The 60,948-nt window shown below is 41.3% G+C and overlaps 2 protein-coding genes and 1 long non-coding RNA gene across 6 annotated transcripts; all 3 read left to right on the top strand.

The window, feature by feature from the left end:
- Positions 1-12,799: 12,799 nt before the first annotated feature.
- Positions 12,800-15,350, top strand: LOC143413736 (uncharacterized). Its single transcript, XR_013094352.1, has 4 exons — positions 12,800-12,946; positions 13,825-13,973; positions 14,675-14,832; positions 14,910-15,350. It is a non-coding gene; the product is annotated as an uncharacterized LOC143413736 (long non-coding RNA).
- Positions 15,351-15,982: 632 nt separating this feature from the next.
- Positions 15,983-42,711, top strand: LOC101474970 (uncharacterized). Of its 3 annotated transcripts, none has more exons than XM_076877122.1 (4): positions 15,983-16,122; positions 37,192-37,407; positions 38,873-39,103; positions 40,644-42,711. In XM_076877122.1, the coding sequence occupies exons 2-4, from the start codon at positions 37,287-37,289 to the stop codon at positions 41,483-41,485; spliced, it is 1,194 nt and encodes a 397-aa protein (XP_076733237.1). In that variant the 5' UTR covers positions 15,983-16,122; positions 37,192-37,286; the 3' UTR covers positions 41,486-42,711. The 3 variants fall into 3 exon arrangements, with proteins under 3 accessions (XP_076733237.1, XP_076733238.1, XP_076733236.1); XM_076877121.1 differs by lacking the exon at positions 15,983-16,122 and adding an exon at positions 18,544-18,738; XM_076877123.1 differs by lacking the exons at positions 37,192-37,407; positions 38,873-39,103; positions 40,644-42,711 and adding an exon at positions 16,958-18,140.
- Positions 42,712-46,173: 3,462 nt separating this feature from the next.
- Positions 46,174-60,573, top strand: LOC101481655 (uncharacterized). Of its 2 annotated transcripts, XM_076877103.1 has the most exons (6): positions 46,176-46,431; positions 47,972-48,181; positions 48,638-48,865; positions 54,874-55,320; positions 57,975-60,210; positions 60,294-60,573. In XM_076877103.1, exons 1-5 carry the CDS (start codon positions 46,269-46,271, stop codon positions 57,998-58,000), a joined length of 1,074 nt encoding a protein of 357 aa, XP_076733218.1. In that variant the 5' UTR covers positions 46,176-46,268; the 3' UTR covers positions 58,001-60,210; positions 60,294-60,573. The 2 variants fall into 2 exon arrangements, with proteins under 2 accessions (XP_014264115.3, XP_076733218.1); XM_014408629.4 differs by lacking the exons at positions 57,975-60,210; positions 60,294-60,573 and having other exon boundaries at positions 46,174-46,431; positions 54,874-57,145.
- Positions 60,574-60,948: the final 375 nt, after the last annotated feature.

Below are 60,948 nucleotides of genomic sequence, written 5' to 3' on the forward strand. Positions count from 1 at the left end.
CAGTCTCATGGCAAAGCCTGTGGGTGTGATAGGAATGATGTGGAATCTGGTAATTAAAGGAAGGGGAAGGGGAATTTACAGGGAATGACACTGTTAAGCAATTGATCCATTTACTCGAATTGTTTGTGACCCATATATTTATGTCAGTATCTATGTTTATATCGTACTTTTATGTGAACACCTGTTGATACCCAGCTGCTGTTTTGAGCTTTAAAAATTTGGATCTAAAAAAAAAAAAAAAGTAACTTTGACAGTGCTGTTTTCCATTTTGACAGGTTTGTGACATGTGTGGTGGAAACTAGACAAAGATGCATCTGGTAATTATTTTTATCTATATGAGTCATTTGGAAGGTCCAAGCTGTCCAAAGTTGTAGAATAGCCATCCATCTTCATCCGCTTTATTCGAGGCCGGGTCGCGGGGGCAGCAGCCTAAGCAAAGAGGCCCAGACCTCCCTCTCCCCAGCCACCTCCTCCAGCTTATCCGGGGGAATACCAAGGCGTTCCCAGGCCAGCCGAGAGATATAATCTCTCCAGCGTGTCCTGGGTCTGCCCCGGGGCCTCCTCCCGGTGGGACATGCCTGGAACACCTCGCCCAGGAGGCGCCCAGGGGGCATCCTTGCCAGATGCCCGAACCACCTCAGCTGGCTCCTTTCGATGTGGAGCAGCAGCTGCTCTACTCTGAGCCCCTCCCGTATGGCCGAACTTCTCACCCTATCTCTAAGGGAGAGGCCAGCCACCCTTCGGAGGAAGCTCATTTCTGCCGCTTGTATCCGCGATCTTGTTCTTTCGGTCACTAGCCACAGCTCGTGGCCATAGGTGAGGGTAGGGACGTAGATCGACCGGTAAATTGAGAGCTTCGCTTTTACACTCAGCTCCCTCTTCACCACGACGGACCGGTGCAGCGTCCGCATTACTGCAGCTGCAGCCCCAATCCGTCTGTCGATCTCCGGCTCCCTTCTCCCATCACTCGCGAACAAGACCCCGAGATACTTGAACTCCTCCACTTGGGGCAGGAACTCATCCCCGACCCGGAGTGGGCACTCCACCCTTTTCCGGCTGAGAACCATGGCCTCAGATTTGGAGGTGCTGATCCTCATTCCCGCTGCTTCACACTCTGCTGCGAACCGTTCCAGTGCGAGCTGGAGGCCCTCACCCGATGAAGCCAACAGAACCACATCATCTGCAAAAATCAGAGATGAGATTCTGAGGCCACCAAAGCGAAAGCCCTCCGCCACTTGGCTGCGCCTAGAAATCCTGTCCATAAAAGTTATGAACAGAACCGGAGACAAAGGGCAACCCTGGCGGAGCCCATCACCCACCGGGAACGAGTCCGACTTATTGCCGGCAATGCAAACCAAGCTCTTGCAACGGTTGTATAGGGATCGAATGGCCCGTAGCAATGGGCCAGACACCCCATACTCCCGCAACACCTCCCACAGGACACCCCGAGGGACACGGTCGAATGCCTTCTCCAAGTCCACAAAACACATGTAGACTGGTTGGGCAAACTCCCATGCACCCTCAAGTATCCTCGAGAGGATAGAGAGCTGGTCCAGTGTTCCGCGACCAGGACGAAAACCGCATTGTTCCTCCTGTATCCGAGGATAGCCTAATTACGAAAACTTGTACCTTACATTTGGTAGTGCAAATTGTTTTAAAGGAATAAAAATCTGAAGTAGTATTAATTGCTTCTCACTGTAAAGCTGACATAACAGCCATTATTCCTGACCCTATGAACTCACCTCAGTCAAGACCTGTCAAAATAAACTATAAAGATAATGGCTGAAGAGGTCATTAGAAGAAATCCCAGAAAGTTATGCAAGACAAGTGTTGATTATCATAGAGGAAGCAAAGTTTTTAAGAAAAATTTGATTTGGACATAATTAAGGAAATAAATCTTTGAAAAATTATATAATAAAGGAGGAGGAGCTGGTGATTCTTCAGAAGTGCCCCGGGAGTCTTCGTCTTTATTTATCTTTGTTGGCTTTTGGCCTGCATATGTTCAATATAACTGTCGGCAACAAACCTTACTCATCTACTGAATATTTTGTGTTTGGGTTTAAATTGTGTTCCAAAAGCCTGAATCAACATCTTTCCGCCCTAATGAAATTCTGCACAGCCTTTAAAGTTTGCGACCCCACAATCCTGCTGCTCTTTGAAAAACGAAGAGTACTTTCAAACGAGCTGTTGTGTGATCTGCCTTTTGGTGAAGCAACTGGCCAGAAAGATTCAACACATTCAAGGGGCTTAATCATACTGACTCCCTTGATTCTCGTCCTCACTTTCCAGGTCCTCCACTGCTTAGTCACCTGTAACCGCTCAGTTATCCACAGTGTCCAGCAGCTGTCTGCAGCTGCAACTGTTGAGCCAATATTCTGTGACACAGTTTCTTCAGCACCAGAGCCCTTCTACAGGGAGTTGATTCGCTGCGGGGGATTCCTGAAGTAATGCTTGTTGATTTTCAGCTGCTCACCACAGTCATTGCCCAATAAGACAGAAAAATTATCCTATCTTGTAGGGCAACTGAGGTGAAGGGGATATTAGCATAGGCCGAAGCGTATTTTTCTTTTCACCCACCGGCCTATTTTTTTTTTTTTTTTTTTTTTTTTTTGTGAACTGAAAAAGGCTTTTGCTCAGCCCGTGTCTGAGGGAAGTTCTGCCCTTGCAGAAGTGTGCTTGCCTGAACACCAGCGTGCCTCTAGCCACCCTCCACAGATCATGGTCCCACATCACTGTAGATTTTGTCATGGGTTACCCACCTCAGGAAAAGCAGTCAGATTTTCAAAATCTGTACATTTCGTTGCTTTGGAAAAATTGTCTGTACTGTCACTGAAACAGCTGACTTCATCCATCATGTTTTTATGCTCCATGGAGTTCCACATAAAATAGTCTCCGACCACAGACCACAATTCCCTTCTGTTAAGGTTCAAAATATTGGGGATGGACACCAGAGGAAAAAACCCACAATAACAACACTGGTCCGGTCGGGTTGAGTCAAACGATGATTTAATGATCACACACGTGGGAGATGGACACTGTATGCAGACAGTCTCAGATCTCATCTCAAAAAACACATCACCATAGTTTTATGAAATCAGGGTATTAGAACGCCCCTTCATGCGTAGTGACAGGTGCAATACAATCAATGTTGACAATTTTATTTAACACAAAGAATAACATTGTCTCCTTCCCGAGGGCAGACGCTGACTGCCCCCGTCTCCTGGAACCGTCTGTACCCTGCTAAGACACAACATGGCAGCTACAAGGACTCTTTCATTTACTCAGACCATCAGTGTGTATTGCTCTAAATCAAGTATATAATATTAAATGAATATTGCTGGATCAGCTACTTCTACTTAAAACATATTAAAACATGACTAAGCACAAAATCACCAAGAATAACATCTTATAAGTGCTGTGTAAGCGCGTGCGGCCTTCCAAGTTCAACGCCTTTGCCCTCCATAGATCAGCCAGACTCGCGCTGGCTGTAGCTTTTAACCTTTAATTAACTTGAGCACAACTCTAGAATAAGCGACAAACTGCAATGTGTATGGAATGATCATGGTTACATCTGCAATGGAAAAGCATGTTATTATTCTGGTACCTGCAAGGAAAAAGATCAAACTGAAATTATAGCCATCACTGTAAATGCAAAAGATAATGTAAGGTCAAAAACTTCAATTTATGTTTAATGCAAAGCTGGTTATATACTTCTAATGAACTAATAATGCCATATTAAAATAATGAATGAAAATGAGAAAAACATCCCCTCCTTATTTTACACTTCCCAGACCTGTAAGGCCTTCAAGGTTCTTTATCCTTCAAGGTTCTTTATCTGTGTGTGTGTGTGTGTATATATATATATATATATATATATATATATATACACACTGTGTGTGTGTGTGTGTATATATATATACACACACACACACACACAGATAAAGAACCTTGAAGGCCTTACAGGTCTGGGAAGTGTAAAATAAGGAGGGGATGTTTTTCTCATTTTCATTCATTATTTTAATATGGCATTATTAGTTCATTAGAAGTATATAACCAGCTTTGCATTAAACATAAATTGAAGTTTTTGACCTTACATTATCTTTTGCATTTACAGTGATGGCTATAATTTCAGTTTGATCTTTTTCCTTGCAGGTACCAGAATAATAACATGCCCTAGACCAACGGTCAAACCAATAGGTTAAATCAAGAGCTTGAGACCATTCTCTGAAGTCCATGGTTTCATAGTCCTTAAAAGTCCACAATCAAGTCAGGTCACTTTCAGCTGCAGATGATTCTGTTTGCACTACGTGACAAAGGAATGAACCACAGCCTGGTACTCCTCACTCTCACTGACGCATCCAACCACCGAGGAGTCATCAGAAAGTCACAATCACAGTGCTCGCCGGCTGGCTCAGATAGGCATAGACACGACTGAGCATGTAGATGATTGCAAGGCGAAATTAACACACATGACAGATGGAATGACGCACAAAGGGTAACCTGTAAACAAGAAGAGGAGACAAAACACAAACTGAGTAAGAGAGACACGAAGAGAGACAAAGCCATCACTGAGACACATAAAGGATGAGGGAGACTTAAACACAGGGGATATGACAGACTCAAACACTGAAGACACGACACTATAATCACCATAGTGGGGAAGGCACAGACATGGAAGGAACCTAAACAGATAAGAACTAAGTAAGAAAACCTGGGGAACATAATACAAAAAGGCATAAAACTTAAAATGCTGGATCAAAAGACTCAGAACCAGGACAGAACCATATATAATGCAAATGCTCTTTCAAACATATAAAACACATTGTACTCCTTTTTAGAAGGAATATCAGAATTTTTCTAAAGACTTGAACCATTATTATTTTATATTTTAACATGGATTTCAGTGCTTTATTATATCAGCACATTTTTAACCTGGTTACAAAGAATTATTATTAAATCGATTAAAGAAAATCAGGAAAATGTAAACTAACAAACAAAACAAAAAACATTTATTGAATAAATCAATAGGCTAACACATAATAAATCCTGTTTATTTACAAATAACCTATATTCATATGTATCATGTTGATAACAACAATGTTTATATTTATAAATTTAAAAAAGTCACATTTATTAATCATGTAAATAAAACGCATTTATCATAAACATCCACATGATATCCGAAAGAAATTATCCAGTTCAAATGACGTTCACATTTTGAACATCGACGTCCAGGTTGGGTCATGGTTGGACGTTAAAATTGTGGACCAAGTTCAAATGTCTACAGATGTCCAGAGAATTGGTCATGGACCGACAGACCCAATATAAACATGATCTGCACATCTATCTGACGTCCAATATTTAGTAGAGAGAGTCTGACTGTCATGATCTGGATGTCTGAGCTTCCGTGGTATCCGGCCATGGGCAGGGCCTACAGCCTCCCTCACCTGGAGCTGATTGAGTCAATTAGGCTGGAGATTTAAGCTCCTTCCTTACGCCGTTTCCTCGCTAGTTCACCAACAACCCTATGTTGGTAACCAGGCCTCACGCGGCATACCAGTAATTTTCAAGTACTTTACTTACCTTGTGTTCTAGTTGCTCCTGGTTATTCCACAGTGCTGAACAACTCATCCTGGAAATGTGGTTCACCTGCCTGCTTTTTGGAATTATGTCCTTGCCTCACCTGCCTGCCCTCAAACTACCATGAAACCTTTAACACTGAGGACAGCCGATACACACCACTAATCCCACCTGGACCACAACACCTCTCCTTCAACGCTTCATCTCCCACCTGCACAGTAAGACAAAGAAATTCATAGCCTCCACTCTCTCCAGAACTCCTCACTGGCTACCATTTTAACACTGCTCTCCTCTCTTCCAGCGGGTACCTAATCACCAGTCCAGCTCCCGTTGCTTTCTTGGACCCGTCACTCTGCTTTTACTCCTCTCTCCGAGCCAAGACCTCACGCCCTGTTTATCAAGCCTTTAGTCGAGTGCCATTGTAAACATTATCCTTGTGCTGGTTAATAGAACACTGTTGAAACATTTCCTCAGCCTCCGCTTTGGTTCTGCACGTGGGTTCAGTTTTGGTACTTGGCCTCCGGCCGTTTTGTGACACTGACAGGGAGGTGGAGAGAGGGAGCAATCGCATACAAGAATATCAGCAGAGCAGGGAATCGACATGGATATGGACTAAGGCTATGTGCACCCTGCAGGCAAAAGCGCATCAAATCTGACTTTTTGACCCTATGCTCCCCATATCCCATCATGGTATGACAGTTTGAACAGCATAAATTAGATATTTTCAAATCCGACCTGGGTCACTTTCATATGTGGTACTGAATCCGATACATATCTGATGTTTTAGAAAGCGACTGCTGTTTGAATGGTCATGTCACATTAAATCCGTCTTTTACGTCACTGACACAAGACAGAAGCCAGTTATCAGTGCTGAAGACGACAAACCAACCCCACCACTCCTGGTTCCGACTATTTTTGGTGTCTTGATGTAAAAAGAACTATTTCTGAAAAACACAATCGGAATTGTCTGTACAAAAAAAAATACATGTGTTCATGAGGTAGCCTTAATTAAAGCCAGTTGTTTATCTGAAGTTCACAGTTTGAAGGTGTTTAAAGCAGCAAACAGTTGCAATCACTTTTCGCTGACTTGCACACTGCTAGAAGTCCTGTTGTTGTTTTTGTTGTTTTTTTTTTTTTTTTACATTTTCTTTACATTGGCTTGACATATTTGGGAAGTGCTTTGTATACAGAAAAGGAATATTTTCGGGAATGACAATGTTAAGCAGTTACTCATATTGTTTGTGACCCACATACTTAGGTTGTTTATTCTCTATGTTTATATCATAACTTGTACTGCTTTTATGTGGGCAGCTGTTGATACCCAGCTGTTGTTTTGAGATATAATAATTTGGACTAATGTGTAACTTTAACAGTGTTCCATTTTGAATGGTTTGTGATATGTTGGTTGGTAGAAACTGAAACTGGATTTGAAGATGCACTTGGTAATTATTTTATATATATGTGAGTCACTTTGATGGTCCAAACTGTCCAAAGTTGCTCTGAGGTCTTGCCTCCATGCACTTATGCAATTAATCGCTAGACGGGTGTATTTATAAATAATATTATATTAGGGAAATTTTCCCAGACATATTTTTGACCTGGGGGTAGAATTGATTGTGAAATGGAAAAGGAAAAATGCTTATGAACTTGCAAATTAAAAACATGATGCATTTAAGGTAACCCTTTTCCATTTTTATTTAAAAAGAGAATTTGTTCTAGTGTCGATGGCCGAACCTGTTCCTTTTCGTGGAGATAATTTCTCCTGCCTTAAGGAAAATCCCTTCACATGGCACAGAGGAGGCTGGAGTGCAGAGAAACTGATAGAGATGCAGTTATACAGTCTACCTGGGTCCCACAAACTATCAGCTAAAGAGAATAAACAAATTAAATTGCTGCACATTTGGCAGACTAACATTTTCAGAGTAATTAAACAATAAAATATATAATTTTACAACATTACATGTAAAGAGTCAAGTGGAAGTTTTTCTAAAGTTATTTAATGATATTTATATTATGGAAGCAGATTTTTGACATTTTACCTTTTCCTCATTTTCAGATAAAATAAACACGCACAAAACAAAAGCAAACGGCCAGAACACAAAGCTGGAAAACCCACCCGATTTACAAAAATCAACTCAAAATTCTCCCACACAACAGAACCTCCGCTATTCCTCGCTGGCTCCAAATCTCTCAGTGGAATGATCAGTGGTTCGCTGTCACCATCAAAACACTCCACAAATTCCGCGAATGATTCGCTTCCTTATAAACCATTGAATCAGATACCGAAGCAGTTAGGCTCTAAATGAAGCTTCGGACGTCACCGATCACGTGACTCTGGCCAAACGAATCAAGCTTCGACACAGTGCTTCTGAAGCAGTGTGTTGATTTTTTTTGACACACGCACCGGAGCTTCAGCTTCAAGCGGGCCATCACTAGTCTCCACCAGTTCTCAGCTACCTTCTGGTTGTCACCAGGTCATGTAAAAGTTCTGTTCTATGTTATGATTGAAATTGACTTGACTCTCTTCTCCCTCCAAGTGGTCACGCCACGAGCCCATGTCACTTACCACAATACCTTAGAGTTACCTACCTCTTCCATTGGCTGCTGATCTCACTCTCTGGAATACTGTCCTGTCTGGCATCACGCTCCTCTGGATTTCCACCATCTCATCTGCTTCTTCTCCTGCCCACCAGTTTCTAATACTCCTGGAAAACAGATTAGAAGTTGTTTTCTCCTGGTCACTCACTCCGATTTTCCCTCCGATCATTAACTTTTCTCTCCTCTGTTGCAGTGCCTTTTACCCTGATATCCATTATCACTCACACGGCAGAACCAGAGCTCCTAGACTGATACCACGTAGCCATAATTGTAAATACACAACAAAGTAGTGAAAAGCAATTCTTGCCTCTGCAATGTGTCTTGCATTTGGATCCACGCTCTCTTTCTCATAGGCCACTTGGCCCTAACACTTGAGCTGTCTCATATTGCTAGGCAGCGCTGGGTTGTCTTCTTTGAATGTTGCAGGGATATTAGTAGCCATTGTAATCTCTCTCTCACTCTTCTGGTTCAAATCCTTGGGTTTTCCCCTTTTCTATTTCTTTTATCTGGATGTTAAATTTAATTAACTTACAATTTGTTTATGCATTTCCTTTTAGGTTGTTCTCATTTTAGTGTTAGTTTTTTTGTTTTTATTAGTATTATCAATTGTCTACTTTTTTGAAAATCGTGAATATTAGTTTATTCTTTATCATTGCTCTGATCTTTATTTTAATCAATTGATCCCTTTTTTATTTCTTAATTGTTTATAAATGTATAATTTTTATTTTTATTTTTATTTATTACTTCTAATATAAATTCCATCTGTTCCGACCAGGGCTGTGGGGTGACCTGCAGTATCAGCCTCCTTCCACCAGATAGAGGCAGATACAATAGCACTTTAGCTCAGTCCTACCACTAGTTGACACTAATTCACTCACATGTTTTCGTAAGTGAATTCAGTAATTCACCTAGCAGCGGCCCCTGTCCGTGAGATCTTAAACACTCACCTCTGGCAGAGCTTCGACAGCATTCAGAGGGAAACTGAGTTTGAATGGACCATCTTCAGGACCTTTATTGCTGAGGCTGCTGCACTGAGCTGTGGACCGTGTCATGGTGGTAAACCCCGAACCAGCTGGTGGACATCAGGCTGAGGAATGATTATGAGATTATGTCATGCTGTCATAAATAGGGATAGGTATCGAAAACCGGTTCTTGTTGAGAACCGATTCCCACTGTTTCAATTCCTTGGCATTGGTTGCCATTTTTGCAAACGATTCCCTTATCGATTCCAGTCGCCCCGAATGACGTCACCACATTGCGGAGCGTCATTTACCTGGCAGGAAACACGGTGCCTAAGCTCAAACGCTCAAAAGTTTGATTATAGTTTACAAGAACGGATGACAACAGGGCAACTTGCAATACTTGCAAAGTAGATACTTCATTTAAGGGAGGAAACACTACGAATATGCAAAAGCATTTGCTCACAAAACACACGATGACCTTAAATGAATGTCGTGTTTTTAATTCCGCTCCGGATTCGTGAATCTCAACCCAGCAGCAGCCGTAACATTTGTACGTCCTCCCGTTAATGCGGCAGGTAAATAATCAACTAACAGTGCATATTATGTTACCGCGATCTGCCTTATTACAAAACCATTACTGTGCATTTAGGTGACCATGATGAGAGAGACAGACAGAGTCTGGCTCAGACGCTGGCAGTTCTCACTGCAGTCTACTGGTAGCGTCTCCTTTCAGGCCAGGATAGACGAATGTCACAGAGCAGAGACTAAGTTTGTGGTAAAAGGCTTGCACCCATTTGCCACAGCAGATTCCCCCGATTTTCGGTAAGTGAATGTGTTTAATTGTAGGCAGGGACATTACTGGATATTCTTGTGTAATTGCTACAGAATAATTGATGCTATACTTTGTTATTGCTACAGAAGAATATTTATTTTATTATTTTACATTTACAATTTTTTTTCCTGGGGACCCTGTGACACCCCATTGAAGAGCCGTAGGCTGGATCTCTTAAGATCTCACTGTTGGGTTTGTAAGGCCATGTTACTCCTAAATTTCTATCTTGTTCAAAGAGAAGATATAAAACAAAGTTCTAAGCTAATCGACCTTAGTGTTCTCCTTTTTTAAAAAGAATCGATAAAGAATTGAATCGTTAAACAGAATCGAAAATGGAATCGGAATCGTGAAAATCTTATCAATACCCATCCCTAGTCATAAAATAGATGTTATCTGATATACTGAGACATTTGGAGTGGGTGTAGTAGACACTTAAACAAACTTCTCGTAATTTCCGTCCCAACTACAGCTGGACTGCATGCCATCGGGCATACCGGGCATTTGCTTGGTGTGAGCCAATGGTGATTTTTTGTTTTCATGGGCTGATATTTTGGAGTTTTGTTTGTTTTTTTTAAAATAAATAACCGGTATAAACAATTAAAGGTGGTGGACTGGGCAAAGGGTCATGATCGACTCTGGGCTGGACCAATTACAGCCGAGGAGCTCCTCCTTGCTTGGGCAAAGGCCCTGAAAGCAATGTTATCACAGACAAACAGAAGAAAATTGTATTGAAGGGAAACGGAACAAGATTTTTCCCGTACTTCAGCTGAAAAAAGACACAAAGCTGGAGTTATTCTGTCTTTACCATGCGCAGCTGCCTCTTCTTCTCTTTTCTCCCCCCTCCTGTTGCTACTTCAATCCTGAAAATGGTCAATGATCAGCTGATCGGCTTTTCTGTCGCAAGTCCCATCTCTCTTGTTTGTTTATCGTCCACTTTGCGCCAGAAAGAGGAAACCAGCGGATAAACAGCAGCACGTTTAAGCTTGATAAGCTGTTGTTAGAATGTGTTTAATAGTGATGGTGAGATGAAGCCTCGTGATGAACTGAAGCTTTCCATCCAACTGGTCGACTCATGGTTCGAAGCATTGTGATGATTCATTTGCTCTACTGCGCCATCAAGTGGACGATTCAAGTGAAACAGGCTCTGTGATTATAATGATGTGACGTTATAAGAATCAGCGCAAAAAGGGCATAAACACAAAGCCCGCCGACGGATCAGAATCAGCGAGCTGTCGGCTTTCGGCCCTGACCGTGTCCGTGCCGTCGGGTGAGAAAGGCCACATCTCACTGATTCTGATGTGTCGGCGGGTCCGTGCTTTGTGTTTACGTCTTTGTGCATAATAGCCTACATGCATCTGCTGTCATTTACTGTTTTAGCTGTTTGGTGGTTGTTGGAATTTAGTGAGGTTTAACCTGAGATTCTGGCATTTGGGGCAAAATAAATTTATATTAAAAATCGATTCAGGATTTTAATGAATCAATATCACGTTATCCAAGCTAGAATCGATTTTAATCGATAATCAAAACCCGCCCCTAGTAACTGTGTAATCATGCTTATGTACATCTGGATAATGACACAAACTGTGTGGCGCTTCACTTTTTAATAAATTTAAAGACATAAGTCAGGCTATAGGATCTGTAGTGTTGTTTATTTATATTATGGTACTTATCAGTTGTGATATTTATTACTGTGTGCATAATTTATTAGAAGAGAAAAAAAATCTCTTCCTTGCTGGTTCCATCGAAGAAAAAATGCTCAAGTAACTATGTAGCACGTACGTAATCCAATTCCACAACACAGTGTGATGAGGGAATCAGCTGTGTTTTGCTGCCCATTTTATTTTGAATCTGGCGCGAACCGGCGAGCCAATTCCTGAATCAGTCACGTGGTACTGACTGCCCACGAGGCCTCGAACGTAATCAAAGCAAGCCTCTGTACGCGCTTCACAAAAACTCCCCCGAGATTACTCGACGCACGCTTCGAAGCTTCGACACACAGGACACATCACTAGTGTTTAATATTACTTTCTAGTGTCAGCAGATGTTTGCTGGAGCCATGGTCGATATCCTTTTGCTGCAGCACTCAGAAAAATTATGGTTCTTAAATGGTTCTTCAGATGTCTTCATGGTTCTTTAAAGACCCATCATACGTCAAAGAACCTTTTTATTTTGTAGATGGTTCTTCAGCTATTACAAATGGTTCTTTAAAGAACAAAAGGTTCTTCATCCTTAGCAATCTAAGTTTGATGGTGTAAATGGCATAAATATTTATTCACTATAATGAGGCTGTTAATTATACTGTGTGTTTTCTTTGTGTGCATGTGTGTGCGAAGGGGGAGGGCGGGATACCTGGCAATTACCCTTTAAGAGAAGATGGTAGGAAACTGAATATTCAAATAAAAGTTAGAAATATTTGCAAACAGTAGACACAATACACACATTCAAATACTGTACTTTAGTTTTAAATTTTAATAAAGCATTACTATTTTCTACTCCAAGGCATTACTTTTGAGATTATTATATATTTTTGAAAATATAGCATAATGATAATACTAGTTATTGTAAACTTTACAAACCACCTAGCAAGTATGTAAAGTCAAATTATAAAATACAAGTAAATAACAACTGCAGAACAGAATGTCAGTGTAATGAACACACACTTCGTTTTGACAAAGCGCACTGCTTAGGTAAATGATCTGAGTAGTTGTTCATCACTGAGCAATTTGTTGATATGTGTTTCGAGCCAAATAAATGACAGGGAGAGAGAGAGTGACGTCAGAACACGTCATACTATAACCTCCCGGGAGCGGACGGAGGGGTCAGTCGTTGGGATGCGCATGCGCAGACAGAGTGTGCGAGCGGCGGGCCTTGACCTTTCGGGAAAAAAAACTCACGGACGGTGACAGCGAGGCGGATAACAGTCTTCAGTACCTGCTGGACTTTGAAGCTGTGGATTCTGGGACTGTTAGAAAAGGTAAAACATTTTCATTAAAACCTTATTACTGTTTTGTTTTTGTTACTCGTCATTGTAGCTTGCTGTTAATGTGCTAACAGTAGCGATTAGCTAGATACGTTAGCCGTTGACGTCAAACCACTGTTATAATTAAGTGAAGCTGCTCCCAGCTAATTTGAACCTTTGGCTTCTAAAATATGTGGTTCAATTGCGTGCTGCGTACATAACCTAATGTCAGCTAGACCGAAATTAAAATGTAATATATTGTTAAAGTCACTAAAATGGCGCCTGAAGCCTGTTGTGGCGTGAGCTCTGTGTCTGCTCTAGAAACTCTGAAATTCTGTAGATCTGAGCCATACATTAAATACTCACATGAACCTGTACTTTGAATTCTGTATGAGCTGTATAAAATGCAGCTATGCATAAGTGTTTTGAATGAATAATTAGATTAGATAACTCTTTATTGTCTAATCGAATTATATAGAAATGAATAGAAATGTGACATGAGAAGGTGTGTCTTTGACTGTTCCTGCATAACTTAGTTTCGGACTAGTTGACAAGTTATGCTCCGGTCATTTGATGTTTCCAAGGTAGATGTTCTTTTGTAATATAGTTAATTTTTTTGTATATTTCATTTATCCACCATCATACATACAAGCTAAGAAGAGGTCGTTATACTAACAAGAGGTATCAACGCTGGGCCAAAGTTCAGCACATGGTTAAAGTTTGTAATCCAGCCAGGGTGTAAATATCACTCAGCAGCCAGAGCTGAAGCAGGTAGCATCAACACATAAATCTACTCTACCCGGCTTAAATCACAAGAGCACCTCTGACCAAAAAGCTGTAGATTTTTCTTGTTTGCACAAATTAATCCAGATTCACATTAATTGTGTTCACAGCTCCAACAAAATGAGGAAGAGGAGGGGGAGAAACACAATTAGGTTGAATTACAATTGGATGGAAGGCGAGGACAAGGAGAAGGAAGCTTAGGATGAGGAGGAAGAAAAGCAGCAGGAGCATCTTTAGGGATCCCTATGATGTCATTGAGGTTTGTTTCATTAATATGGTCCTCTCACAAAGAAAGATGACTTGTTTTAGTTCACCTACTTCCTGTATTAAATAGTGATGTGCAAAATGTTGTGAAAAACCACAGAGCAGGTACGTATAGTGCATCTGCAGGTAAATGAACATCAAATCTCTAAGACAGACTGAAATCTGTATATTTATCACCCTTATGATAAAACCCATGTCAGCCATTGGTTTATGGACTTTGTATTTTGAAGCCTCAACATTTGCTTTATTGCTGTTGCTATGTTGGGACCATATTAGGATGAGGGATCAGAATCTGGAGTCATGCACACTATTGTTTCATTTAGTGTGTATCCATAAGATTCGTACAGCAGATCCAAGTTGTGCCTTGAAAACAGGAAAGTCGTCTGCATAGAGGAGAACTGTAATAGCAGGCTTGTACAAAGTGAGGCTTTGTGCACTCGTTTTATTTCTGTCACCCTGTTTTGATGCAGATTTCACTTGAAATCAGGCAAGAACTGGACTTATTTTTTATAATGTGTTCTTGTGAATTGATTGTGTATCGAATATGTTTGATTTGACTTTCTGCAAGACAACAGTCGTCCACTGGCCAAAAAAGTTTTCCAAATACCTCCACGTGATCTAGCCTGGATTTAGAAAAGAATAGCAAAAAAAATCTGCACCTCCTGCTTCAGATGCAATTTGTGTTTCTGTGTTCAGAGGCAGCGGTGAGACCTCGGATCATCCAGCTGGAGAGCCTGACCAGGAGGAGTCGAACATTAACTCAGCTCTTCCAGGGCACCCTGCAGACTCGGCTGTTGGCATCGGCGAGGGATGACGTGAACGCCAAACTGGAGTCCATCACAGGTCAACTGCAGGTATGCGAGTCAGACCTTCTGAGGAGGGTTTCACTTTTCTCTCTTCTTTATAATTGACTCTTTTCTCTCTCTTTCAGCTCCTTGTCTCAGAGTGGGAGGGATTTGAAGCACAAAGGGAGGAACTTGTCGTTTGGTTGGCTTATATGGATGTCCGCCTGAGTGAGGTTGACCAGCTGACAGGAAACACCAGTGCAAAAACTGAAACAACTGCAGGTGTGGGCTTGTTTTGATATGACATATATTTGATATGAAACATACGTCAGAGACATTATCCTAAACTGGACTAACAAAGGACCATGAGTACAACATGAAACGTACATTACATGGTGTAATGCTAAAGTTCATTGATCATTTTAATCATAAACTTGTTGAAATATTTTTACTGAACATGCAAACATCTGCTGATGAAAATGTGTTGATTTATTGGTCTGTTATGAAGCTGTTGCTATTTCTAATGTGTTTTATCACTTTCTGATGTTTTATTAATTAAACAATACATGTATTATTTGTTGTGTTATCTGTAGCTATAGTATTTATATTTATTTATAGTATAGCAAATATATTTAATTATTACTGTTTAAAACACTAATATGTGACATGTATTAGTAGTGATGTTGTGCTGGGGGTTAAAATGCCTTTTTGTCTTTTGGTATACTACAAAATGACAATAAACCATTAATATATGTCTATGCTGTGCTCGTATTTATTTTACCCTACTCAAATTCAATTTATGATGCATTTTATTTTGAAAGATTTAAAATGGTTTTTTAAAGAACCATTTGAAGGACCTTTTTAAAAATGGTTCTTTGAAAAACCATTAAAGGTGCCCCAAAGAACCATTTCTTGATGGTTCTTTGGGGCACCTTTAATGGTTCTTCAATGAACCACTGAAAGAAATGGTTCTTCAAAGAACCGTTGTTTGAAAGGTTCTTTGTGGCACCAAAAAAGGTTCTTCTATGGCATCAGTCTAAAGAACCACTTTTGGTTCCAGTTGGCACCTTTATTTTTCTGAGTGAGACTCTACACTCTGCCTATGGTCAATAAAATTGAAATGGTTACAGATTGTGCTTCTTTTCTTGGTGTCAGTCATTTTCATTACTATACTTTTCTAATGTGATGATGTTGTTGTCCCTTGCTCTCTTTCTCTCCCTCTCCCCCCTGCTCTGTTCCTGTGCTACTGCGAGTGTACCGCTCCTCCCCCCTGCTCCGCAAACATAAGGCAGTGTTTGCGTTCCTTCCCCCTCAACTCAGTGCAAACACAAGGCTCACATGCAGCGTGAAGCAAGAAAGGTGAGAGAGAGAGGGTGAGAGAAAGGGGAAAAAAAAGAAACAAGACTCCCAATCAAGGGCGTAGATTTGGTTTTGGCATTGGTGGGGATGGATGATTCAACCACCAAACCCTGCCCTGTTTCTTTTTTTTCCTTTTTGTCTTTGCTTCTTGATAAAAAAAAAAAAAAGAAAGAAAGAGAGAAATATACTTGCCTACATATGCTATTCTACATGCTTTTAAACCATTTAAAATTACAATTCATAGTTTTATATGTGAATTGTATAATGTTAATTACTATTAAACAAATGTATTTTAGACTTTAGGTTAGCTCAGCCATATTCCATATAAATCGGGTATCATACAAAAGAAAAAAAAGCTTCAAATACAGTCATGACAATAAAAGAATATGACTTTAAGGACTTAACAACATTACTTCAGTTATATTACACCAACATCTCTTATATACATTAGCACTAAGGGAACACTGAATGACCTGGTGGGTTTTGTCCATAAAACTACTCATCTAAGATTACCACAAAGTAAAAGATCTCAGAAAAATTATGCAACATTTAAGCACAAAAATTACTAATGAGGCACTCATATGGATATTGGTGGGGACATGTCCCTTGTGTCCATGCGAAATCTACGCCCTTGCTCCCGATTGTTCTAGGAATCCATCCTACCCGTTGTTTTTGCCCATGCGCACAACACGAAATTAAGTGGCGAACCCTCCTACCTTTGTGAATATTAGCTAGAAAAATACTCTGATGGGTAAAATTAAGTGCCAAACCATGCTACCTTTGTGAATGTGACCTACAAACATACTTTGACCCACATCCACCCATCCACATTAAGGGGACGGCTGTGGAGCGTGTGAGCAGCTTCAAGTTCCTGGGAGTCCACATCTCCGAGGATCTCACCTGGACGACCAACTGCTCCAAGCTGGTCAAGAAGGCTCACCAGCGCCTCTTCTTCTTGAGGACTCTGAGGAAGAACCACCTGTCCTCAGACATCCTGGTGAACTTCTATCGCTGCACCATCGAGAGCATCCTGACCAACTGTATAACAGTCTGGTACGGGAACTGCTCTGCCTCGGACCGGAAGGCGTTGCAGAGGGTCGTGAAAACTGCCCAGCGCATCGCCGGAGCACCACTTCCTGCCATAAAAGACATCTACAGGACGCGGTGTCTGAAAAGGGCTGGGAAAATCATCAAAGACCCCAGTCACCCATCACATGGACTCTTCACCCTCCTGCCCTCTGGGAGGCGCTACAGGAGCCTCCGGACTAAGACCACCAGGTACCGGAACAGCTTCTTCCCCACAGCTGTCAGACTCCTGAACTCTGCCTCCTGACATCTGACCCACGTTAAACTCATGGACTGAACATACACACACCCACAATGGACAACTGTACCCTCAAACACATAATAATAACATGGACTGAACCACCACTCACAACCACTAGCACTTTATATAGCCTCTGTAGAAACTACAAAAAAGAAAGATGGAAAATATAATAAAAAAAACAAGAAGATGCTGTATGAATTTATATGAAAAGTGATGCTTCAGTGAATAGAGGGACGATGCTATTACTATGAAATGACAGCTGTGTGCCAAGTTGGATTCTGCTAGCCTTGACATTTTCCACATTTACAGTTAAAATGCAAACACCCTCACTTATCTTAACTGCACTACTGTATAGCTCTGTGTAAATAATCATTCTGTACATTCAATAATCTTTAATCCTACAACTGTTTACAACTTGCATAGTTCCCATTTCTGTATAGCTGTATATCTCAGATTCTGTAAAGTTATTTATTTCATATTCTGTATAGTTTTTCATATTTATATCCTGTTCATAGCCTGTACATAGCTTGTACTCACTACAGCCTGTACATACTTATAGTTATAGAATATTTACAACATACTTCATACCGTGTACATTATAACATATCATAATAGACCCATTTCTGTAATATACTCACATATCTATATTATTGCTAATATATATTGTAATATATCTATATCACTAAAGCACTTCTGGATGAATGCAAACTGCATTTCGTTGCCCTGTACCTGTGCATGTGCAATGACAATAAAGTTGAATTCTATTCTATTCTATTCTTTAATGTGTAAAATGAAGTGGCAAACCGTCCTGGCTTTACAAATATGAGCTACAAGCATACTGTCATACCTACTTGAATTTGTGGTGGAATTACTCTGACAGCAGAAATGTGTATAAACTACTTAAGGTAATTTATTTATTTATTTATTTATTTATTTATTTATTTATTTATTTATTTATTTATTTATTTATTTTTAATTTTTTGAGCGTCGTTCCAGACCATACTCCATACCAGTTGGTGGCGGTAATGCACCTTTCAATTGTTTGCCAACTGCCAATACAACTGTAAGAAAGAAAGAAAGAAAGAAGTTTCAAGACTTTAGTTGGATGGTATCGGTTGTTGTAGCAATGTCTACAGTTCAGCATCTGAGAGAGGTTATCCAGGAGAGATTAACTACTGCTGCAGAAGAAATCTTCTCAGAGTTTGCAAAAACGATCGTCCGGTATGAGGAAGAGATCAGTCAGCTAAGACTGCTGAATATCAGACCCGGGATAAAGTCACACAATACAGGTATGTAAACTTGTTGCGGTTGCGGGATCATTGTGTGATTCACGTGGGCATCAGCACCAACTTAGCGACTTTGTCGCTATATTTGGCGAGTTTTCAGACCCCTTTAGCTAGTGATGGGCAGATGAAGCTTCATGAAGCACTGAAGCTTTTCATCCAATTGATTCACCCCAGCGCTAAGCTTCTTGAAACTTCATTTGCTCTGGTAGGACATATACTGAATGTAAAAATATGAGTTGGAATGAATTTGAAGAGTGTGGCCTTAAATGTCAACAACAAAAGGAGTGTGTAAAACATGTATATTGTAGTGATGCAGTATGAAGGAAACGGCTTCCAGGGTCTAATCCGTGGATCGGCTTCCTCCGAGGCGTGGGCGTCTATCAGCAGAGATTGTACCTTCACCTATCAGCAGAGATTGTCCCTTAATCTGTAACACAGTCAAATATATTCTCAAGTAACATTCAAGCATGCCATTCAGCGTGTTAGTACGAGCTCGGGAGCAGCTTGGGAGAACAAGAAAACAGAGACTGCTTCAGATTGTCTTCCCAAATCGACTCAACTTTATTCACAAGTACAACAGTTTATATAGAGGGTAAAATTCATGAGACAGCAGATTATCAGTTTAAACCAGTACAGACCAAGATAAGGCAGCGTCTTCCTGCCCTTGGGTGAAGAAGCATCCTTTGTGTAGTTTATCAGTTCAGCTACAATTGTGATTATCTCAGCGACATATTTTCAAGGCACAAAACAAAGAGTTCTTTCATTAGTGAAATCTGAAACAAACCATCTGGCCTTCAACAGGCGTCTCCTACAGAGGCGGAGCCAGACATTTGAAACACCCGGGGCTTAGCCCTAAAGGGTAGTATGCATGTGTTTTTGTTTTGGGGGGGGTTAGAAATGACTGAAAGATTAATAGGCTCTGTTTTGAGTTTTGTTCAAAAAAGAATGACTTCATATAGGGAAAAATATATATCACACATGCAGGACACCTTAAACTAGTTTTTTAATTAAGCAGCGAGGCAGAACAAAGTCGGGGCTGTATCAAGACACAGGGACTAAACCCCAATTCAACCAGACCCAGAACTGGTCCGGAATTAAAACAGGACTACAACAGTTCAAACTCATCACTACTTAGGATTTAAGCAAGACAGAACCAGAATCAGAACTAGATGATAGCACTAAAAATCATCATAGACCTGCACTACACTTATTTTTTTAATTCTACCAAAGTACAATATTTAGATTGAGAAAAGTTTATATAATTATTTAGCCTTGTTGTGCAAACAAGCCTAATAAATGTTCAAGCTTAATAAATGTAGAATTTGAAAAATAGCAAACCTAAAAAGAAACACTAGGTACGAGATACATGAGGACCTATGATACGGTGATACTTTTGGTAAACAACCATTTGACTAACACATGTGTGTCTCACCTGCTCTTGTTCCATCTCTGTTCTGTCCTCATTCTCCATCTCCCTCTCTGTTCCTCTCTCTCCCTCTTTGTGCTGACAATCATCAAATATACAGTTGAAACCAGATATTTATGTACTCTTCAGATCAAAACACAAACACTTTTTTAATTGTAACATCAAATCAGACTAAATGTTTATTTTTTTAGATTGATAAATATAAAAAACATATTTGTTAACTTTAAGAGTAAAGAGAGAAACTGTCTGTATTTCTTAATTTTAAATGGCACCAAATTGTATTCAAACTGAGCCACACTTATGGAGCTCCACAGTTCTGTTCCTGGTGTTTTGGTTGACATCTCTTGATGTTCCCATGTCACAGAAACAGGCTCTGTGTTTTGCCTTGTATGCATCCACAGCTGTGCCACCAATTTACTCACATGGACTCTACTAACCTATCAGAAGCTTCTTCAGCTCAGAATGGAATCGTCTGCAGTTTTCTTATTAATTAACAATAAACTTAGTGTACATGTACTCCTAAATTTGATGAAAGTGATAAAAAAATAGACAGCTCTGTCTCTCTTTATTCTGACATTTAACTAATTCAAAAGATATTTCAATATTTTTCTAAAACAAAAGTTTACTCTAAATTGATGTTGTACAGTAAAAATGTTTTCTCCCTAAAGTGTATGTAAATATCTGGTTACAAATGTGAATATCCTGCTGTGTACTCAAATCCCTCTTGTTTTGCATAGAAATATACTGAACAACATACGAAGCATAATATATAAAATAACATTTACCTGAGTTTTTTCTTTGAAAGAAGCCTCTAATGTCCATTCTTATATTTCAGTACATAACTGAAACCGATTTAGTCGGGGAGGGTAAGAACTGAAAATATGAAATAAACACACGTAAGCTAAGACTCTCTAAAAAAAATAGCATTTGTTCGGCTTTTCATTTCGCCATTTGTTGATTCACTTGAAGAGCAAGTAACGTAATATGGGTCAAGTGATCAGTTTGATATCAATCTTTCGTGATGCACCGTCATATTTACATTATTTGTACGGTACGAATGATTTGCTTTGGTACCTGCTCAAACTTAAGCTCTCCTTAGTATGGCTGGCTCAGTTTCTCCAACAGCGCACACAGGTAGCAGCTGCCCCGCCCCCTCGCTCAGTCGCTTAGTGCCTGAGCTCGGATCATACCAATATCAGGGGGGATTTCACGCACAGTCGTAAATTCCCACAGTGTGCACTATGTGCTTCGAATATTGTGTGTACTTTTTGTTTTATACAGTTGTCAGCCAGGCATCTAACTATGAAAAAATTACACTCCAAAATACCCCGGACTTCTGACAAAACAACCCAGGCTTAAGCCCAGTAAGCCACCCCCACGCTCCGCCCCTGGTCTCCTAAAAGATTAAGAAACTAATGTAGCTGAGGGAGTGATCTCTGTGGTATTTCAACCTTGTACCAGCCTGTGATTCTCACACATCAATTCTTGGGTCAAAGAGAAAAATAACTAAAACAAAGGGGCCTTAGTGAATGACAGAGTTTTCCTGCATAATGTCACTATATACCTAACAGTTCCACTCTTTTATTATTTTTTAAAATAATAACTCAAATAGAAAGGAAAAATCACAAATGTAATAACATAATATAAAAAGCAAATCATAAAATGTAATAGTTCACAACCTAATGTTCAATATACACATCAGGAACATCATTGGTAACATCTGGCACATCCTCAGGATCAATTTGTGCTAATTGCAAATACATTGAAGTAGCTGTACTAGTAGCTATATGGGTTATCATTGAGCGTACACAGGGTATCACACAACAGGCAATAATCATCAAAAACAAAATAATACATGCTACAACTGTTAGAAAGGCTACAATTAGTTCGTTCCATTTTCCAAACGTGTCCTGCATCCACTTGTCTAGCCACTGACCGTGACCTGTATTGGCTCTTAGTTCTATCTGCAATGCTTCAAGTTTATTCATAGCTTGTGTGAATGAACCGTCAGGGGCGGTATTTTTGGGAATGAAAGTACAGCATACATCTTCAAACATAGCACAAACACCTCCTTTCTCAGCTAACAGCATATCTAAGGCCATTCTATTTTGCATGGTCATTAAGGAGGTAGCAGACATCTGTTCTCCTAGGGCTTTAAGGGCCGTATTGGTCAGATTGGTATGTCTTTGCTGATGGTAATAAACATAATTGATCCAGGCTACATTTTTGTTTACCTGTATCCACGGTAGTATTGAGGCAAACCCTGCTGATATTTCTCCTTGTGCCTTTAATTCATTTGGTATCCCGCGTGGAACTCTTATAGCATCTATGTAAACGTTATGTGATTAAGCGGAGCGTTTCGTACGTCTGCTGGATACAGGCAGATCCGAGGTTTGTTGTATCAGTAGTTCTTGAGCTAAAGTTACTAGACCACAGGTACCGGTCCAATTAACAGGTAGAGCTAATCTAAGAGTATTATTGCACATCCAATAAGCATGTGGGATTGGTCTGGTCAGGCGCGAAGCTGTAAAGCCTTTTAATATGCCTCCCCAGTACGAGTCGTTTAGTGTGTTGGGCGAATGCAGGATTGTTGAGTTATCTGAATGCGTACTTATATATGCATATATATAAAAAGACATATGTCTATATTGTGTCCTGTCAACACTCGCTGCTAGCCATGTTTCGTTACAGCGTGCTCCTGGAGAGTCAGAAAAGAACGTATAGTTTTGTGTGTCATAATTTATGTTTTCAAGTTTTGGTCGGTGTATGCATGTCCTCAAGATATTTGGGTGATGGCGCACCTGTGTTGGGGGCGAAAGAGGTTCAGTGCGGTCTTCGGGGCGCTTCATTGGGTTGCAGGGGTGGGTAGAGTCGTCAATCATGCTAACATCCTTACTAGAGACTTGTCCTGTGTATATGAATAAACAATCTAAAGGACTTAGTTCTACTCGCACCGCTTCAATCAGGGTTACTGTTAAGGGCCCCTTTTTATCATTTTTGAATAGCATCTTTGTTAAGGGAAAACCTGAAATTGGGTATCCCACTACAACCTGTTCTGGATTACCCTTTGAACAGACATAACAGTTACTGTTTCCTAAGTCACGAGCGGCTATTCTGGCATTTTCATACCAGGCGTTAGCTCCTGCTCTAGGGGGTGCATAAGATGGTTTATTGGTGGTGTCTGTGTTGCTTTCTACTGATTTTAGAGAACGTGACGAGTGTACTAGGTGGGTGTCTTGCCAAGTGGAGCATGAGGTATTGTCAGCAAAATGTGGCTTGCAGAAATGTGAACAGGGTTGCAGTTTACAATACGAAATAGTAAATAAAAATCCTAAGGTTAATGCAGTAGATATGATTAATAACCTAAATATATAAAAAACACAGTTCTTCAGTCATCTCCTGGCCTGGTCCCAGGTTCGAGAGACCCCGTATAAGCGTCGTGTGATGACAATGGGCATTTCATTTTCTCCATTATCAGGATGAAACGAGTCTATCTTTATCAGGTTAGACATTGTGTGGTACTCTAGGCTTTCTGTTCCTGCTGGATGTTCGAGTACCTTGTTGTTGTTGTTCAGGTGGGGGATCAAAGGGCTTTCTGAGTCTTGGCTCTTTCAGGCGTTGTGTGTTAATCAGTGATTGTGTGTGTGTAGGTGTATTGAATCCGGGCGCTGGCTCGCCTGAGTCGTCATCTGTAGGTGTATTGAATCCGGGCGCTGGCTCGTCTGAGTCGTCATCTACTTGATCCGACGCCTTAGGTGGTTTGGTGGGGCTGGTCTTAACCCTGCTGGCATGAATCCACTGAGGTTGTCCGTCTGTTAGGATGCTGGTTCTCGTCACTGCAAGTACAGTCTGGGGGCTGGAACACGCGGCCTCCCCGAGTGCCCTTGGTTTTAGCGACTTCACCAACACCGCGTCTCCTGGTTTCCACGGATGGGTTGGATCTGTGGAAGGGAGAGGCTGAGAGAGACAAACTTTCTGATAGTTATTATTCAGTGTTTCTACCAGGTTATGAACATAGTCAGACAATGCAGTGTCTATGTCCCCTTCCAATAGCGGTGCCCCTCTGGAGGCTGACCATGGTGTTGGAAACGGTCTTCCCATGATTATTTCAAATGGAGATAATTTGGTTGCTGCGGATGGAGTCATTCTAATCTCGCAGAGGATTTGAGGAAGTAGTTTGACCCAGGTCATTCCTGTTTCTATCATTGCTTTAGTCAGGCAATTTTTTTACCAGTGTGTGAATGTGTGTGTGAATGGGTGGATGACTGGATATGTAAAGCGCTTTGGGGTCCTTAGGGACTAGTAAAGCGCTATATAAATACAGGCCATTTACCATTTATGGTCCTATTCATTCTTTCTACAACTCCTGAACTCTGAGGATGGTATGACACATGATATTTCCAGTCTATTGCTAGAGTTTTAGCACACTTTTGAATTACTTCTGATGTGAATGAAGGTCCTCTATCACTGTTAATTTGGTGAGGTATTCCAAATCTGGGTATTATTTCATTGCACAACTTTTGACAGACTACTTCTGCAGTTTCTTTTGATGTTGGATAAGCTTCTACCCATTTACTAAATTGATCCACTATTACCAGTAAGTACTTGATGCTTCCTTGTGCTGGCATGTGTGTAAAATCAATTTGTAATGTATGAAATGGGAAATCTGGTTGTGGTAAATGCTGATGTTTTGCTTTTGAGCTACCTACATTAGTTCGTGCACATTAGGGCTGCCACAAACGATTATTTTGATAGTCGACTAGTCACCGATTATTTTTGCGATTAGTCGACTAATCAGATCATCATCCATTGGACGTACAGCGTACAGCTTATTGCACCAGCAGCATCTGGTCTTATATAACTATCATTAGCTTACAGCTTGAAGTGTTTGTGCTAACTAAAAATAAAGACAAGATGGTAGTTTATTAATTTTTAATGAAATTTGCAGATTGTTTCGGTGAAGTTTAATAAACTCCTTGCTTTCTAAAATATAACAGGACACCGGAGTATATTATCCAGCGTCTCAAACTTCTGATGATCAGCTGTCTGCTTGAAGTTTATTTAGCTGTGCAAAAACTATAACTTTAATCTTAGCCAAACCGATTTACTCAGGAACAAATAAAATACTAAAGAAAGCCAAACAATAACATTTTAAGTTATCTAAGTGACTTATATATATGTTTAACCTGAGTAGCGAAAGACAGTGGTGGGTTTGAAAACGATTTGCCGGGAGTCCGGTGTTCTCACGGCTCTAGTTAGCCTTGCCCCCGCCTAGCTAACGAGCTAGTGGGTAACAGACGTCTCCGAAAACGTCGGAGAGCTTTTGAAAATATGTGGTGTCTTGATAAACTGAGCAGATATTTGAGGTTTACACAGCTACATTCTTGCCTGAAAATATGTTAAACGTTTATTTTGTGACCCAGAAAGAATAATAAGAGTAAAGTTAAAACTAACTAGCTGCCACCATTGTTGACAACTGCGCTGGGCTGTGCTATGAATTCTGGGACACAGCTTCTTCTTCTTCGGGGTTTAACGGCAGCTGGCATCCTTGTACATGCAGTGCTGCCATCTTCTGTTTCAGTCCGTTATTACACCCTTAAATCCTACTACTCATTCCTGCGTCCTTTGTGATCTTACAAAGCTTCAAACGATGCGTCGACTATTAAATTAGTCGTCGACGATTTTAATAGTTGACATAATCGTGACTAGTCGACTAATCGTGGCAGCCCTAGTGCACATGTTAGACAGGTTGCTAATATGCTTTTTACTGCGTGTGATGTTTTCTCAATTACAAATCTTGATTTTATTGCTCCTATTACCCCTCTTTGTCCGACATGACTCACACCGTGAAAATGTCGGACAAGGATTGGCAGTAGTGAAGATGGGAGGGCAATCAAACCCCCAAGGTTTTTGTATAAGCCGTCTCTGTTATCTAAGGTACAATCATTACTTTCCCAGTAAGTGTAATCTGAGGCAGAGGCTTGCTCTTGTATGAATTTTAGGTCAACATTTGTTTCTAAATAGTCTAGGAGTGTGACAAGTGGCAGCTGTAAAGGCAGAGATAATACTTCCTTTCTGGGTGGTTGCTGTGAGTCAGCAGCTTCTTTCGCGATCACGTCTGCAAGAGCATTTCCCACTGCTTCGTCTGTGTCAGCCGTGCTGTGCCCCTTCGTTTTAACAACTGCAATTGCCGATGGCAGCTGTATAGCCTGCAAAAGTCTTTGAACAAGATCAGAATTAGCGATCGATTTTCCATCAGCAGATGTGAAGCCTCTCTGTCTCCACAATGTGCCAAAGTCGTGCACCACACCGAATGCATAACGGCTATCAGTGTAAATTGTCACCCGCTTATCCACATGGAGCTCACAGGCGCGTATTAAAGCCATGAGCTCTGCTTTTTGTGCTGAGTGAAATGGTAATGAGTGAGCCTCTAGTATGATGTCAGGCAATGTCACCACCGAATAGCCACAAAGAAATGAGTTGTCATTTGGTTTTGAACAGGACCCGTCCACATAAACAATGACTGAGTCTGGGATTGGTGTCTGCTCTAAGTCTGGGCGTGGTTCTGTGGATTCCTGTATACGTGTCATACAATCATGAACGTCAGGCTCGTCTGAACCATCCTGTCGGTCAGAGGAACACAGCATACGAATAAGTAAGTGTGCTGGAGAATTGGGTGTGCTGTTTGCTTTTATAGTGAGATTTGCTGTTGAAGTCAGTGTAGCTTCATAACTTGAGTGACGTTGTGCGGTCATATGTTGTGTAGTTATGTTTGCTAGAATGGTCGTGACCTGGTGATTGGTGTGTAGAATAGTGTCATGTGAGAGTGTGAGCTTCTCGCAGTCCCTTATCATGATAGAGCAAGCTGCTACTGCTCTCAGGCAGGCCGGTATCCCCTGAACTACCGCAGGCAGCACCTTTGAGTAGAAGGCTACTGGACGGTAGCCACAGCCATGCTCTTGGGCCAGTACGCCTGCACAGGTTGTGCCGTTCTCTGTGACGTACAGGTGGAACGGTAAGTGGTAGTCAGGCAGACCCAAACAAGGGGCGGAGGTCAGCGCTCCCTTTAATGCATTGAAAGAGGCAGTCATTTCTGTTGACCACAGTATTCGAGGAGGCTTGTCTTTTTTGCAGCATTCACGCAGAATGTGGTCATGAAAAGAACAGTCTGGTATCCACTGTCTGCAATAGTTCACCATGCCTAGGAAAGACAGCATTTCCTTCTGTGTAGTGGGCTTAGGGACGGAGGTCACAGCTTTGACCCTGTCTGTAGTCATGGAACGTTGTCCGTGAGACAGTGTAAATCCCAAATATTGAACAGAAGTCTGACAGTACTGCATTTTCTTTGCTGATGCTTTGTGGCCAGTCTGTTGGAGGTGCTGGAGTAGCATGTGTGTGGCAGTTTGACATAGTTTTTCACTTTCAGCACAGAGGAGGAGATCATCCACGTACTGTATCAGGGTACAGCCCTCTGGAGGAATGAAGCCGTCCAGGGTAGCACGTACCACCATTGAGAAAGCCGCAGGGCTGTCTACCATGCCTTGGGGTAAGCGAGTCCATGTGTACTGCTTATCTCTATGTGTAAAAGCAAATATCGGCTGTGTGTCCTCATGCACAGGCACTGAGAAAAAGGCGGAGCACAAATCCACCACAGTAAAATGTGTAGCTGTTGCTGGAATAGATGTCAATATGCTGGGAACGTCTGGGACGAGAGGTGGCAGAGGCATAATGACTGCATTAATTTGCCTTAAGTCTTGTGTGAAACGCCATATGCCAGGTTTGTTAGGCTTTGGCACAGGATTGACAGGAGTGTTATATGGAGATACTGTGGGCTTTATTACTCCAACTGTCAATAAATCTCCTATGATGATGTCTAGGGCTGCGGCTTTTTCAGCGGAAATGGGATATTGCTTGACATATACCGGCTTGTTGTGTTTCAGCTGAGCATGATAAGGTGTACAGTTAATAAATCCTACATCATTCTCACCTCTTGACCATAATGTCATGTTCTGATATTCAGCTGGCAATGTGACAGCAGAGATAGTACAGTGTATGGGGTAGGTTAGATCTATGTGTCGACATGGTGCAGTAATGTCATAGCCCACGTCTGAGTTATGTGACAAAACCACTGTTTGGCCTTCACTGGTGTGAGCAGTTATCATGTTGTTGAACAGTGTGAGAGAAACAAATATGTGGCTTCCAGGCATGGGGTTACCTGGTAGTGGTGTCTGTACACGTATTTGGCACAGTGTGTGACGTGGGGTACCAGTCAGATGGATATTGAGTTCATTCTCTGCTGAGGCGTCCAGCTGACACAGAGGCTGTTCCTTCTCCATGGTGTCGGTGCATAGGGCAGAGAAAACATAGCTGTTATCAGTATCTGCAAACATTTCACCCTTTGTGTTAAATGAAATACACAAGTTCATTTTTGCCATTAAATCTCTGCCTAATAGATTCACAGGCGAGTTTGGAATAATTATGAATGGATGATATGTAATTTCATCTGGTTTTGGGCCCCAGCGTGTTTTTAGAGAATGAGTTTTGGGGCATTGCACTAGAGTTCCGTTTATTCCCATGGTGTTGATGATGCACACAGAGGAAACAGGCCCACTATAGAATTTTCCAGACAGTGAACTTTTAGTGGCACCACTGTCAACTAAAAAGGAATAAATCTTTTCACCTGTTTCTATATCTAACATGGGCAAGCTTTCTGTGTTACGGGACAATTGCAAATGCAGCATCGTGTGTAGTGCTTCACACTGTCCCTCATCCTCACCTGGGCCTCCCTATTGTCGGTCCAGCCTTTCGTTATCATATGGGTGGGGATTAAAATGTGGATTATAAGGTTGCTGCCTAGGTGCAAAGGGGCCATTATTTTGATGTGATTCCTGTCTGCGTTGCCAGTTACCTTGTCTGGAAGAGCTCTGCTGACGCCTAGTGGCAGGAGCTGGTCCTGTGTTTTGTGGTTGAGACCCACGTGCTGCTGATTTGCATTCCCTCCTCCAGTGCCCTATTTTTCCACAGTAAAAACATACGTCTCCACTCCTATCTCTCCTTCTGAGATCTCCCTGCTGCGCTCGTTGAGGGGGCGGGGCCCCTGCATACATCATTTTCTCACTTTCCTCTGAGCCTTCAACATCAAAATTCAACATCATTTTAACACTTTTAGCCTTCGTGCTGTTGGGAAAAAGATCTGCACCAGCTTTCGTTTTGACAAGTGTGATAAAGTTCTTTATCTTCATGTCATAGAGATTATCAGTGGCAGTCAGCTTCAATAGTTGTGAACATTCTGGATGAATATTGTTTAAAAATGTTGTTATGAAAATCTGATCATTTCCACCTTCAGGCATGCATGCCTCATTAGTCCAGCAGTGCGTGAAACGTTTCATAAACACTAGAATAGATTCATCTGGCTTTTGCTTGCACATGGTTACTGCATTTAAATCAATTTTATCTCTAGACATTGTGAGCAGAAATTTCTTTAGATTTTGAAAAAAGGCTGTGATCTTGTCATCGTTTATCCACAAAAACGAGGTGGTGTTGGCTGCTTGGTCATTTTTAGGGTCTAGTTCCTCTACTTCTTCAATAAGCTGAGATTCAGTCACACCTGGGATTCGTTGACATAATATATATCTATAATCAGGCCCACCCAAGTGGTGGTATCTGGTACTTCTCTGTAATGCAGAAACATAGGCTGTAGGATTTTTTATCGGACCCGTCTAAGGTCTTTGAATTATTCTGACCCATGGTCAGTGATTTCCAGAGGGGTTTAGACGCTTGAAGGATTTAAGTTAGTTTTTTTTTTTTTGCTGTGGCACACCTGAGGCTACTTGATTTTTTTGCTAGCAATTTTATCTTTTTGGTGAGCAACTTCTCACTTTTTAACGAGCAACTTCTCGCTTTATGACCACAGGCAACTTCCTGCGTCCTTTCTGCTTTAATTTACAAAACAACAGGCAACTTCCTGTGTTTCTATGTGGGCCACTAAAGAAGGCTCCTCAGTGTATCCCACTTGTTACTACAGTGGGGCAAAAAAGTATTTAGTCAGCCACCGATTGTGCAAGTTCCCCCACCTAAAATGATGACAGAGGTCAGTAATTTGCACCAGAGGTACACTTCAACTGTGAGAGACAGAATGTGAAAAAAAAATCCATGAATCCACATGGTAGGATTTGTAAAGAATTTATTCGTAAATCAGGGTGGAAAATAAGTATTTGGTCAATAACAAAAATACAACTCAATACTTTGTAACATAACCTTTGTTGGCAATAACAGAGGTCAAACGTTTACTATAGGTCTTTACCAGGTTTGCACACACAGTAGCTGGTATTTTGGCCCATTCCTCCATGCAGATCTTCTCGAGAGCAGTGATGTTTTGGGGCTGTCGCCGAGCAACACGGACTTTCAACTCCCGCCACAGATTTTCTATGGGGTTGAGGTCTGGAGACTGGCTAGGCCACTCCAGGACTTTCAAATGCTTCTTACGGAGCCACTCCTTTGTTGCCCGGGCGGTGTGTTTTGGATCATTGTCATGTTGGAAGACCCAGCCTCGTTTCATCTTCAAAGTTCTCACTGATGGAAGGAGGTTTTGGCTCAAAATCTCACGATACATGGCCCCATTCATTCTGTCCTTAACACGGATCAGTCGTCCTGTCCCCTTGGCAGAAAAACAGCCCCATAGCATGATGTTTCCACCCCCATGCTTCACAGTAGGTATGGTGTTCTTGGGATGCAACTCAGTATTCTTCTTCCTCCAAACACGACGAGTTGAGTTTATACCAAAAAGTTCTACTTTGGTTTCACCTGACCACATGACATTCTCCCAATCCTCTGCTGTATCATCCATGTGCTCTCTGGCAAACTTCAGACGGGCCTGGACATGCACTGGCTTCAGCAGTGGAACACGTCTGGCACTGCAGGATTTGATTCCCTGCCGTTGTAGTGTGTTACTGATGGTGACCTTTGTTACTTTGGTCCCAGCTCTCTGCAGGTCATTCACCAGGTCCCCCCGTGTGGTTCTGGGATCTTTGCTCACCGTTCTCATGATCATTTTGACCCCACGGGATGAGATCTTGCGTGGAGCCCCAGATCGAGGGAGATTATCAGTGGTCTTGTATGTCTTCCATTTTCTGATGATTGCTCCCACAGTTGAACACCGCCTTTGCCTCCGCGAACACATCGGACTACAAACACGCACATTACCAACTCCGGAAGACGATCAAAGCAGCCAAACGTGAGTACAGGGACAGGGTGGAACAACAGTTTGACAACCCTCGGAGTATGTGGCAGGGACTAAACACGATCACAGACTTTAGAGGGAAAACCAGCACACCGCAGACCACGGCCTCTCTGTGTGAGGATCTAAACGTATTCTACGCACCGCGGATGACGTCAGTGCGCACACTGTGTCTGAGGAGGATGTGCGGAAGTGCTTCAGGAAGGTGAACGCACGCAAAGCTACTGGTCCGGACGGGATTCCCGGCCGCGTCCTCAGGTCATGCGCGGCTCAGCTGGCTGGAGTGTTCACGCACATCTTCAACCTTTCCCTCTCTCTGTCTGTAGTCCCAGCCTGCTTCAAAATGGCCACCATCGTCCCTGTACCCAAATCCTCCACCATCTCCTCATTGAACGACTGGCGACCTGTAGCCCTGACCCCCATCGTAAGCAAATGCTTCGAGAAGCTGGTCAGGGACTTCATCTGCTCTGCACTACCCGACTCACTGGACCCTCTACAGTTTGCATACCGCCACAACAGGTCCACTGATGATGCCATAGCCCTGACACTACACACTGCCCTGTCACACCTGGAGAAGAGAGACACGTATGTGAGGATGCTGTTTGTAGATTACAGCTCAGCATTCAATACCATCGTTCCCTCGAAGCTGGGCAGGAAACTGCAGGATCTAGGACTGAGCAGCTCCCTCTGCAGCTGGATCCTTAGCTTCCTGTCTGACAGACGCCAGGTGGTCAGACTGGGCAGCATCACCTCATCCCCCATCACACTGAACACTGGTGCTCCACAGGGGTGTGTACTGAGCCCTCTCCTATACTCACTCTACACCTACGACTGCACAGCCACTAACAGCTCCAACATCATTGTGAAGTTTGCGGACGACACTACAGTGGTGGGTCTTATCACCAACGGTGATGAGACGGCTTACAGGGAGGAGGTCAGCGCCCTGACCCACTGGTGTCAAGACAACCATCTCACCCTCAACGTCGCAAAGACAAAGGAGTTGATAGTGGACTTCCGGAGGTGCAGAGAAGTACACACCCCCATCACCATCAACGGGGCTGCTGTGGAGAGAGTGAGCAGCTTCCGGTTCCTTGGCGTACACCTGGCTGAGGATCTTACGTGGTCAGTACACACAAACAAAACAGTGAAGAAGGCGCAGCAGCGCCTCTTCTTTCTCAGGAGACTGAAAAGATTCGGCATGAGCCCCCGCATCCTCAGGACCTTCTATCACTGTGCCATTGAGAGCATCCTCACTGGATGCATCACCACCTGGTATGGCAACAGCACCGCCTACAACTGCAAAGCTCTCCAGCGAGTAGTGCGGTGCTCTGAACGGATAATTGGAGGTGAGCTTCCCTCCCTCCAAGACATCTACAGGAAGCGGTGCCTGAGGAAAGCGGGGAGGATCATCAAGGACTCCAGTCACCCCAGCCATAAACTGTTCAGACTGCTTCCATCAGGAAGGAGGTTCTGCAGCATCCGGTCCCGAACCAGCAGACTGAGAGACAGCTTTTTCCATCAGGCCATCAGACTGCTGAACACGTCATAGACACCTCAGCTTCACTACTGGAACTTCAACATTATGCACTCCATACTGTATATAAATGCCACTTGTTTTGCACATGTCTCAACTCTGTATATTTTATATATTTTATTATTATTATTATTATTTTATTTTATTTTTTTACTATTTAATTTGTAAAAATGTGTATACATACACACACACACACACACACACACACACACACACACACACACACACACACACGTAGGAAAATATTTAGTATACACATCCAGAAATGCATACACTATTATATATTGTACATATATTTATTAGTTTCAGGTTGGCCATTCTTGTATTTTGCTCGTTTGTGTTGTTGTGTTTGCACATCTCTGTTGCTTGTGGGGCTCGCACACAAGAATTTCACTCGCATGTGCTGTGCCAGTGTGCCTGCACATGTGATGTGACAATAAAAAGTGATTTGATTTGATTTGTGATTTGATTTGATTTGTGATTTGATTTGATTTGATTTTTTCACACCAAGCTGCTTGCCTATTGTAGATTCACTCTTCCCAGTCTGGTGCAGGTCTTCAATACTTTTCCTGGTGTCCTTCGAAAGCTCTTTGGTCTTGGCCATGGCGGAGTTTGGAGTCTGACTGTTTGAGGCTGTGGACAGGTGTCTTTTATACAGATGATGAGTTCAAACAGGTGCCATTCATACAGGTAACGAGTGGGGGACAGTAAAGCTTCTTACAGAAGACGTTACCGGTCTGTGAGAGCCAGAGATTTTCCTTGTTTGAGGTGACCAAATACTTATTTTCCACCCTAATTTACGAATAAATTCTTTACAAATCCTACCATGTGAATTCATGGATTTTTTTTTTTCACATTCTGTCTCTCACAGTTGAAGTGTACCTCTGGTGCAGATTACTGACCTCTGTCATCATTTTAAGTGGGGGAACTTGCACAATCGGTGGCTGACTAAATACTTTTTTGCCCCACTGTATGTGGGCCACTGAGAAAGGCCTCGTCAGCGTATCCCGTTTCTATGTGGATCACTGAGAAAGGCATAACAAAGTCTTATAAAATAAAAAGACACGTGCCTACCTTCGTCAGGATCCCACTTCTGACACCAAAATTGAAGGAAATGGCTTCCAGGGCCTAATCCGTGGATCGGCTTCCTCCGAGGCGTGGGCGTCTATCAGCAGAGATTGTAGCTTCACCTATCAGCAGAGATTGTCCCTTAATCTGTAACACAGTCAAATATATTCTCAAGTAACATTCAAGCATGCCATTCAGCGTGTTAGTACGAGCAGCTCGGGAGCAGCTTGGGAGAACAAGAAAACAGAGACTGCTTCAGATTGTCTTCCCAAATCGACTCAACTTTATTCACAAGTACAACAGTTTATATAGAGGGTAAAATTCATGAGACAGCAGATTATCAGTTTAAACCAGTACAGACCAAGATAAGGGAGCGTCTTCCTGCCCTTGGGTGAAGAAGCATCCTTTGTGTAGTTTATCAGTTCAGCTACAATTGTGATTATCTCAGCGACATATTTTCAAGGCACAAAACAAAGAGTTCTTTCATTAGTGAAATCTGAAACAAACCATCTGGCCTTCAACAGGCGTCTAAAAGATTAAGAAACTAATGTAGCTGAGGGAGTGATCTCTGTGGTATTTCAACCTTGTACCAGCCTGTGATTCTCACACATCAATTCTTGGGTCAAAGAGAAAAATAACTAAAACAAAGGGGCCTTATTGAATGACAGAGTTTTCCTGCATAATGTCACTATAAAACAATATCCAGTAAATGCTCCCATGGTACTAAAATACCTAACACAGTATACTGTGTATATTTATACTGGCAGTATGGAAATGATCATTTGGAAATGCTTAAAATGGAAATGATCATTTACTGTGAGGTGAGGTGTGGTTGGGGTGTTTTGTAACAGTGGTTGTGCTTTTGTAACGTTGAGGTATGGACAGCTACACACTGAGGCTTTGAGCCTCAGTCCTGCCTGTTCACATTTTATTCTGTAAAAACTAAATTTTCACTGCTTTTATGGCCTTTTTTTAGTGGGGAGAACATAGCTAGGATTTAATGATTTAACAAATCTTTTAAATCCTTTGTCCTCCACAATGCTAACTGGCTCAATCACCATGCTAACCAGGTCTTCATCTATTTGAGATTGTTCTCCTGAGGAAAGACAATAAAGACAAAGCACAAATATAAATATCACACACGTAACTTATTACAATTGTATAATATTGTTATATCATTTAGTAACATTACTGCATGCTATATTATCATGGCATTTGATGGCTCACCTGGTCTTGCTCCAGAATCGGTGTTCCCCCTATTCACATGCAAAGCTCTGTAGTGCCTAAGCATGGATGAGGTGTTGTTGTTATATCCCAGCTCCCTGGCACATAGCAAACACTTCACCTTGTACAAAAGTAAAGACAGCTTAACATAAATTGTATTGCACCATCAGTATTATGAAAATACATCTTCTGTAGAAATTTACATAGCTTGTTGGGAGGAATAAAATCACAATGTTCCCACACAGGGGAGGACATCCTCCTCTTCTTAGCTGGCTCCATTCTCTCCTGACTTTCTCTCCTCACTCTCATAAACCTCCAAACTGTCTCCAAACTCTCACTAACCGCAACTCTCCATCAAACACCTACATTTTGAATGAAGTCTGAGGGGTTTATATCGCTGTCATATCTCGCGGCAAAGTTCGAACCACTTCATGAACCAGTCACGTGGTACAGCCGGGCAGCGAGGCTTCGGACGTCATCATTTTCAGCTCCTCCCATAAATGAAGCAAGCCTCGATACGCGCATCGCGGAAACGCCCCCTCCATTACTCTACACAGGCTTTGAAGCCTCGATACAGAACGTCACATCACTACCTTTAGCGACTCTGTTTTTCTAAAAAGCGACTAGCGACAAATCTGGCGACTTTTTCTTATTTATGACGATTTTTGACATGAAAGCGCGTATCGCTCTTCGCAACAAAGCAGCGGGTGCTTTCTTTCTTTCTTTGTTATGGGAAGAAATACTGAAATCATCATGATTGAGTAGTGATTTATGTAACTTTGTGTATATAATTTGGCATTTCCTACTGATGTAGGCTAAAAATAAATACATGATACAATTTCATGTATTTTAAAGGTTTATTTGCAAGACACAAAAACAGACAAAATAGAAAGTTCCAAATGTATTGTGCACGAAACAAATTCAAACGTGGCGATGGAGCCAGGTGCAGATGTCTGTCACAAGTTAATCTGGCTGTAGGCTATGGCACTTAGCCACAGGTGGAGCTAGTTGACTCGACTCCATTTGAGTGCACACAAAGTAAACTGCACGCTTTAGTTGTGATTCTGAAATCGGAGTAATAGAACGTACGAGGGGAGCGATAACAACTACAGGATTCTCCCGATCGTTTACTCTTGCTGTCCCGTGAGCAGCATCGGCGTGGTGTTAATTGTTTGCTGTTTTCGCGATCGCCTCCTGCATGAGAATATCCAGGTAAACTCGCGACATTTTTAAACATTTTGTTGTTAAAGAGCAACAAGGCTGACACAGTGTGTTTGAGGTAACCTCACAAATATCACAGATTAAATATTTGCTGTTTATTTGCTGTTTTGTCGGTAGCGGCTCCTGAAAGGCAAGTCTACCACACATCTGTTCGACCAAAGCCAGTTGATCTGCGACGCCAGTTAATCTGGAAAACTGGAAGCAGGATTCATCACGTCATGACTTAAAGACCGGATAGCGATTTTCCTTACTGAGGAGTTGGCCACATGGTGGGCATGTGGACAATTCCTGCCAATGCTTTGGAAGCATTTGGAATGTGTGGATAAATGCATTGATCTACAATAGTAATACACCACAGTAAAGTGTATGAAGCTTCATCTGTGTAAATAGACTTACCGGCAACTTTCTTTGGTAGACGTGTTCAAATATTCTATTTTACTCTATTTTAAGCTAAAATATCTTGTATTAAGTGAAAAAATCTGCCAATGGAACAAGTGAAAAATCTCTAGTTTTTCTCTAGTTTCAAGATTCACTGTCTTGAAACAAGTTCCTTTAGCTTACTGAAATGTTGCCCTGTAGCTGATTGTGTCTTATTTTAAGTGTAATGAGATAATTTTGACTAGAAATAAGACAAATATACTTGGTAAGATTTTGAGTTTTTGCAGTGTAGATGACCCTTTTAATCTTTCTTGATCTTTCTTATCATCACATTAGTCACCATTTTCTTGTGTCCCTTTGTTGATGAAGGTCTGGATGATCAGCAGGTCTGTGATCAGGAGAGGAGCTCCAGTCTCCACCAGCAGGACCCAGAGCCTCCACAGACTAGAGAGGAACAGAAGGAAATGTGCAGCAGTGAGGAAGGAGAGCAGCTTGAACTGAAGCAGGAGGCTGAAGGCATTAATGTGTGGACTGGTGAAGAGGTGGATTTGTTGTGGAAATCTGGAGTAAAGCTGACCACAGTAGGTATGTAAAACTGTAATATACAGATTACATATTAAAACGTTGGGTGATGACATGACAAAGACACGTGGCGTGTATTACCGTCTAGCATACTACCTCACTGAAGACATGTTTTCTCTTAGCACTGTAAAATATAAACCGGGTTCAACATCTTCTGTTTGTTTAATAAAAAACAAAAATTTTGAATTATGTTTGTCCAGTGAAGGAAGTCTCAGGCTTAAGCCACAGCCTGGTAATGGCTTTTCTTGCTGCAGTGAGAAGAATCTTAGTTAAATATAAATCCTCTCTTTTAACCTTATCATCAATATTTCCTAAAAATACTGTAGTACAGTCCTCAGGAACCTTGTGACCTAAAACCTTATCACCCACTGTTTTCCAGAATGAGTGATTTTTAGAGCAAGACCAGAAGATAAATCTTTGGTTCTTCATCAAATTGAGGTATAATTTAGATTTCTGTTGTTTTTTGTTGGTAGGCGTTGCACATCATTTCAATTAAAAGAGTTAATCATCTCAGCCTCAGCTATCTCTTTATTTTAGTAGTCTCGAAGTTGTAGATATCGAAACAAATCCTGGTTTTTCAATTCAAACATGTCTTTAAGCTCTTGAAAAGCTCCTACCTTTGTCCCTTTTGGTAATTAAACAGAAAGCAGTCAGGCCCCTGTTGGTCCACTCTTTGAAAGCCTTGTCATATTGTCCTGGTTTAAAACTATTTTCCAAGCTTATCCATCGCAACTTTTTGTGGCTATTTTTCAGGGTCAGTGCCATCAGGTATTAGCCTCTCTCTTCTGATCACATTTTCACCAAAGCTTATTACAGAGTTGCCCTCTTCTCCTTCTGGGACTCCGTAAATTCGCAGGTTATTTCTTGTCGATCTAGACTGAAGGTCTTCTAGCTTTTTGCCACTCGTGTTTCGGCTTCCTCAAGTTTCTCACTGTATTCTTGGACTGCTAGCTTATTAGCCGTTAGCTGTTGGTTTGTGTCTTTTTGAATTTATTCAGGTCTTCTTTCAACTCACGCCTGAAATCTTCTTTGAATGCGTTGAAGTCAGCTTTCATCTCCGTCCGGAGGTCAAAGATTTGTTGGCTGATATTTTTAATGCCCTCTTGCAAAGATTTGAGTTTGGCCCCCTCGCCATTTTCTTTATCTGAGTTAGCCTTATCCGCATGCGTGTTCTCTCTCTCTTCTGGAAAATACTGTTCAGTTGGTCCATGTATCTTGTTCTTTTTCTTTGTCTTTGTCCCCACCCCTGCATTGTTTTAAACATAGAAGTAGTAAAAAGAACTTGAATTTAAGGGGAAATTTGCTCGACCCCGAGGAGCTCAGAAATTACGCAGCCATTTTGCCTTGCTGCCAACCGCACGAGAGATAATATTTAAAAAATTTGTGCACCTTAAACATCGCTCACATATCTGAGAGACATGCTCACAGTGTAACTTTTTTCATGTTTGTTGTCATTTGTTCCATCAAGACCTCCCACAGCAACATAATTGTAAGGAAAATGAGGATCTAGATGACCCGCAGGTCTGTAGCCAGGAGAGGAACCCCAGTCTCAACCAAGAAGACCCGGAACAGGAGGAAATGTACACCAATCAGGAAGGAGAGCAGCTTGCACGTAACCAGGAAACCAAAGGCATCGTCGTCTGGACTGGGCAGGAACTAGGCATCATGTGGAACCCTGAAGTAAAGTTAAACAGAATAGGTATGCAAAATTGTAGTCAAACTGTCAAATTGTAGGTAGATTTCTTAATACAAAACTGAATATAACTCATGTTGAGTCCTAATCTGACCTCAGCGATATGTTATAGAGGTGCATGAAGAATCGAAGGACCAACTCCAATAAGGAAACTGACGCATGTTTTAAGAGCCAAAATTTCTGGCCTCTCAGCTAAGTCTTGTCCATCAAGGTGGTTCTTCTTTTTTTGTGCCCTGCATTTATGAAGCGGTTGCTTGGTCTCTCCAATGTCCAAGAAACTCCTATGCGTCCGACAAGTGTGTCCTCCTTTTACCCAGATTTGAAGGATGGGTCGGGTGTATACTTCGTGGCCCAACATATCCTAGAATTCGTAGCGTGGCCCACCCAAATCCAGTTTCCATCAATGGTGGCAGCTACTTAGTTTTAATATTACTCTGTCTGGGCGACAAAATAAACTTTTAAGAGCCTGGCCAGTAGCCATTCAGGCATGAGGGCTTGTTGTTCTTGGTCACAGGGATGATTGTGGATCGTTTGAAGCCACCCATGGCTCCAATACCATCCACATAAGTTTTTGAACACCTGAGAAAATCAGTGTTAATCTTTGGTACAGAAGCCTTTGTTTGCAATTACAGAGGTCAAAGGCTTCCTGTTGTTCTTGACCAGGTTTGTACAGGTCTCCACAAAGATCTCCTCTAGATCTGTCAGCTTGTGGGGCTGTCACTGAGCAACACAGTTTCAGCTCCCTCCAAAGGTTCTTCCAGAGGACTTAGGTCAGGAGACTGGCTAGGCCACCCCAGAACCTAATCTTAAGATTAGAGGGTGTCTATGTATTATGTGGAGCAGTGCAATACAAACAATTTTTTTTTTTTAGAAATAATGATTTCCTTAATTGAATGTGAATTTCAGACCCCTCCATGATTTCTAAGTGGGAGTACTTGCAAAGAAACCTCTGGCAGACTCAGGGAGGAGCCACTTGCACAAGCGCAGAGTGTTCAAATACTTATGTTCCTCACTGTATATTGTCTTTATTTTCTCATCGTAGATGATCTGTTTATATTAATTAATGTGCGATATCTGTCATTCAACGCCAGAGTTTGAAGAGTTCAACTGTTTTAGATATTTACTGAGCTGACGCATGCACATTAAAACAAAGACTCAACAGTCACCCTATATCACACAAATTCCAACAGAGTAATATTTATGAGAAGAAGGAAGGAAGAAGACAATTGTTTCAATTTAAAATTTCCGCCCAATCGATTCTCTTTTTGCTTGGGCAGTTTAAAGAATTACATGTTTTCTCTGCAGCATGGAATGGGAAAAATGATTTAAACAGATTTTATATTCTGCTTTCTGGAATATACAATTCCAAACTTAAATTGATCATAAGAGGAGTGTCCTCTGCAAAACAGCTTGTCCCTCCAACATGCCTGTAATTGGTATATCTGTGCAACATGCTTACCATGTGGAGACCTGCTAATGGTTACCTTGTAATTTCTCAAATGTATGTCTTTTTTTGCTGCTTTTTTTTTTTAATCTGTTGCTTCAGATTTACCACAACATGACTGTAAGGATGAGGGAGGGCTCACAGATCAGCAGGTCTGTAACCAGAAGAACAACTCCACTCTGGACCAGGAGGATCCTTCGCAGATTAAAGGGGAACAGGAGAAACTCAGTACCACTCAAGAGGGAAAACCGCTTGTACAAAAGCAGGAGACCGGAACATTTTCTGCCTGTAAAGAAAGTGACCACAGTGAACCAGGACCAAGCAGTGACCAGCTCCTTTCTCACAACTCTACTGACACAGATCAGGACGAAAAAAAGGATGATAATTCACACAGTATAAAGTCAGCGCAAATTGTATCAGGACTGACAGTTCAAAATTCCAAGACAGCACATTTATGTAGCACCTATGGGAAAAAATTTAATTCTAAACCAAACTTGAATCAACATATACAAATTCACAAAGGTGGGAAACCACATTCTTGCGGCACCTGTAGGAAAAGATTTCGTTTTATGTCAGACTTGGCTAGGCACATCAAAACTCACACAGGTGAGAAACAATATTCTTGTAGCACTTGTGGGAAAAGATTTAATTTAAAATCAAGTTTGAAATCCCACATAACAATTCACACAGGTGAGAACCCATATACCTGTAGCACATATGGGGAAAGATTTCGTCTAAACACACAGTTGAAGGGACATATGCAAATTCACACAGGTGAGATGCCATATTCCTGTAGCACTTGTGGGAAAGGATTTCATTTTAAATCAAGGTTGAAATCCCACATAGCAATTCACACAGGTGAGAAGCCATATTCCTGTAGCACATGTGGGGAAAGATTTCGTCTAAACCTACAGTTGAAGAGACATGCGACTTCACACAGGTGAGAAGTCTGAGTCACAGAGAGGGCCCAAACTGTCCAAAGTTGTAGAATCCCCTAATTAGTGAAATTTATAGCTTACATTTGTTAGTGCAACTTGTTTTAAAGGCATGAAAATCTGTAGTATTAATAGGGCTGGACATTGTCACTGATTTCTAGAATCGATTCGATTCCGATTTGATTTGAGTCGATTTGAATCTGGGAAATTTTGCCTCAGTTAGAAATATTATTATTCTGATCACGTATCAGTACATATCCATATCTTTATATCTATAAAAAGAAAGCTGACACTTGCGAGACTTTATCAAAGGTGTAAGCGTCACAGCAGATGCCTTTGTGTCAAAGTAATTGAGGATAAAAGACAGAAAAACATGAAGGCAATCAGGGGTGATTTTAGCCCATTTTTGGGGGTGCTTCAGTGTTTCAATATTTATCTTTTATTAGATGTTCGTGTGGTTTGGTTATTTGCCTTTTGGTTGAAAGTAAACTGAGAGGACTTTTTGTTAGTGATCTTAATAGTATTTTTTTTCATATGAATGTAATTTTTCATCTAATCGAATAAAATCTATTTGTATATGATTGTCAGTCCGAAGAGGGAGAGAGGAAAGAGGAGAATGTGAGGAGAAAGTACAAGGTCAGGAAGAACCAGGTAACAGGATTTTAATGAATCGATATGTTATCCAAACTAGAATCGATTTTAATCAATAAATCGATAATCAAAACCCACCCCTAAGTATTAATTCCTTCTTACTGTGAGGCTGGCATAACAGTCATTATTCCTGACCCTGTGAGCTGACCTCGGGCATAAACCTGTCAAAAAAAGCTATAAAAATGATGGCTAAAGATGGAAGAAAGCCCAGAAAGTTATGCAAGACAAATGTTGAATATTATAGAGGAAGCAAAGTTGTGTAAATTGGATACACTGGTCAAAGTGAGACATTAATAAAAACATTCTATAATAATTGTTTTTAAGAAAACAATTTGTACACAAAGAAATAAATCTAGTTTAAAATTGGAATTAAATAAGTTTAAAGAAAAAATATGGATAATTATATAATAAAGGATGAGCAGCTGGTGACTCCTCTCCCATAAAGGGGTTTAGAAGTGCACTGGGAGTCTTCATTTTTATCGTTGTTGGCTTTTGGCCTGCATGTGCTCACGGAAAACACTGTAGAGGGCTTTGTGTTTTTTTTCTAAATTTTTGTTTATCTCGTCTGTTCAATAAAACTGTTGGCACCAAACTTCACTCATCTCCTGTGATTTTTGCACCCGTGTGTATACCTGTGAGCATGACTGCACTTGTATTTAAAAGGTTCCTTCATGTAACGATCTGCTAGAGGGCGTGCGGAGCCATAGTCCCGTTCCCCATGAAGCAGGCATGAAGCAGGTATGGAGGAGATCCAGGCTCCAGACATGCAGAGACCCCCAGTGCGCAAGAGTTTACGGAAGACCAACAGAGGGGCAACCATGCCACCCTTCCGGAAAGAGCTGAGAAGAGCTCCAGACGAGGGGTCACCCCAGGTCCCTGTGAGTCTTCAGTGTTTCTCCGCTCCGGCCTGGTCTGTTCAGGTGGAGCCCGGAGTCCACACCTGCCTCGTTCATCTGTTCATCATTGCCGGCAATCATCAGGCTGTGGTCTGTGACCGGCTCCCGGTGCAGACGGCTCCCTGTTATAGTGTTTCTTCACTTGGCTCATGCGAGCCCAGCCCAATTTTTACTCTTTAAGTGTGCGCGTGTGTGTATGTGTGTGTGTGTGTGTGTGTGTGGGGGGGGGAGATATGTGTGTATTCACATCATTTATGTTAATGAGAGTGTGGGGAGTGAGTTGGAGGGTGGGGTGGGCTGCTTTTAACTATGTAAAGCACTTTGTGCTACATTTTTTTTTTTTTTTGTATGAAAAGTGCTTTATAAATAAAGATTGATTGATTGATTTAACATCAGCGTCTCCTCCAGTTCTCTGCCAGTCTGTCAGCTATCCTATGGTTGTCACCAGGCCATGAAGTCTCTGTTGTATGTTTTGATTGAGACTAACTTTGATCTCTTCTCCCTCCAAGCAGTCATGACAGGAGCCCATGTCACACTGAGTTACTCACCTCTTCCACTTGCTGCTGAGCTCACTCTGTGGAATACTCACCTGTCTGGCATCACGCTTGTCTGAATTTCCAGTAGATTACTTCTGAAGCTCTGAGGACTCAAAAATGCAGAAAAAATATAGGAAACTAAAAGAACTGAATGTTGACCAATCCATGTGTTCTTCTAGAACAGGGGTCGGTAACCTGCGGCTCCCGATCTGTATACGGCTCTTTCATCCTTATACTGCGGCTCCACGTGGCTTGGGAAAATAAATTCTAAGTATTTAACTGAAGTGCATTTTATTTGTGTTAGTTCTTTTTTTAACTTGTGGTTCTAAATTGGAAGATTATTGTGATCTTGAAATTCAAAAGTAAAATTATGTTTTATTATTTTCGTTGCTCAAAATATGTGTCACACTGGCAGAAGCCGGTATACCTCCCAAAACGCTGTGCATTTATTAAGACTTTGAACCCCAGTTAGGGCTAGTAAAGAGAAAAATGTAAGAAAAGAAAAATGTTCACATGAACATGCTTTTCTGCATCTCTTTATTGACCACTTTTCCCACACGTTTGCTGCACACACACAGCCAGCTGTAGCTTTCCAGCTAACAAACGCTAACAAAATAACGCTGAAAACCGATAAAAACCCTGAAAATCATACATTTCACACCTGAGCCTCAACTCTCGTGGCCTGGTACCAAACGACTTACGGACCAGTACCGGTCTGAGGCCCGGGGGTTGGGGACCGCTGCTCTATAACGTCTATAACGATACCCTGGATTGAAACAGGGGTCACAGGTTTCCTGGTCCTCCTAAAGTCCACAATCAATTTTTGGTCTTCGGTCACTTTGAGCTGCAGATGATTCTGCTTGCACCACTTGATAAAGGAGTCAACTACAGCCCGGTACACCATCACATCACCCTCACTGAAGCATCCAACCACCGCAGAGTCATCAGAAAACATCTGAACATGGCAGGTCTGTGCAGTGGCTGACGTCTGTGATGGGGAGAGGGCAGTTCCTTGTGGTGCCCCTGTGTTGCTGATCACCTTGTGAGACACATAATGTTGAAGAAGCACATTTTGTGTTAGATACTCAAAAATCCAGGACACAGGAGAGGCATCCACTTGCATCTCAGTCAGCTTATCTCCCAGGACGATTGGCCTGAGAAGCCGGAGAAGCTTCTTTCCGCAGGCGATACGGTCTCTCAATCACACCACCACATAGTACTGACCCACAAATATGGTTTTTACACACACACTGGACATTCTGGACATTTGTTTACATTTGTTTACATTTGCCATCTTGTTATTGATTAATCAAATCACTCTATCACAAGTCGCTTAAATAAATCACTTTTAAGCATATTTGCACTACAGACTGCACTACACTACAGACACTACAGACACTTAAATATGTGGATTGCACAACCCTGGACATTACATTTCTTTCATTACCATTTATTACTCGTACAGCTGCTCTTATTGTTCCATATTTCTTCATATATTCTTATATATTTTCTATATTGTGTATTTTATGTATTGTGTATTTGTACTTGTATTTGTTGTACAGTTATTTTATTTGTAACTTTAATTTTTATATTTTATTCTTTCCTAGTTAAATTTACCCTTCATTTTAATTTTCCTATTTATTTCCTATCCTATTCATAGTCTTTTATTTTAGGTTACGAGCAGTTGTCTAAGCATTTCACTGCATATCGTACTGTGTATGACTGTGTACGTGACAAATGAAATTTGAATTTGATGATAATAAATGCACTGGAAAAGATAAAAATGACCCTCGCACTGCTTGCCAGCTGGCCCATATGGGTGTAGACACAACTGAGTAGGTAGATGATGGTGTCCTCAGGTCTGAGGTGGGACTGGTAGTTAAACTGAAGGAGATCCTGATCTGGCCTGACTATATGGTACTGCATAAGACAACTCGTGAAAATAACATGTGTACCAAACTCTTTAACATGAAGTGTTGTCGTAAGAAAAATGAAGAAAAGGCTAGTTTCTTTCAGATTGTATGCTGAATTGAGCAAATATGACTAAAAATTTTAGACATTGTTAAACATGTGGGTATCTTTCATCTTTAAGACCTGGGTAAATCTCAAAACATCACATTTTTACTGCTTACCTTCGGTTTGCACTGAGGTGGAGTGGGGGAGTATGTGTAGCAATTACATACAAGAATATTATCTGTCTCAGGTCCTCGTTCCTCCAGAGTAGGAGTGTACCTGGATCACAGAGCAGGTATTTTGTCCTTCTACAGCGTCTCTGAAACCATGACTCTCCTCCACAGAGTCCAGACCACATTCACTCAGCTGCTTTATGCTGGACTTTCTCGTTACAACGCTGGAGACATTGCTGAGTTCATTAAAATGAAATCGACCCTTTTCTGTTTATTAAATGTACTATTGTCTGTGTTTCAAAGAAACAGAAAACACTCTAATTCACGAAGCTTTCATAATGTTTTGAGCTTTGATCTATATTTTAATGTTAAATGATAAATTCTTTATCCAGGTTTCTCCAAAGTACCAGACTTTATGTCAGGACTTGATTTTTGTTGGACTGACCTGATGAGGGCAGTATTACGCCTTTGATACTTCCAGCTTAAGATCGAAGAAGAATAGCGGAAATGACGTCACTGAGCGCTTGCATCGCGAGTTATATTTGAAGACTTTGATTTGAATGTATCAGTTGTTGTCGCAATAATGTCTTCAGTCCAGTATCTGCGAGAGGTTATCAAGGAGACATTAACTGCTGCCGCAGAACAAATCTTCTCAGAGTTTGAAAAAACGATCGTCCGGTATGAGGAGGAGATCCGTCAGCTAAGGCCGCTGGATATCAGACCCGGGATAAAGTCGCACAATACAGGTGTGTAAATTTGTGGAGGAATGGGGGTTGCGGGATCCTCGCGGGAACCCAACTCTGCTTAGATTTTACCATGTGCGCTTCACACTACCGTAACTTATCGACTATTTAAGCTAGAAAAAGAAATTACAGGGTTACTGAAAGAAGAGAGGCTGAGTTTTACGGGGATATTTGGTGTATTACGGTAGCACAAACCGTTCGCAAGCTACTGCTGTCTGAAGAACCAAGATTCACTAACGTAATCCCTCGACCATTTGGGCAAGAGAGACATTTCAAACGGTTACTGAAAGACACGAAGAAGAGCTTTACGAAACTTTACGGTGCATCATTAGAAAACACGAGCAGTGACGGTCCAATCACATGTATGGAAAAGTGGCAACGCTCCAAAAAGGCCTCGAAATTTAAAAAACTAAGTGGCCATTGCTCAAAAACTTTATTGTACATATTTAGTATAGTTGATGTTGTGTTACGTTTGTTCCTGTTGAATTAATATTAGGTTTGTAGCTTGAACCTATTCGCTGGAACGTTTAAGACGATATAATTACACAGCAAAGCAAGACAAAGTTCTTCATGTTTCTCGTGCGCGGGAGAGAACCGGACAAACGCCGTTCCTTCGCTTGACCCCAGTTGCTCTCGTCCGCTCCCCCGTAACACTGCTCTTTTATTGAGGTTACATGAATATATATAGGTTCATTAACATATGACGTCTACATACAAACAAAGAGTACCGTGTGTGTGTGTGTGTGTGTGTGTGTGTGTGTGTGTGTGTGTGTGTGTGTGTGTGTGTGTGTGACCCCATAAATGACTTCCCTAAACCTGCTGGTCTGGAAGTCCAGCAGTTCATCTAAACAAAAGGCACTTAGCCTAAAACAGATATAGCCACGTTTATCCTACCATAAAACAATAAGAGAAGGTACGACCTCTCCCATGCTCCCAGAGTGTTCTGGAATGCAGACTATTAAGGATCAAACCTCTACCAATCTAAAACTAATTATAAAACTCTAAGCATATATAAGTAGATATTTCTAAGCATAAATGACAATCAACAATACAAAACCTAACAATATCAGTTTCCACTTAACTATAAATTTTTTCACTTTAAACTGTTGTTTCATTGCCATAACAATACAATAATGTAAAATGAGTGCCAGGGGGCAAAAGTATTCACTTTTAGTTTGATTTCTGGCCCGTTTACAGCCAAAATGACCAAAAATTACCAGGCGGCCTAAATGATGCTTGGTCAATAGCTTTCATGATCATATTCAGATCATGCTGCTGTTCATTTGTTTATTTTGTTTGTTTGCACATTTTGTGACGATCACTGGCGGTCACTTTTAAAAATTAGACCCCAGACGGCTTTAAGGTTATCAGTGTCGCCCAGTGAAAAAATGGCCAGGAGTGAATGTTTCTGTGGCAACATCTGCAAGAACGCAAGAGGCCGTGAAACCATAAGCTTAGTTCTCAACTCCCTTTTAATTGTTCTTGATCTTTCTTGTGATGACATTAGTTACTGATTTCTTCTGTCCCTTTGCTGAACACGAAGGTGATCAGCAGGTCTTTGACCAGGAGAGGAGCTCCAGTCTCCACCAGCAGGACCCAGAGCCTCCACAGACTAAAGAGGTACAGGAGGAAATGTGCAGCAGTGAGGAAGGAGAGCCACTTGAACTGAAGCAGGAGGCTGAAGAAATTGATGTGTGGACCGGAGAACAGCTGGATTTGTTGTGTAAACCTGGAGTAGAGCTGACCACAACAGGTATGTAAAACTGTAATATACAGATTTCATAATACTGAAATGAATAAGACTCATATTAAAACATCAGGCGATGATATCAGAGTTGACTCCTCAGGAAGAGAGCTCACAATGACACATGCATTACCACCTGGCATACTACCTCACCTAAGACGTGTTTTCTGTTAGCACAGTAAAATAAAAACTGGGTTTAAAATCTTCTGTTGTTTAATAAAAAACAAAAATTTCCTCCATATAGATTTAAGTCAAGTTGACCCAGAACTGTACGCAGAATGTAGAAAAATACCCACAAGGACCAAGTTGGAGTAGCGAGCTGTACGCCTCATAAATTATGACTTTCTGTATGTAAACAGAATTCTTTGCTGTTCACTGCATGAGAGAGAATATTTAAATATCGCTCACATATCTGAGAGACCTGCTCACAGTGTTAATTTTTTCTTGTGTGTTGTGTCCGTCAAGACCTCCCACAGCAACATGATTGTAAGGAAAACTGTAGCCAGGAGAGGAACTCCAGTCTCAACCAGGAGGACTCAGATCTTCCAGAAACTAAAGAGGAACAGGAGGAAATCTCCCTCAATCAGGAAGAAGAGCAGCTTTCACTGAAGCCAAAAACCAAAGACGTCATCGTCTGGACTGGGCAGGAGCTGGACATCATGTGGAACCCTGAAGTAAAGTTGGAAAGAATAGGTATGCAAAACTTTAATAGACAGACTCAGTTTTGTGTTAAGAAATCTAACTCCTGTTGGATCCTTATCAGACCTCAGAGGTATGTTATAGAGACACATGGAGAATCTAAGGTCCAACTGCAATAAGGAAACATGATGTAATATTCTAAGAGCCAAAATGTGTAGCCCTCACAGTGTCGCCCTTGTCAGGACTGTCCTATGTTGGAAATAATTAAGTTGAGTACAAGAGAGAGGAAGACTCCCTACAATGAGTTGACACATCAACTTTTTATTTATTCCTCCATATACATTTTTGCCATTCATATTGTCACGAGTCTTTTCTGTCGCGAGTCCGTCTCTCTTGTTTGTTTTTGGCCCACTTTGCACCAGAAAGAGGAAACCAGCGGCTGAACAACAGCAGCACATTTAAGCTTGATAAGCTGTTGTTAGAATTTATTTAATATTAATTTCTACTCGAGGATCTTTTTCTACGTAGCTGACGCTGGTAACTGTGCAGGGGCGGATCTAGCAAAGTTTAGCCAGGGGGGCCGATAGGGCATTAACAGGGAAAAGGGGGCACAAAGACATACTTTTCTTTCTTATTCTCATTTAAAATGTCTAGCTTTTAATAAATAATTATCTGACACCCAAAGTTTTAATTTGATGTAAAATGAATAGAAGTCCATTACTGTACCGTATTTTCACGACCATAAGGCGCAGTCTCAGTTATGTGTGCCCTTACTGTATTTAACACACACATAAGGCGCACTGGACCATAGGGCGCATACAAGTACCGTATGCGTATTTAAAAATAAAGCGGGAGCAAACCTGAGTTTGGTACTCACATTTTTATTACCAGTAATCGTCATCATCAACAACATACAAGCATACAAGTGTGCGTATTTAAAAATAAAGCAGGAGCAAAACAAAGTTTGGTACTCACATTTTTATCATCAAACCCATCGAAGTCCTCATCCTCTGTGTCTGAATTGAACAGCTGCGCTAAATCTCCATCAAACATGCCAGGTTCACTTTCTTCACTGTCAGAGTCACTTTCCGTGCCGTGCGGCTCCTCGGAAATGATGCCGGCTTTTGCGAAAGCTCGAACAACAGTGCCAGCAGACATGTTAGCCCAAGCATCTACAATCCATTGGCAAATTGTGGCGTAACTCGCCCGGCGCTGCCTTCCACTCTTAGTGAAACTGTGGTCTCCACCGGTCATCCATCGCTCCCAGGCCGCTCGCAGCCTTACTTTGAACGGGCGGTTCACACCGATGTCCAGCGGTTGGAGTTCCTTTGTCAGGCCTCCCGGAATGACAGCAAGCTCACAGTTCATTTGTTTCACTAGTTTTTTCACATCGGCTGTGAGATGGGCACGCATAGAGTCACAGATTAAGAGCGATGGTGATGCGTGGAAAAAACCACCTGGTCTCCTTACATACACCTCCCTCAGCCACTCTTTCATCATTTCCTCATCCATCCAGCCCTTTTCATTTGCCTTAATGATGATTCCTGCTGGAAACTTCTCTTTAGGCAAAGTCTTTCGCTTAAAAATCACCATAGGCGGCAGTTTCTGTCCATTAGCATGGCAGCCAAGCACAACAGTGAAAGAAGACTTTTCATACCCCGTTGTGCGTATCGCTACCGTGCTGGTCCCCTGCTTCTCCACAGTGTGACTCACCGGGATGTCGAAAGTGAGCGGGACCTCGTCCATGTTTGTGATGTGGCTGGGCTGGATGTTTTTGTCGCCGATGTGTTTGCTGCAGTAGGAGCGGAAGATGGCCAGCTTTTCCTTATAATCCGCTGGAAGTTGCTGCGCTACCGTAGTCCTGGTCCGGATGGAAAAATGGCACCGTTTCATAAAACGAAAGCACCAAGACAGACCTCCTTGGAAATGTTCAATGTTCATCTCTTCAGCTAGTGAAACTGCTTTTAGCCGAATGGTGACCGTCGAAACGCTTCTCCCGCTCGCTCTTTGCTCGATGATCCACCGCTCGAGTCTTTCCTCCAACTTGGGCCACCTCGCCTTATGTCCGCGGAAACTCAGCTGCGTTTTCTTGACCTGCCGGAGCTTGTTTTCCAGCTTCCTCCATTTGCGAACCATCGATTCGTTAATCTTAAATTCTCTCGCCGCTGCTCGATTTCCATGTTCCTCCGCGTAGCTGATGGTTTTCAGTTTAAACTGTGCTTCGTAAGCGTGTCTCTTTGCCATTTTCAGGGTTGTTAAAACAACAATGTCCTGCATAATGCACATACCTGTTCTTTTATACAGGTATGTGCGATTTTCCCGGTGTATATACGATCAACGCCCACACTTCACCCTTTAACGTTCTCATGGTGTTCTCTACTACGTCCTCCTTACAACACATAGGGCGCACCGCGCTATAGGGCGCGCCGCACTTTTTGAAGAAAATCTAAGACTTTTAAGTGCGCCTTATGGTCGTGAAAATACGGTATATAGTAACTATTAAGTCTAATATATATATATATATATATATATATATACCTAACTAATATATAAGCTATAGTACAAATATGTAAGCTATAGTACTTTTTCCTTTGGGAAGGTACCATCTGTGCAGTCTGCAATTTTGTTGAAGAAAGATGTTGAAACTATTTAATATTTTAATATATTGAAAAATAATTGATTTCTGTGCATTTTTTTTTTTCCACACTGCATCAAATTAAGGTTGATTATGTCGATTAAGCATCATGAGGTGGAGCGTGAGGGGTGGTTCCCTATTTTTTATTTATTTATTTTTGTTGTTGCTGGGAGTTGGAACTAGGGCTGCCACGATTAGTCGACTAGTCACGATTACGTCGACTATTAAAATCGTCGACGACTGATTTATTAGTCGACGCGTCGTTTGAAGCTTTGTAAGATCACAAAAGACGCAGGAATGAGTAGTAGGATTTAAGAGTGTCATAACAGACTGAAACTGAAGATGGCAGCACTGCATGTACAAGGATGCCAGCTGCCGTTAAACCCCGAAGAAGAAGAAGCAGCTGTGTCCCATAATTCATAGCGCAGCCCAGCGCAGTTGTCAACAATGGCGGCAGCTAGTTAGTTTTAATGTTACTCTTATTATTCTTTCTGGGTCACAAAATAAACGTTTAACATATTTTCAGGCGAGAATGTAGCTGTGTAAACCTCAAATATCTGCTCAGTTTATCAAGACACCACATATTTTCAAAAGCGCTCCGACGTTTTCGGAGACGTTTGTTACTCATTAGCTCGATAGTTAGCCGGGAGCAAGGCTCACTAGAGCCGTGAGAACACCGGACTCCCGGCAAATCGTTTTCAAACCCACCGCCGTCTTTGGCTACTCAGGTTAAATATATATGAGTCACTTAGATAACTTAAAAATGTTATTGTTTGGCTTTTTTTTAGTATTTTATTTGTTCCTGAGTAAATCGGTTTGGCTGAGATTAAAGTTATAGTTTTTACACAGCTGAATAAACGTCAAGCAGACAGCTGATTATCAGAAGCGTGAGATGCTCCAGAATATACTCCGGTGTCCCGTTATATTTTAGATAGCAAGGAGCAGACGGCTGAGTTTATTAAACTTCACCGAAACAATCTGCAGATGTCATTAAAATTTAATAAACTATCATCTTGTCTTTATTTTTAGTTAGCACATACCTTAAACACTTCAAGCTGTAAGCTAATGATAGTTATATAAGAGCAGATGCTGCTGGTGCAATAAGCTGTAGGTTTTACGTCCAATGGATGATGATCTGATTAGTCGACTAATCGCAAAAATAATCGGTGACTAGTCGACTATCAAAATAATCGTTTGTGGCAGCCCTAGTTGGAACCCTATTAGTTAGGTTGCTTAACATTTACGCTAAGTACTCTTTAAAATACCAGAATAGGGAGGATGGTGTAGGTTTGAGTTTATTAGATTGATCAGTATTGCTGAACTATGAAATTATTTTTTTTTTGCATACAGGTATAACAGAATAGCTTTAGTGTAGTTGTTGTTTTAAACTTGAGTATGAACTTATACAAAATGCAGCAAGATATTTAAAAAAACAGTTTTGTTGATTAAAACACACTATATCTGATTCATATCGGTATCGGCAGATATCCAAATTTATGATATCGGTATCGGACATAAAAAAGTGGTATCGTGCCATCTCTAGTTTTTGGTGTGCCACCAATTAAAACTTTTAACTCACTCAACCCATCTGGAGTGCAAAATGAACAAACTTTAGACAAACTGCCCGAAATGCGTTGACAGAGACATTTCAGGGACTTTGACAGAACTAGAAAAATATAAAGGCTTTAAACAAGATGAGAACTAAGGATGTAACCAAAGCCGTGTGCCGCTTGTGGAGACGTGTCGTGCGAGCAAAGTACTTAAACACGACTAACTTGCATGAGAACGTACGTGTCCACCATCCTGCTCAGTATGCTCGGCTATCACCAGCTTCTACAGCTCTATCAACAAGCACTTGGGCGCACTCTGAGGAGGGTGCATTTATTTGAAGATGAAAGGGGGTGCTGTTAAAACAGCACTATTTATTTATTTATTATTTTTTGACTCCTTCTATTAGCTCCATCATTAATAGCAAACGTACTCATGGGCAAATAAATAAATAAATTGCCCGTGTAAAAACAATCTCCTATGGGCTCAGCCTATCGTCGATAGTCTATATATGCGTTCAGTCACACAACCCTAATAGTTAGGAAGGATTTTATGTGGCGGTAAGTTCTGCATTTGCTTGTGTGCAGTCATATGGCATTATTACAGAAAAGTGTCCCAAATTTCCCACGTGTGGGACTAATAAAGGTTATCTTATCTTATCCTTTTTAATCAACTCCCACTATGATTTGTGGATAAATAATTCTTTAGCTTGTGTAACACGACCTTTTTCACTCATTCTCAATATGTTTTATTCATATAGGGAAATAATCCCAACAACGGTGTCCTGAAGGGGCTTTATACTGTAAGGTAAAGACTACAATATTAGAAAGAAACCACAACAATCGCACAACACCCTGTGTTACGTTTCCCTAAAAGGTCCGGGGGATGAGGGAAAGTAACAAAAAGTGTCCGGGTTGTAAAGGGAGGTGGGGAGGCAAACTGGTTAAATTGAAGAGTTTTATTAATGTTTCTCTTAATAAATGGTAAATGGCCTGCATTTATATAGCGCTTTACATATCCAGTCATCCACCCATTCACACACACTGGTGATGGCAAGCTACATTGTAGCCACAGCCACCCTGGGGCGCACTGACAGAGGCGAGGCTGCCGGACACTGGCGCCACCAGGCCCTCTGACCACCACCAGTAGGCAACGGGTGAAGTGTCTTGCCCAAGGACACAACGACCGAGACTGTCCAAGCCAGGGCTCGAACCGGCAACCTTCCGATTGCAAGGCAAACTCCCAGCTCTTGAGCCACGATCGCCCCTAATAATTAAACTAAAAGCTGGAAAAGCCACTATCACATTTAGAAGACAACAAAACCCTGGAATCATTAGTCAGAGTAATATTTATGAGAATCTCACAGTTTTTGTTATAGCTGAATTTTTGTGTTGTTTTGAAACGGCCCCTAATGTTTGATTATCTTTTTATTTTCATAAATTAGATTTCCTCCATTAAATGATACAAAAACTGAGCAGAAAGCAAGAAGTGAAGTGTTTGAGTTTAAAGTTTCCACCTCATCGATTTTCATTTTATTTTTTTCAGTCAGTTTAAAGAATTCCAGGTTTCCCTTGCAGCATGGAATGGAAAAAAAAATACTTTACGACATTACGGTTTGGGATAAATATTGTTAAATATTTATGTTCTTTTTTCTGAAATGTACGATTCCAAACTTAAATCGATCACAGAAGAAGAGTGTTTTTCATAGGGTTTGTAAATGAGCAGCCAAAATGGTCTCACTGAGTCAGCAAAACAACTTCTCCCCCAACATGCCTTTTATTGGCTTATCTGAGCGACATGCTTACCATGTGGAGACCTGCTAATGGCTAAGGTTACCTTGTAATTTCTCAAATATATGTTTTGTTTTTTGTCCCTTCAGATTTTCCACAACATGACTGTAAAGAACAGGAGGATCTTTTGCAGATTAAAGGGGAACAGGAGGAACTCAGTACCACTGAAGAGGGAAAACCGTTTGTACGAAAGCAAGAGACTCAAACTTTTCCTGCTCGTAAAGAAAGTGACCAGGGTGAACCAGACCTAAGTAGTGACCAGCTCCTTTCTCACAACTCTCCTGACACAGATCAGGATGAAAGCAAGGATGATAACTTACACAGAAATAAGTTGGAGGAAATCGTATCAGAGCTGCCAGTTCAAAATTCCAAGACAGTATATTTATGTGGCACCTGTGGGAAAAAATTTAATACTGCAAAAAACTTGAATCGACATATGAAAATTCACACAGGTGAGAAGCCACATTGTTGTAGCACCTGTGGGAAAAGATTTCATCGGAAGTCGCACTTGACTAGACACATGCAAATTCACACAGGTGAGAAGTTGCATTCTTGTAGCACCTGTGGGAAAAGATTTAATCGGAAGGAACATTTGAAAATGCACATGGAATATCATACAGGTGAAAAACGATATTCCTGTATCACTTGTGGGAAACGTTATAATGTAAAATCAAGTTTGGAAACCCACATGAAAATTCACACAAGTGAGAAGTCACATTGTTGTACCACTTGTGGGAAAAGCTTTAGTCAGAAGGGGCAGTTGAATAGTCACATGCAAATTCATACAGGTGAGAAACCACATTGTTGTAGCACCTGTGGGAAAAGATTTACTCTAAAGACATATTTAACTGAACACATGAAAATTCACACAGGTGAGAAGCCGCATTGTTGTACCACTTGTGGGAAAAGCTTTAGTCAGAAGGGGCAGTTGAATAGTCACATGCGAATTCACACAGGTGAGAAGCCATATTTTTGTAGCATATGTGGGGAAAGATTTAATGTAGTAACAAATCTGAAAATACACATGAAAAGTCACACAAGTGAGAAGCCGCATTCTTGTAGCACCTGTGGGAAAAGATTTAGTCGGAAGGCACACCTGACTAGACACATACAAATTCATACAGGTGAGAAGCCGCATTGTTGTACCACTTGTGGGAAAAGCTTTATTCAGAAGGGGCAGTTGAATAGTCACATGCGAATTCACACAAGTGAGAAGCCATATTTTTGTAGCATATGTGGGGAAAGATTTAATGTAGTAACAAATCTGAAAATACACATGAAAAGTCACACAAGTGAGAAGCCGCATTCTTGTAGCACCTGTGGGAAAAGATTTAGTCGGAAGGCACACCTGACTAGACACATACAAATTCATACAGGTGAGAAGCCGCATTCTTGTACCACTTGTGGGAAAAGCTTTATTCAGAAGGGGCAGTTGAATAGTCACATGCGAATTCACACAAGTGAGAAGCCATATTTTTGTAGCATATGTGGGGAAAGATTTAATGTCGTAACAAATCTGAAAATACACATGAAAATTCACACAAGTGAGAAGCCGCATTCTTGTAGCACCTGTGGGAAAAGATTTAGTCGGAAGTCACACCTGACTAGACACATACAAATTCATACAGGTGAGAAGTCGCATTCTTGTAGCACTTCTAGGAAAAGATTTACTCGAAAAAAATATTTAAATGAACATGCGAGAATTCACGCAGGTGAGAAGCCGCATTCTTGTAGCACCTGTGGGAAAAGATTTACTATAAAAGCATATTTAAATGAACACATGAAAATTCACACAGGTGAGAAGCCGCATTCTTGTGACACCTGTGGGAAAAGCTTTTCGCAGAAGGGGCATCTGAATAGACACGTGCGAATTCATACAGGTTAGAAACCACATTGTTGTAGCACCTGTGGGAAAAAATTTAGCTCTTCAGTACAGTTGAAAATGCATATAGGAAACCATACTGCATGCTAAGTTTAATTTTTAGAAAATGTTGATGGTAAAACAAAGTGTTTGGATCTTTGGAAACTCAGCGTCTGACAAAACTTTATTTTCAAAAGGTTTTCAGAAGCTCAATTTCTATGTTTACTTGTGGACAAAAAAACTAAATAACTTTTTTCTGACTTTTTTTGTTATTTGTGGGCTTTGACTTGGCTAAAGGTTCTCTTTGAACAATGCTTGAGATACTTTTTGTCTTGATGCAAAAAGAATTTCTCAAAAATACACTAGAGAATATCTGTTTAAAAAATGCCTGTGTACATATCGAGGAATGGAGGGATAGAAGTGACAAAAATGAATTGATTAAATACACCATTAAATAATTCAATTCAATGTGTCAATAAATAGAGGTTTGGGGTAAACGCTGTTCGAGTCAAAACCATTGCTTTGGCCGGGTTGCCATTCTTTTTTTTCTGGGCGTTTCTCCACACCAACAACTGGCGTGTGGAAACTAACTGAACTGTACTTTGAAATACCCTGTTTGTGTGTCACCAAATACACTTTCAATATTTATTTTAGCCCAGTCTCATGGCAAAGCCTGTGGGTGTGATAGGAATGATGTGGAATCCAGTAATTAAAGGAAGGGGAAGGGGAATTTACAGGGAATGACACTGTTAAGCAGTTGATCCATTTACTCGAATTGTTTGTGACCCATATATTTATGTCAGTATCTATGTTTATATCATACTTTTATGTGAACACCTGTTGATACCCAGCTGCTGTTTTGAGCTTTAATAATTTGGATCTAAAAAAAAAAGTGTAACTTTGACAGTGCTGTTTTCCATTTTGACAGGTTTGTGACATGTGATTGGTGGAAACTAGACAAAGATGCATCTAGTAATTATTTTTATCTATATGTCATTTGGAAGGTCCAAACTGTCCAAAGTTGTAGAATAGCCTAATTACGAAAACTTGTACCTTACATTTGGTAGTGCAAATTGTTTTAAAGGAATAAAAATCTGAAGTAGTATTAATTGCTTCTCACTGTAAAACTGGCATAACAGCCATTATTCCTGACCCTATGAACTCACCTGAGTCAAAACCTGTCAAAATAAACTGAAGATAATGGCTGAAGAGGTCATTGGAAGAAATCCCAGAAAGTTATGCAAGACAAGTGTTGATTATCAGAAAGATTCAACACATTCAAGGGGCTTAATCATACTGACTCCCTTGATTCTCGTCCTCACTTTCCAGGTCCTCCACCGCTTAGTCACCTGTAACCGCTCAGTTATCCACAGTGTGTCCAGCAGCTGTCTGCAGCTGCAACCGTTGAGCCAATATTCTGTGACACAGTTTCTTCAGCACCTGAGCCCTTCTACAGGGAGTTGATTCGCTGCGGGGGATTCCTGAAGTAATGCTTGCTGATTTTCAGCTGCTCACCACGTTCATTGCCCAATAAGACAGAAAAATTATCCTATCTTGTAGGGCAACTGAGGTGAAGGGTATTAGCATAGGCCGAAGCGTATTTTTCTTTTCACCCACCGGCCTATTTTTATTTTTATTTTTATTTTTTTTGTGAACTGAATACATAGGCCCTTTTGAAATTGAAACTATTATCAACCCACTAGCCATTAAACTTAAATTGCCTACAGTTCTTCGCATTCATCCTACTTTCCATGTCTCAGCCTGCTGCCCTTGCGTGCTATAGCATAGAGGATGGCACTGGCCACAAAAGATTTGTAAAAATATCCTGAGGATTGTATGACAGATGTTGAAAGACCTCAGCCACCTCAAAAAATAGAGACAACTCTGGCCCTTCCTGTAGAGTGGAGTTGTGTTTTTAACCCAGTCCTGTTTGTTATCCATGTGTACTTCACTGTGTTTGTAGTCCTCCACAATGTCCACATCGTCCCACTGGATTGAAATAGTGGTTCATGGTTTCATAGTCCTTAAAAGTCCACAATCAAGTCAGGTCACTTTCAGCTGCAGATGATTCTGTTTGCACTACGTGACAAAGGAATGAACCACAGCCTGGTACTCATCACTCTCACTGACGCATCCAACCACCGAGGAGTCATCAGAAAGTCACAATCACAGTGCTCGCCGGCTGGCTCAGATAGGCATAGACACGACTGAGCATGTAGATGATTGCAAGGCGAAATTAACACACATGACAGATGGAATGACGCACAAAGGGTAACCTGTAAACAAGAAGAGGAGACAAAACACAAACTGAGTAAGAGAGACACGAAGAGAGACAAAGCCATCACTGAGACACATAAAGGATGAGGGAGACTTAAACACAGGGGATATGACAGACTCAAACACTGAAGACACGACACTATAATCACCATAGTGGGGAAGGCACAGACATGGAAGGAGCCTAAACAGATAAGAACTAAGTAAGAAAACCTGGGGAACATAATACAAAAAGGCATAAAACTTAAAATGCTGGATCAAAAGGCCCAGAACCAGGACAGAACCATATATAATGCAAATGCTCTTTCAAACATATAAAACACATTGTACTCCTTTTAGAAGGAATATCAGAATTTTTCTAAAGACTTGAACCATTATTATTTTATATTTTAACATGGATTTCAGTGTTTTATTATATCAGCACATTTTTAACCTGGTTACAAAGAATTATTATTAGATCGATTAAAGAAAATCAGGAAAATGTAAACTGACAAACAAAACAAAAAACATTTATTGAATAAATCAATAGGCTAACACATAATAAATCCTGTTTATTTACAAATAACCTATATTCATATGTATCATGTTGATAACAACAATGTTTATATTTATAAATAAAAAAAGTCACATTTATTAATCATGTAAATAAAACGCATTTATCATAAACATCCACATGATATCAGAAAGAAATTATCCAGTTCAAATGACGTTCACATTTTGAACATCGACGTCCAGGTTGGGTCATGGTTGGACGTTAAAATTGTGGACCAAGTTCAAATGTCTACAGATGTCCAGAGAATTGGTCATGGACCGACAGACACAATATAAACATGATCTGCACATCTATCTGACGTCCAATATTTAGTAGAGAGAGTCTGACTGTCATGATCTGGATGTCTGAGCTTCCGTGGTATCCGGCCATGGGCAGGGCCTACAGCCTCCCTCACCTGGAGCTGATTGAGTCAATTAGGCTGGAGATTTAAGCTCCTTCCTTACGCTGTTTCCTCGCTAGTTCACCAACAACCCTATGTTGGTAACCAGGCCTCACGCGTCATACCAGTAATTTTCAAGTACTTTACTAGTTCTAGTTGCTCCTGGTTATTCCACAGTGCTGAACAACTCATCCTGGAAATGTGGTTCACCTGCCTGCTTTTTGGAATTATGTCCTTGCCTCACCTGCCTGCCCTCAAACTACCACGAAACCTTTAACACTCAGGACAGCCGACACACACCACTAATCCCACCTGGACCACAACACCTCTCCTTCAACGCTTCATCTCCCACCTGCACAGTAAGACAAAGAAATTCATAGCCTCCACTCTCTCCAGAACTCCTCACTGGCTACCATTTTAACACTGCTCTCCTCTCTTCCAGCAGGTACCTAATCACCAGTCCAGCTCCCGTTGCTTTCTTGGACCCGTCACTCTGCTTTTACTCCTCTCGCCGAGCCAAGACCTCACGCCCTGTTTATCAAGCCTTTAGTCGAGTGCCATTGTAAACATTATCCTTGTGCTGGTTCGTAAGCAAATGCTTCGAGAAGCTGGTCAGGGTCTTCATCTGCTCTGCACTACCCGACTCACTGGACCCTCTACAGTTCGCATACCGCCACAACAGGTCCACTGATGATGCCATAGCCCTGACACTACATACTGCCCTGTCACACCTGGAGAAGAGAGACACGTATGTGAGAATGCTGTTTGTAGGTTACAGCTCAGCATTCAATACCATCGTTCCCTCGAAGCTGGACAGGAAACTGCAGGATCTAGGACTGAGCAGCTCCCTCTGCAGCTGGATCCTTAGCTTCCTGTCTGACAGATGCCAAGTGGTCAGACTGGGCAGCATCACCTCATCCCCCATCACACTGAACACTGGTGCTCCACAGGGGTGTGTACTGAGCCCTCTCCTATACTCACTCTACACCTATGACTGCACAGCCACTAACAGCTCCAACATCATTGTGAAGTTTGCGGACGACACTACAGTGGTGGGTCTTATCACCAATGGTGATGAGACGGCTTACAGGGAGGAG

This window comes from Maylandia zebra, linkage group LG18, assembly GCF_041146795.1.
Source record: "Maylandia zebra isolate NMK-2024a linkage group LG18, Mzebra_GT3a, whole genome shotgun sequence".
Taxonomy (NCBI): Eukaryota; Metazoa; Chordata; class Actinopteri; order Cichliformes; family Cichlidae; genus Maylandia; species Maylandia zebra.

Coding starts and splice junctions, on each gene's coding strand:
- LOC101474970 (XM_076877121.1), top strand. CDS start 18,555: ATGGTATCGGTTGTTGTAGCAATGTCTACAGTTCAGCATCTGAGAGAG. Junction 37,408..38,872: donor AGTAAAGCTGACCACAGTAG/GTATGTAAAACT, acceptor TGTTCCATCAAG/ACCTCCCACAGCAACATAAT. Junction 39,104..40,643: donor AGTAAAGTTAAACAGAATAG/GTATGCAAAATT, acceptor CTGTTGCTTCAG/ATTTACCACAACATGACTGT.
- LOC101481655 (XM_014408629.4), top strand. CDS start 46,269: ATGTCTTCAGTCCAGTATCTGCGAGAGGTTATCAAGGAGACATTAACT. Junction 46,432..47,971: donor GATAAAGTCGCACAATACAG/GTGTGTAAATTT, acceptor CTGAACACGAAG/GTGATCAGCAGGTCTTTGAC. Junction 48,182..48,637: donor AGTAGAGCTGACCACAACAG/GTATGTAAAACT, acceptor GTGTCCGTCAAG/ACCTCCCACAGCAACATGAT.